The sequence below is a fragment of the Callospermophilus lateralis genome, chromosome 8 (assembly GCF_048772815.1).
Source record: "Callospermophilus lateralis isolate mCalLat2 chromosome 8, mCalLat2.hap1, whole genome shotgun sequence".
Lineage (NCBI taxonomy): Eukaryota > Metazoa > Chordata > Mammalia > Rodentia > Sciuridae > Callospermophilus > Callospermophilus lateralis.
Window position 1 is genome coordinate 48,860,013 of NC_135312.1, and position 72,089 is coordinate 48,932,101.

Genomic DNA, 72,089 nt, shown 5'->3' on the forward strand with positions numbered 1-72,089 from the left:
AAGCAATCTTAAATCCTTTTCCATTTATCAACTTATGAAAACACACATAATTTTTAAGTATAATACCCTGTGGAATTCAAGAAATCAAATACACTTGATTTTATATTTAGTAGTTTGCATCTTAACTTTGTAAATTAATCAGATGTCTCTAACAAACACATTTATGATTAACCCCATTTATGTTAATTATAATTTACTTATTTTTAACCCTAAAAACCAAGATGTTGGACAAGTATAGTTAACAGTATTAGCCATCTCTTTTTTGTGTGTGGGGGGGGAGGGGTGTACCTGGGATTATACTAAGGGACATTCAACCACTGAACCACATCCCCAGCCCTATTTCGTATTTTGTTTAGAAACAGTGTTTAACTGTATTGCTTAGCCTCTTGCTTTTGATGAGGTTGGCTTTGAACTTGTGATCCCCCTCCTCTTCATCTGCTAGCTCTTTCTGTTGATAAAAATTCCTAGAAGCAATGGATATTACATTCTAGACATTTTATAGAAATTAACTTTGTATTAATTGTCTGACCACCTAGAAAAACTTGTGAGTAAGTAATTTTGTTTCTGGGAGGGTTGGGGTTACAGGGATTGAACTCAGCAGCACTTGACCACTGAACCACATCCTCAGTTCTATTTTGCATTTTATTTAAAGACAAGGTCTCACTGAATTGCTTAGCACCTTCCTTTTGCTGAGGCTGGCTTTGAACTCATGGTACTCCTGTCTCAACTTCCTGAGCAACTGGGATTAAAGACATCTTTATTTTTTATCTGTTTACCAATTTAAACTGAATGAGCTTTTCAATAATGCAAATATAAAAATATATTTGGATTCATTTTTTTATTTTGATTGTAATTCATGAGCACTCATTTATTTATATGCCAAGTTTAATACCTGCAAACTGCTAAATATAAAATCAAGTATATTTAATTTCTTGATTCCATAGGGTATTAGACTTAAACATGTGTGTTTTCATAAGTTGGAAAATGGAAAAGGATTTAATATACATACAACATATATGCACACACAATTCAAGACACCAGTGTGCACACATACTCAAAACAGAAAAGAAACAAAGATTTTATAACTTTTTGCAAGGGGAATTCCACAGTTAGGAGGCAATGTTACAGAAGACTATTAAAGCCTCTGATAGGTGTAACTTGTTATAAATTAAAATAGAACTAATCAGATTTTTATATTACTCAAGTATAAGACAGGCCTTGTACAGTTGGAAATGTTAGATATAAAATCTAACAGCCATGAAGACATTGAAATAAAATATTTCAGGTGGCAACTCATTCTGATAGCTATCACATATACCCCAACACCACATATCTATGTTCTTTTTAGAATTTTGTAAGAGGATATTTTTAAAATGTATTTGAGAGTCAACTTTCGAAAAATTGGCCTCTGAATAAAGATAGAGATGAAATAGTTAGAGAAAATAAAACTGAGATCACATGTGAATTTACCATAAAATCATGAGCTCAAAAATATAGAATCTTAAAAAATAGGAGTTCTTGAGAGAAGGAAAAAAATTACACAGCCATAATTTCTAAAAGAGCATGCAAAATATCTTTACTAAATCAGAGTGCACTTTTGGCTTAGATTACAGTCACTTCAGATATTTAAAGCATGTGGTAGCCTGTAAAATCCTCAGAAAAGATTTTTAACAAAAGGAAAACATGTACATTTAGAATCTTTCCATTTTTTCTCTCCCTATACTGCAGGATTACAAAGGGGCTTGTTCATAAAAGAGCTTGTTTTTTCAATAGTTCCATTCTCTCTATAGGCTGGAGTCTATAATGCTGAGTGAGGAAGACACCCCCCTGGGAACTATCCACACTGCTGCCACTACCTCTGCCCTGGCCAGCAACACACAGCAGTGTGCTGCCTCTTTCTGCTTCTAGTCAGTGTCCCCACCTACCTGCACACACATCTGGTGCTGACCCACCAGGTCAGGGTCTTTCCCCTAGTGGCAGCAGCAGCAGAAAAAGCAACAACTTGGCCCAGGACTCTGACTGCATACTCTCTAGGAAGAGTCTGCCAAAGATTCTTTGTTAGGTATTTGTCACCTTTGATTGCATTCTTTAACCCAGAAATCAAGGCTGATCATTTTACAGCTGTCATGAGATACAGCAAGACAATCTCATATTAAGGACCAGAAAGTAAAAGTTTCCACAGAAATCTTGCCCCATTCTTCAGCTGCATAACTAACTCACAGATCTTTACCAAGCTCCTCCCAAGTCTCAACATCTATCACTCCCTCCTCAAGGAAACAAAGAGAAGTTTTAATCAAAAAATTCCTAAAATCGTGCCTGCTGTGCCTCCTTTACAGGACTGTGCTGTGGTTTGAACATAATCTTAACCATCTTAGCACAGAGCTCTCTTTCTTTATGCTCTCTTTCTTTAGAATTAGAATGTTTTAAGCTGAGCTACATACCAACTCATTCCTCCCTTTCCTTTAATTGATACACCTCTTTTGAGGAGTGTCTATGAGCATTTGGGGCCCTGTTCCTTGCATCATCTGTTGCAACTGGTATGACATTTACTCAGTTTCCCTCAACTTGGCTGATGAGGGGATTGGAAAAAAAGACAAACACAAAAATAGAGAAAAAAAAGGGACCCAATGTTCAATCTGCCTCCTGGTAGGAGACAAACTGACAGCAAGCAGACTCAGCACATTTATTATACAAGTGTTTTACATCAAAGAGATTCATTGTGATAAAGTTAGTTACTTTAAAACAGAACCAAGGTCAAAAGTTTGAACAGCTCAATTACAGTCATCAGCTTGCACCCACAATTCTCCACCCCCAGTGGCTGGCATTTGAACCATAAGTCATGAACTGATAAACTTCATGGCAACCACAGAACTTCCCTTTGAACAGGTGGCACCATACAACTGGGTAGTTTTCTTGGTGCCTTTGTACCAAGAGATTCCCAAAAGAGTTATCAGCTTCTGTCTCTGGGCAGGTCAAAGACCCATAATTCATTCACTGCTTCTGACAGTTTGCTTTCTAATGAATTAATGCTTAGAAGGAGAATGGGTTATAAAATGGTAAGTGTAAGTTGAATATATTAAGAAAATGACAATTATTTTATAACATAATGGTAACATTTTAGATTTCATCAGCAATGTATGAATGTTCAAAATCCTCCACACATTCCCTAGCCTTATGAGCACTTGTTAATGTATCAGTCATTTTAATTTTAGACATTCTAATAGGTATGGAGTAGTGCTTACAGCTAAACAGATACCTAGGATAGTTTATGGTTTAATATTTATCACAGGGTATTATGTGTCTTTATAGAAAACAAATTAGCTACCTTTATGTTTTGGCAATTATGTTGTCAATGATTATTTTATCATCATTGTACAAAATGACCTTTTATAATAAAAGAGTCTTATGAAATTTTTTAATAAAAGTGAAGGAAAAATCTTAGAAAGTCAGCCCAATTTATTTAATATGTATTAAGAGACTGCCTATATTTTATAAGGTTTAAGGTAGGGTGATATGATTTTTTTCATAATCAATATTGGTTAAATTTTATCTTCTTTAGGATTATATGCTGCTTATCTTATGATAAATTTTAAATCTTGTATCCATGTATTTTATGCTTTCTTAAATTCTAGGTCTGGCAAAATATTTTTAAAAATGAGTAAGTGATTTCTTTGAATTCCTCATTCTTTCAAGGAACACAAAATCTCTGTTAAAAACAATTATTATATAAATATCATCATTTTAAAGACATACATTCAGAATATGTCAGCTTTGTGATGAGTAATGTGCCTAAAATATTTATGAGAACAGGATTTTAATAAAAATAGATCACCTGCTAAAGAGGGGTTCATGGATTAGAGATGTGGAAAAATCTTGCCAAGTTCACAGAGAGCTAGAATGGAATTGTATTAAATGTAATTCTTATAATTTTTCTATTTTTAAATAATAAAGAAGGCTATTTTTTCACATGGGATAATTTTTTATCTTGATATATTCTTGTAGGTCAAGACTATAGGGTGTGTTAGAATGAAGCATCTTGCTAAAATGTAAAAACAAATTAAATCACAAAAATGCTGCTGTATAACAACTGCCAACCTAGTTGGGGTTCTGAGTTATTATTTTTTTTAAGTGGACATTTTAGGTAATCTGTGAACAAAGTCAAAATCTGTATGAATAAAACATAAGCAATGTCATCATCAATCACATTAACATTTTACAAGATTTTGTTTTAAAGAAAATTTTTAATAGATTTTTACATTATGACCCAAGTATAGGAAAGGCCTTGTACAGTTGGAAATGTTAGATATAAAATCTAACAGCCACATTCCTCCTGCCTCTTTTCATTATCCTTCATATGTTTAGCTGCTGGATTTACATTTGTTCCTTCTGTCCGATGAAATTTGTCTGGAACTATTTGGGCCATAACAACCATATTCACAGACCCCACCTTAGGGTAGACAATCAATTCAGACACCATTGAAATCTTTGGTTAGTCTTAATTATTGGTAAAAACACAAGAACTCTTGAATTAGAAAATTTCATCATTTATGAAGTCAAAATCACTGAATTTGAATGGAAAAGTCAAATCTATTTATAAAATTCTCAATTACTCATTGCACTTATATATGACTCCTTTGTAGATTATTCTATAATACATATACTTATGTTGCTTCCTATCAACGTGCTGCTATATGTAAAAGTTGTTTTGATCTCTCTGCTTTAAAAGAACAATTGGAGTTAATTATTTATTTTTGGCAGATCTGGAGATTAAACCCAAGGACCTATACATACTAAGCAAGTGCCCTACCTCTAGAATTACATTCTCCAGATTTTTTTATTTAATTTTGAGATAGAGTGTCCCTAAGTTGTCCATGCTAGTCTCAAACTGATGCTTCTGTCTCATCTTTCTGAGTAACTAGGATGACAGGCATGTGCCACTCCACTCAGCTTAACTATTAGGATTGCATTAAGTTAAATATTAAGAAAGCATTTTCCTATCGGTTAACAGAATCTCAAGTTCAAAGTACATAAGAATTCTGTTTGACTCTACTTATTTCAGCCATTCAGCACACTAGAAACTTTTAAAAAAGTCTTTTGTTTCCATTCAAGTGTTCAGCTCATCGATTGGAACATAGAGTATATAAACTGTCACTAATTATTGCAAATAATGAACTCTTGACACAGATAAACGGATTCTGAGACCCTGAAATTGGAAGAGGGTCCCAAGAATAACGTGAGCGGATGAGAATTGGGCATATGAAGTCATAAGTGACTAAATAGAGAACTGATAACTACCAATTCTCTTAATGGCTGGAGTAATGAGTGTCTTAATCCTGAGATTAGAATGTGTCACTAGCATATACTCCAGCTGCATATAGCTTAAATCTAATGCATGAATTTTTGGGGAACACTTGGAATTTAATTTTCTTAATGTTTAATAAGTATTAAGATTTCTACATTCTGTAATGTTTTAGGATATATTATTATTTCTGAAATCAGGATAGGTCATATAATCAATGTGTACCATTAATCTAGTTTCTTTTTCTAAAAATATTTAAAAGAAATATTACACATGATAACAATCATATAAAACTGAAAACTATGGCATGTATCAAATATACAGTTTTAGATAATACTTTACACTTATAGAAATATACCTGATTTTAAAGATTTTCTTCTATATGTTCTTAGATCAAGAAAGTATTTGACTACCTTTCAGTTTATATATTCATGGAGAACCATTGTGCTATGGTTTTTCTTTGTGGTCTGTTTAATTAATTAGCCTCCATTATGTATGAAAAATATGTGAGATGACCAATTTACAGGGAGAAAAGATTTATTTAGACTCAGTTTTAGATGTTTCAGTCTAGGATCAATTCCTTTTGAACCTGTGGTTAGATACCACATTTGGCAACAGTACTCCCCTCATTGCTAAGAAGCAAAAGAGAGAAAGAGTCTGGGGTCCCCAGATCTCCTCTGAAGCCATATCCCCATTGACCTGAACATTTTCCACTTAGGTCTCTCTCTTAATGTTTTCACCATCTTTGTTTTATGGTAGGAACCAAGCCTTTAACCCTTGGGCTTTTGGGGGGGACACATGAGGTTGAAACTAAGGAATTATTGTGTGGTCTTTCTGTAAATCATAGGGAATTGACCTTGCATCATTTTGATGTAAATCCTATCAGGCTGACCTGGGATCAATGTTTATTTTCAGTGTTTCAATGGATATCTTTAAACTATTACCCCCTCCCCCACAATCTTTACCTTCACCTCTGTCTCCATTTATCTTTCCACTGTATAAATTTTTCATCATATCTGGGTGTGGTGGTACATGCCTATAATCCCAGCAGTTCAGGAGGCTGAGATAGGACAATCTAGAATTCAAAGCCAGCCTCAGCAAGGGGGAGGCACTAAGCAACTCTAAACAAAATACAAAATAGGGCTGGGGTTATAGCTCAGTGGTTGAATGCCCCTGAGTTCAATCTCCACTACCAAAAAAACCCCCAAAATTATCATGATTCTTTCATTTCAATTACCAAACATGATCAGGTAACTTTAGAGTTCCCCAGGCTAGTACATTACTGTTCTGAGAGGTCATTACTTTAACTGAGAGAACTGTCTTGAAATTGAGGTAGTTCTGTTAATAATATTCAAGATAATTCACAAGAGAATCTGTGTAAAATCATGCTGGTTGAACAATGAGTTCTCCTTAAAGCCACAGAATGAAAAACTGTACTTTCCAAATACTTGTGTAAAGTGTGCTTTAGTGAAAGCTGCAATACACTCCGTACATGGAATCAGATTAGAATAGTCTACCACATCTGGAATCAGCATCTGTTCTCTTAAATTTAATTTTCTAAACAACCTGCTTCCAGATTATACTTATTTTTTTCTTTTTAAACCAACCTCTAGGGAGGAAAAGACATTCTTGATTTTTCTCTCTACCCTCAACTGAATGCTGTTAGATATTTCCATTAAGAGCAGAAATTTCACAAAGACTCTAGTAAAGGCTTAGCTTCCTTTCTATTACCTAGAAGAGGATTCTCCCTGTTTTCATAGAAAACATTGTTGAAATTTATTACTAATGCTATTGATAGCATAGTATTTCACACTTTCTTTCAAGTTCTGATTTTTTTTTTTTTTGGAGGGGTACTGGGGATTGATAATTGAATCCAGGGGTGCTTAAACACTGTATCACATCCCCTGCCATTTTTTAAGTATTTTATTTAGAGACAGGGACTCTTCAAGTTGCTTAGGGCCTCACTATGTTTTTGAGGCTGGATTTGAACTTTCCATCCTCCTGCCTCATCCCCCCAAGGTGCTAGGATTACAGGCATGAGCCACTACCATGCCCGGTTTCAAGTAATGATTTTTAATAATTATACATTATCAACATTAGCACTCCAAAGAAACCTCTTTATAATACCTTTTAAAGTGTACCTTTATATATGTTTATGTATTCCTCTCTATACATCAAATGTTTTAGAGTTTCCATCTGTCGAAAAAACCATTGGCATCCCATGCTGATCTGATTCATTTCACTGTGCTAAAGGCTGCACAGAACCACAAGTCAATGCAAGACATAAATGATTGATTTAAGTTGACTGAATGACAATTGTTTTGTGCCTTTGAGTGGACTCACATTAGAACAGGTTTTAGTTCTAGAGTTTACATCTGCATGTAAATGTGCACTGTGTCACAGGAAGTTAGACTTGATCTGAACATGATACCAATACAGAGCCTCACCACACAGCCTTAAATGCTGGAAAGCACCTAAGCAACAGGGTGAACTTTGAGGCACAGAGAAATGGCAAGCAAAGTAATTTCTGGTGAGGGAAGAAAAATGAAAATTAAAAAAAAAAAAAAAAACTCCATGAAATATTTATGGGTTTTGCACGTATCATTCTAATAAGAATGCAAATATTGTGAATGCTTTCTACTCATGCAGTACTGACATTTACCAAATAGAATTCTGTTATTTGACCTCCTTCTGTAAACATTGACATTGCACTCACATTTATAATAGATTTCTGTCTGTTTTACCGCAGTTGAATGTTTCCACCGGGAATGTTATTAGTTATTATGGCTGAAAATGCACCTGCACCAGCTGTGCGGCTAAGCATAAAAAAGGCACCAGCCAAAATCCCGGAGTCTCTTAACAGACCTTTGCTGCATTACTGCCATGGAACCCACATCCATCCTGAAACAGCAGGAGAGAAAACTTTCCAACACTTCATTTCCATAGAAATGAGGAACTAACTTGTGTACTCTTCCTTTTCTTCATAGCATTATCTACTGTCTCCTGCTTTGCATCCTAATCTTCATCATTTATCCATTAGCTTCAGACAGTCTCATGTTACATTATTAAAAATTATTGATAAAAGAGAATGAAGTTCAATTGAGTCATAGGAATATAGAAATGTTAAGAAAAAACAACAATATAAGAAGCTTTATGTAAAAGCACAAAAAGGGAGAAAGCAGAACATTAATCTATTTTTTTAAAAATTATTGAACTGTTAACATGAATTGCATTACTGTGATGTTCTGAGATCAGAAATTATGTTTCCAAGAAATGTCTTATTTATGTGTAGTTCTTTTAGCAGTTATATTTTTGTAATTTTGCGGATAGTGAGATAGGGGCAGATCAATTTAGGTTATAAATAGTTTGCTGCAGTAGTTAGCACTGAAGGAGCAAAAAGTACTAAACCAAAATATGAATAATATATACTTTTCATAGTTATAGTATCTATGAATCTACTTATACATTTATAGACACTATCAGGTTTTTATTGTACCTGATAGATTTTTAACCGACTTGATTATGTTTAAATAAAACAACTTGAAGAGTTTATTTTTTAGTTATGTATCAGGTAGTCAACATTATTATATTAATTAATTCTTTTAGTTTCTTTAAAAGAAGACAGAGACTGAGGATGTAGCCCAATGGTAGAGAATGTACCTAACACATGTGAGATCCTTAGATTGATCCCCAGCATGGATTAAAAAAAAAATCTTGAAGTTGCATTGGTGCATTCCTGCAATCCCAGCTGCTCAAGAGTCCAAGGCAGGAGGATGCTAAGTTCGAGGCCAGCCCCCACAATTTAGCAATGACCTAAGCAACTTAGTGAGACCCTATCTCAGAATTTTTTTAAAAAAGTAATAAATGGGCTGGAAATGGAGATGTAGCTCAGTGATAAAGCATCCCTGGGTACTGCCTGTAGTATAAATAAATAATAAATAAATAAGCACAGACATTTCTAAATTGAATATGACAGGCCAATCTTAATATTACTGACACTTCTGTAGGTTAAGAGAAAAAAAGAGTCTATTTTTCTGATAGTGATATTTGAAACATTCAGGCTCAAAAAATTACAAAATATCCTTGTGTGTGTATATGTGGTATGTGGCCTCTAAACAATATATTCATGATTGCACAAAAATCAGGGCAACAAATATATGATGTTTGATATGTGTCAAAAGTTAATTGGTTAACATTATTTGTTCAATAGCCCTTCATCTAGCTAACATGTTTTCAACACAATGCTAGAAATCATGTTTGGCTCCAGAGAAATAAACTTGGCTTTTGAGAAATAGTAATTTTAGTCAGACCTCTAAATAAACAAAAGTGTACGTCTAGCATAACAGGGTCTCAACAAGTTGCTTAGGGTTTCACTAAGTTTCTGAGGTTGGCTTTGAATTCACAATCCTCCTGCCTCAACTTCCTGAGCTGTTTCTATCTTCTCTATTCACAAAATTACAAAGTCTAACTACTAAAAGAGCTACATAACAATAAGAAAATTCTTGGAAAGATAATTTCTAATCTCAGAGAACATCTCAGTAATGCAGTTTGTGCTAATGATTTAAAATTTTTTAGAACAGATTAAGGTTCTACTTTCTCCCCTTTTCTTTGTGCTTTTATATAAAGCTACTTGTATTGTTGTTTTTCCTTAACATTTCTATATTCCTATGACTCCACTGAACTTATTAAACAGCATAATATACAAGCAATTTATGAAGGAATATATAAGTGATTTTTCAAACATAGTGACATATAAACAATTGTTATCATGGTGCTTATTTGATAATGAGGTAACTTATGGTTTAGATGTGGTGCCCCCCAGAAGCTCACATGTAAGACAATGAAAGAAGGTTTGGAGAAGAAATGATTGGGATGTGAGAGTCTTCACCCAATCAGTGAATTAAACCCCTAATAAGGATTAATTGAGTGGTTACTGAAGAAGTAAGGTGTGGCTGGAGGAAGTGGTTCATTGGGGGTGGGACTATAGGGTATATATTTTACATCTGTACAGTTGAGTCTCTCTCTGCTTCCTGATTGGCATGTGAACTGCTCCCACCTGCCACTTTCTTCTACCAGGATGTCCTGCCTCACCTCAAGCCCTGAGGAATGCAGTCAGCCTTCTAAAGGCTAAGACCTCTAAAACCATGAGCCCTTAAATAAACTTTTTCTCCTCTAGTTGTTCTGGTTAGGTTCTTTAATCGCAGCATCAAAAAAAGCTGACTAAAACAGTTATTGAGTTCCGAGTTTGTCAGCTTAAGTTCTCCATGGGGACAGTGAAGTTTCAAACAGCAAGTAAAAAAGTCTATATATAAGTTTATAGCTAGTAAAAAATAAATGTAATATCAAATACATAACAATATTGAATCTTGTGTGTGCGCGTGTGTGTGTGTATACCAGGGATTGAACCCAGGGGTGCTTAATCACTGCACTACATCCCAGACCTTTTAATTATTTTATCTAGAGAAAGGATATTCCTAAATTGCTTAGGAACTCACTTAGTTCCTGAGGCTGGCTTTGACCTTGTGATCTTCCTGCCTCAGCCTCCTAAGCCACTGGGATTACAGGCATGAGACACCATCTTCATCACAATATTGCATCTTTATACTTCAGATTTTTTCATACTATATCATAAATATCATGCCTGAAATTCTGGATAGTTTTATCCAATATATGAAACCTTTGAAAGAGAATTACTCTGAGAAAAATAATGTGTGTGTGTTGAAAATAATTTTTTTTAAAAAAACTCTGTGCAACTAAATAGCACCAAATAACAGACCTAAGAAGTGCTGAGAACAATAAGAAGAATAAATGCCAACAGTCCACTCTTAGAGATATTATTTTAAAACTATAGGAAACCAAAAAATAAAAATCTAAAAAGAAGATAGGTGAAAATATTTTAACTATATAGAAGCAAAAATAAGAATTATATTTTATTTTGCCTCAGAAATCATTCAAGTAAGAGGGAAATGGAGGAAAACAAAGTATTTTAAGAAAAAAAATTAGAACATAGGATCCTTTATCTGGGAAGTTTTCTTCAGAAGTGAGGTAGAAATTCATACTTCCTCATACAAACATAAATTGAAGAAATTTGTAGCCACTAGTCCTTTCTTGCAAACCAGTTAAAATAAATTATTTGGAGTCAAGGAAAAAAATAAAGGTGAGAACATAAAGTCCTCAAAAAGAAAAGAAGAGCAATGGCAAAGAAATAAATAAAGGGAAAATACACACTTCATTTTTCTTAGTCTTAAATTTATAACAGATACTGGTTTGTTTAAACTAACAATAGCTTTGTGTATTTGATTGTGTATTTCTGTGTGTGTAAGTATATGGGTATGTGTGTGTTCCTGTGTTTCAAAATTAATGATAACAATTATATAAGGTATGGGGATGTAACTACTACTAGAGCGCTTGTCTACCATGCATGCAGTCCTGAATTTGATTCCCAGCACAACAAAAACAATAGCAATAACAAAAAGTATACAAGTGATGACTGGCAGAAATTATGATGATTTCATTATAAAGTAGTCACACTATCATCTATGAAGTAGTGGAAACTTATTTTAAAGTGGGCTTGTATTTGTTGTAAATTTTCAGATATTTCTTGAATATTGATGAGATTTATAATAAAGTGTTTACTACCTCCTGTGTCTGACTGGAACTTTTGGCTTTACAGTCAGCACATCATAATATTTCATGAAATATCATGGTACCACACATTGCTAACCCTTAAAATTCACAAAACTTACCAAAATTCAAAATTTGAAGTACAGTTTCCAGTGAATGGATATCACTTTGACACCACTGTAAGAAAGAAAAATAAGCCAAACCATTATAAGTTGTGATACATCCATGGTTTTCAACTCAAGGTCAGCCACTACAAAAAGTAAAAAAGAAAGTAGGACTGATGTACTATGAAAAGAGAGAAAATAAAAGCTAATAAAATGCTTAATTCAAACAGTAAAAATCAGGAAAAGGAATTAAAGACAATAATAGCAATAAAAGATAGAAATTAGTAACAAATATGGTAGATATTAACACAATTATATTCATTTTGAACATCAGTGGTCTAAGTTACAAATTGAAATACAGATATTGTTTTGGTGGATCAACAAAGAAAACCTGTTTTAGCTTTTGTTTGCTGTGACCGATACACCTTATAAGAACAACTCAAAGGAGGAGCAAAGAGTTATCAGGGATAGGAGGAGTAAATTCTCTGGAAAAAGACATAATAATCCATAATGTGCATGGACCTACCTACAGAACATCAAAATGCATGACATAAAAACTAATAGAACTGTAAGAAGAAACAGTTAAATCTTCTATCATAATTAGAAACTTTAACATTTCTTAGCATTCTCTGAGGCCAAAATGGTCTAATACCAAAGGCAGACAAAAGGGACTATAAGAGAAGATAACTACAAATCAATATTCTTATGAACCTAAATTCAAAATCCCTCAAGAACACGTTAGCAAACCAAATCTAGCAAGATATTAAAATGACTTTATGTTATAATTAACTGAGATTGTTTTCTTTAAGTGCAAGATGGTTTCACACATAAAATCCATCTTTATAGCAGAGGACCATTAACAGATGAAGGAAAAAAATGTCCTAACAATTTAATTTGTGACTATAAACAAAAAACTATAAAGTTGGTTGAGCCAAAAGTCCCTGAATGATCAACACAATATTGAAGGAGAACAACAAAGTTGAATGGCTATCACTATTTGACTGAAAATTTCATTACAAAGCTACAGAAATAAAGACATTGTGTTTATGAAGAAACAGGTAAAGATATCAATGTGATAAAATAGAAGGCCTAAAAATAGATCCATAAAGACCCATATAAATATAATCAGGAAATCTCTCAAAGGAACAAAAGCTATACAATAAATAAAAATAATTTTCTCTAAAAGAGGGTACTAGAACAACTGGACACCTACATGCAAAAATGTGAATAGAGATATAGATCTTATACGCTTCGCAAAAATAAATTTAAAGAAGTTTACAGGCTTTAATATATAAAACAAAACTTTAAAGCTTCCAGAAGACAGAATAGAAGAAAATCCAGATTACCTTGGGTTTTGTCATAGCTTTTTACATAGAACACAAAATGTATAACACATGAAATAAGGAATTAATAAAATTCATTAAAATTTAAAACTTCTCTATGAATAACTCTGTAAAGAGAATGGAACAGCAAGCCACAGATTAAAAGAGAATATTTGTAAAAAACTTAGCAGATAAAGTATATACATATATATAATTGAAAAATTAGAGCACAAAAAATCCAGTTATAAAGTAGACCAAATGCCTTAACAGACAACTCATCAAAAAGATAAACTGATAGTAAATAGGCATATAAGAGAATGTTCCAAAAAACATGCCATCCAGGGAATATGAATTAAGACAACAATGAAATGCTACTAAAACTTGTTAGAACAGCCAGAATCCAGAATATTGATTGCACAAGTGGTTCTTTGGATAAGAAGCAATAGGAGTTCTCATTGGCTGGTGTGAGGATACAATTTTATACAGCCACTACAGAAGATTTAAACTTAGAAAATTTACATCCACATGAGAAATTTGCACATGAATGTTTATACCAGCTTTATTTACAATTACCAAAATTTGAAAGCAACCTAGATGTTCTCCATCAAGTTTATGAATAAGTAAGCTGTGGTACATCCAGACAATGAAATATAACTGAGAATTAAAATGAAACAAGCTACCAAGCCTTAAAAAGACATGGAAGTAAATTAAATGCCTATTAGTAAGTAAAATGATTCAATTTGAAAAAGCTTCACACTGTATGACTTTAACTATATGATACTCAGGAAAAGGAAAAATTTTGGAGATAACAAAATGTTCAGAGGTTGTTAAGGTCTAGAAGGGTGGGATGAATGGATGGATGGGCCTCAGAGAATTTTAGCACAATGAAACTACTCTGTATGATACTATGATGAATGACAAATGTCATTATACATTTGTCCATTTGTCCAAACTCATAACATATCCACCACCTAGTATCAGTAATGAACCCTAATGTTAACTAAGGATGTTGGGTGATAATGAGTTGTCAATGTTGTTACCTCACGTTTAGCAAATGAACTACTCTAATGATAGATGTTGACAAAAAGAAAGATTGTGCATGTGTTAAGTTAAGGAGTATTTGGGAAAATACTATACCTTGAATTCAATTTTACTCTGAATCTAAAACTGCTATAAGAAAAAAGAAATGTTTAGGAATGGTACAAGCCAGGGATAGTGGCACACGCCTGTAATCCCAGAAGGCTGAGGCAGGAAAATCACAAATTCAAGCCAGCCTCAGCAACTTATCTAGGCCCTAAGCAACTCAGCAAGATCCTGTCTATAAATAAAATACTAAAAAGGGCTGAGGATGTGGCTTAGTGGTTAAGTGCCCCTGGGTTCAATCCCCAGTAGAAAAAAAAAAGAATGACATAATTTATATGAAAACTGATAACTACATATACAATAAAATGTGTTTACCTATTTATTTCTTACAGAAGATAAAATTATCTCAGATCCGAAAACTCCTAAACAAGCATTCTGAATTTACTCTTTGCACCACATAACTAGAGAGAATATCATACCTAATATTTTTTTTTCATTTACTATGTAAATAGATTAGATGAACTGTAAGTGGATTAGATAAGATCTTCTCAGATCTAAGATCCTGTCTTTGTATTTTCTCAGAATTGTTAAAGAACTATCAATGTAAAACTGTAGTATGATGAGGTAGTTCTTTTAAACCATTGAGAGTGAATGAATGATTTCCCTGACATTATAATATAGTTATTAGTACCTCCTGTTAATATAGTGTTATCAAAATATCACTGTGATTGGTGAGTAGAAATGGCAGATGCAGAACTTCTATACCTTGATTTTAAATGACATTGAGATCTAGGGTAGAAAAGTGCCCAGGTTTGAACAAATAAGTGAATTGAAGTAACATTTATTCAAATGCTGAATATTAAAAAGGACTGGAGGGATAGTAAGTTTGAGAAGAACAAGATTGAGTTTTATTTTGGATAGGTGTTATTCAAAAAGTTGTGAGAAGTATTAGATTATTCACTTCATGAGAATTATGCAATGTATATTGAAATAATAAAAATTTTAAGGTTTTAAAATATTCTAACGAATTACCCATTTAATGTTTGTACAATGTTTGACATGTCCACTAACAAAATAAAACAAGGTGTAATTTCCCAAACCATTTTGTCAATTTTATAGGGTAAAACAAAGTGATGTCATTCAAGGAAGAAACAAAATCAAATTGCTTTAGAAATATTAATTCACAGTATTTTTAACTGAAGATGTCATAATTGGCTATTAATGGTGAAATAATAGAAATTAAAAATAGTGAGTGCTAACATGATTTTGTTATGACATAGCAGCCTCAATTTTGGATTTGTTATATTTGAAGTGATTGTACAATTAGTTTATAGGAGCAGTTGATGATGACACGAGGTATTCAATGTTCTGTGTTATCATTTGCTACATGATAATTACCAAAACCTTAGAGACTTAGGATCACATTCACTTACTATCTTACAATATCCATAGTTCAAAAACAAGCGCATGAAATGACTGAATCAATTGTTAAAAAACAGATGTCAATGTGGCAGCTAAGCTTTGCTTCTTCTGGATTTCCACATCCTCTTTTGAGTTCATATGGTTGTTGGTAGCATTTAATTTCTTGTGGCTAAATGACTGACATTCTTACTTTTAGGGGCTGCTATCATCTCTTAGAGGTAGTTCCTTGCTTTGTGTCCCTCCCATAGTGTGAAACTTACTTCCTAAAGGCCAGTAGGAAAAATCTCATTTTAGTTTGCTGAATGGGGTTTTATATGATGCAATCTAGCCCATGGAATCCTATCCAGTTATTTTCTCATACTCTACTGGCTAGAAGCAAATTACCTGTGTTGTCCACATCTAAAAGAATGAATACTCAGAAGTGCAACTCATTAGGGATCACCTAGAGTATATTAGTATAATCATTACACCTTTTTATCAGATTACCCAAATGTATTGTTAATAGAATCACTCTATGCATTGGTTAGAATACATATGTATATATGTCTCTCTGTGTGTGTGTGTGTGTGTGTATGTATATATATATAATATGTGTGTGTGTGTATGCTGTAGGTAGCAGAATTCCTTTCTATAAATAAAACAAAATTAAGGGGATCTATTATGCCAAGATGGTCAAGATGAAAGAAAAATAGCTGTGGGGGTAATTTCAACACTGTTGTTGCAACTTAATAAAGAGGGTAATAAGGATTGCAGTCATCAGATTTCCCTTACATAGGTTGGGGATTTTTAAGATGGTTTAATAGATAATGTTACTTTCCTGGTGCTCTGTGGTATGAAACCAAAAAAGCAGATAGGAAGCTTCTCAGCAATATGGGTGAATAAGAACAACAACAACAAAAAAAAAAAAATAGGGGTTTACTTTACTGAACTTTAATATTGGCATTCAAAGCAGTTCAGGAGTTTGGATATAATAGAACAAGGAAGAAATTCCCAGCACCACAGCCACTGCCACAGCCTAAGTCACCAGCCAGAACAGCCCATTAATGAGCAAAATGGAGGGAATTAAAGAAAATTCCATATTTAGGAGGCCTGAGACATGTGTGGGTACGGAGAGTTTAAAGATCAAAGACAATAATTGACTAATCTGAATGGCACACTGCACTATTTACTTGTGTGGGAAAGAAACCCCTGTCGCTCCTAGCTGCATGTATAGGACATAGGAAGAATAATTTTGCAGCCACAGCATTAGGGCCACAGATGAGGAAGCAGATTCCTGGAAAAACTGAGTTTGGGCTGAAATACATGTCTGGAAAAACCACATTGCATGATGTAGAATGTGCCTAAGTGACCAAAAAAATTTGAAAGGGAAGAGGCAGAGAGATTGAGGTTGAACCCAGAATTGATCCATAAGGTAAAGTCTTCCAACCTGAATGGGCAATTGCTGGGCCCTGGAGATGCACTGACTTAAAAATCTCCAGACCAATTGTCATTCAGTGAGCCTGGAACCCACCTAAGCCTAATCCCACCACCAGGAATTCTATCTACTGGATTACATCTCCCAATTCTGCAATCCAGAGGGTGGAGCATCACACTTCAGACTACTTCAACTGACACTGCTGAGAAGCTGAGAATCCTTTGAACCCCAATAGTAACAATTCTTTAACTTTTCATGGAGATTTTTATTTCTCTCTTTTTCTTTTTCTTTTTTTTGTTTGTGAACTTAGTGGTTCATAGATATTTATACAAACTCATATTAGTTTATTTTTTACCCATTTCTGGAATTTTTGAAGGCAGTTTTTTTAATGGATCAGATTTTGAGGACTAAGATGCTTGATTAGTATATTTCAGTTTTGTTTTGTATTCTTTTTTATTACATTTTAAAAAAATTTTAATTACTTTATATGTATTTTTCTCTCACTTATTTGTTTTCCTTGATTATCTTTCTCTCTCTTTTATTTGCTAACATCCAATCTCTATTGTTCTTTCTTTCACTCTTCCTTTAACTTTTCACTTTTAAATTACCTACTCCTTCCTCATAATCATCACATCCTAAATCACTTCTTTTCTCTCCTTGTACACCATTTAAAACTGTAAACCCATTTGCAAACTTAATGTTTCTATTGTAGGCAATAACTGAGCAGTTTATTTCTGTTTACTATGAAAATTAATATTGTAGATGTCATAGCAGGAAATATTTGGTTTAATGGTGTATATTATTTGTATTGGTTGCTATTTTTATTTTTCTCCCCCTAAGAGTGAGGTACAGGAAACCTTCATAGACACTATAAGTCCACAGGGTAGAATCATTACTGCCTTAGATTCAAAATGCTACATGGATAGACAAAAAACAATATGAAATAGCAAGGGAACAAATCATCACAAACAAATCAAGATACTTCAATAACAAATCTATTGACACTACAATGGAATAAATGTCAGAGAAGGAGTTTACAATGTACTTAGTCAAACTTATCTGTGAGGTAAATGACAATGTAAGGAATGAAATCAGAGAGAAAATATAGAGATTGAAATATCAATTTGATAAAGAGATAAAAACTCTAAAAAAATCAAGCAGAAATCATCTAAATGAAGGGGTTAATAAACCAAATTGAAGATTCAATGGAAAGCATCACCAATAGTCTAGACCACTTGGAAGACGAAGTTTCAGTCAATGAAGATAAAATGTATTGTAAGGGTAAAAGAAATTGAAGTTAAAGTGCAAAAGTTAAAGTGTAAAAGACCGGGCATTGTAAAGTTTCTAAGCTGCAAGGCCTGAGTTAAAAAGTAAAGGACCAGGTATTGTTAAGTTCCTCTACTACCCCCAAAACCTGAAATTCCTGTAGCTGTTAGGACAATACCCGAACTGCCCAGTAAATATTCCCACTGACTCTCTGGTTGTTTAATAACCTGGGACCCTGTGTAGCCTGGCACGTAGGCATTCAGGGCCCAAAACCAATCAGTTTGAATGTGTACCCCGCTGTAGGAATGACCAATCACCCCCGCCCAACCTGTTCCTGCCAATGAATGTGCTAATCATGTCTCAGAGTTGTTGTTCAATTTTCCCACGCCTCATGATGATTTGTTCTGATGTATGCAAAGCCCCAGCCCTCCTCAAAAAGTGTACTTAAGCACTGCTCAACCCCTGCCCGGGGCTCTGGGCTGCTCTCCCTTCTTGAGTGAGCGTGGAGCCCCAGCGTGCTGGATTGGATCCTCAATAAACCCCTTTTGCTATTGCATGAGTTGGTCACTTGGTGGTCTCTTCCTCCAACGTTCGCCGGACCCTTACAGTATAATCTTGAAAATAAAGTTGACCATGGAAAAAAGATATTAAGAGACCATGAACAGAACTTCCAAGATATATGGGATAACCTGAAAAGTTCAAATTTAAGATTTATCAGTTTAGATGAAAGCTTGGGGATATAAAGCAAAAGAATAAAAAAACTTTTCAATGAAATGATATCAGAAAATTTCCCAAGCCTAAAGAACAAAATGGAAAATGAGATACAGAAGGGTTACAGGACCCCATATATATAAAATTATAACAGACCAACATCAAGAAACATTATTCTGAAAATATCTAAAAATGACAGAATTTCAAAGGCCACTAGAGAAAAATGACAGTTTAAATTTATAGGGAAACTAATTATGATCACCAAAGATATCTCAGTCCAGACCCACAAAACTAGGAGGTCTTGGAATAATATATATTAAGCTCTGAAAGAAAATGAATGCTAGCCAAGAATACTATGCCCAGCAAAATTAAGCTTCAGCATTGATGAAATAAAAGCCTGCCATGATAAATAAAAGCTACAAGAATTTACAACTAGAAAGATTGCCTACAAAACATTTTCAATAAAATGTTTTATAAAGAAGAAATGAAAAATAAAAGTGAAAAACAGCAAAGGTAGGGACCACACTAGAAGAATAATCAATCAAAGTAGAAATTAATTCAAATTAAAAACTAGAAATAAATCAAAATGACAGGAAATAAAATAATTTCTCACTAATACTATTGAATGTCAATGACCTAAATTCATCAATCAAAACACATAGACTGGCAGATTGGATTAAAAAACAAGAGCCAAAACAAGAGACTCACCGCATAGTCACAGGCACACATAGACTAAAGGTGAAAGAATGGGAAAAAAACACATTATTCACATGGATCTTGTAAACAAGCAGGGGTTTCTATGCTCATATCAGATAAAGTGTACTTCAATCCAAAGCTAATTAGAAGAGAAAAAGAAGGACATTTAATACTGCTTAAGGGAAATATACATGAACAAGATGTAACAATCATAAATATTTATGTCCCGAACAATGGAGCATTATGTATATCAAACAAACCCTACTTAATTTCAAGAATTTAATAGACCACAACCTTATAGTACTAGATGACTTTAACACACCTCTCTTACCACTCCAAAACAAAAACTAAATAAAGAAGCTATAGAACTAATAATTACAATTAATAATTTAAACTTAATAGACATATATACAATATTTCATCCATCAGTGACTGAATCCGTTTTCGTCTCACAAGCATGTGGATACTTCCTTAAAATAGATGATATCTTAGGCCACAAAGCAACTCTTATCAAATACAAAAAAATAGAGATAATACCTCACAGTCTATCAAACATGATGGAATAAAATTAGAAATCAATGAGAAAATAAAATATAGAAGCTACTGTAACACCAGGAGACTAAATAATACACTATTGAATAAACAATGGATATCAGAAGAAATCAGGGATACAATAAAAAAGATACTTGGATGTAAATTATTTAACAATACAACATATAAAAAATCTCTGGAACACTATAAAGGCAGTTCTAAAATGAAGATTTGTTGCATTGAACTCATTCATTAAAAGGTTAGAAAAATATCCAAATAAATAACCTAACATTACATCTAAAAGACCTAGAAAAAGAAGAAGAAATCAACGCCAAAAGCAGTAGAACACAGGAAATAATTAAAATCAGAGATGAAATCTAAATTAAAAAATTTAAAAATCAATGATACAAAAAGTTGGTTCTTTGAAAACATAAACCAAATTGATAAACCATTAGGCAAGCTAACAGAAAGAGAAAGAAAACTCAAATTAATAAAATTCATTATGAAAAACAAATATCATGGTGGACACTATTGAAATAAACTATTTTAAAAATTTATACTTACATAAAATAGAAAATCTTGAAGACATAAAAAAATTTCTAGAGACATATGACCTACCAAAATTTAAACAGGAGGACACAGAAAAATTAAACAGATCAATTTCAAGCAATAAAAGTAAGACACTATCAAATATCTACCAACAAAGAAAAGCTCAGGACCAGATGTATTCTCAGCCAAGTTCTATCAGACCTTCACAGAAGAACCAACACTAAAGAAGAACCAACACTAACATTCCTCAAAATATTCCATGAAATAGAAAGATAGAGAAAGCCCTTCCATATGCATTCTATGAAGCTAGTATCATGATACCAAAACCAAAGATGTATTAAGGAAAAAAATATCCCCTACAAGAAAAGTGAAATCACAATACCAGAACTTACATTATACTACAGAGCTATAGTAACAAAAACAGCATGGTATTTTCACCAAAACAGATATGAAGACAAATGATACAAAATAAAAGACACAGAGACAAACCCACATGAATACAATTATCTCATAATAGACAAAGGCACCATAATCATAGATTGGAGAAAATATTGGCTCTTCAACAAATGGTGCTGGGGAAACTGGAAATCCATATATAGCAAAATAAAATTAAACTCCTATCTCTTACCCCACACACAACTTGACTCAAAGTCGGTTAAGGACATAAGCAATAGACCAGAGACCCTGTATCTACTAGAAGAAAATGTAAGTCCAAATATCCATCATGTAGTCTTAGGAACTGATTTCCTCAACAAGACTCCTAGAAACACAAGAAATAAAATCAACAATCAATAAATGGAATAGTATAAAAAAAAGAAAAAAAAAAAAAAAACTTCTTCACAACAATGTGAAGATTGAACCTGAAGAATGCGGGAACATCTTGGCCACCTGCACCTCAGAATTAAAAAAAAAAAAAAAAAAACTTAACATGGAACAAAGAAATAACCCAATCAATAAATGGAGAAAGAATTTGAACTAACACTATGATCAGTCAAGAAATATATGAAAAAAATATTCAACATTTCTAGCAACTAGAGAAATACAAATTAAATCTAAACTGAGATTTCATCTCACTCCAGTCAGAATGGCAATTATGCAGAATACATGTAATATACATTGGCAACAATATGGGGGAAAAGGTGTATTCATACATTGCTGGTGGGACTGCAAATTGGTTCAAGCACTCTGGAAAACAGCATGGAAATATCTGAGAAAACTTGGAATCAAACCACCAATTGACCCAGTGATCCCATTCCTCAGTATATACCCAAAGGACATAAAATCATTATACTACCTTGCTGCAGCCACATCAATGTTTACCACAGCTCATTTCACAATTTCCAAGCTACGGAACCAATTATGTGTCCTTCAACAGATGATGGATAAAGAATATGTGGTATATATACACAATGGAATATTACTCAGCCATAAATAAGAATGAGATTATGACACTTGCTGGTAAATGGATGGAACTGAAGACTATCATGCTATGTGAAATAAGCCAACACTAAAAACCAAAGGCCAAATATCTCTCTGATATACAGATGCTAATACACACCAGGAGGGAATAACAGAAGTTCATTGTATTAGACAAAGGGGAATGAAGACAGGGAGGGGGATGGAATAGAAAAGACAGTAGAATGGACTGAGCATAACTTTTCTATGTTCATATATGAATACACCACTATTGTAAATCCACATCACATACAACCACAAGAATAAGAAATTATACTTCATGTACTTATGTCAAAATACATTCTACTGTCATGTATATCTAAAAAGAACAAATTAAAAAAAATTTTCTTTGGTGGATACCAGGAATTGAATTTAGGGTCAATCAAATACTGAGACACACCCCTAAGCTCTATTTTGTATTTTATTTAGAGACAGGGTCTCACCAATTTGCTTAATGCCTTGTCATTGCTGAGGCTGTCTTTGAATTTGCTGTCCTCCTGTCTCAGCCTCTCAAGCTGCTGTAAGTACAGATGTGCCACTGCACCCAGTTAAAAAAAAAAAACAAAACTCCCTTATGTCATCTTCAGCCCATATACTACTACCTCATCACTCATGGTCACGTATTAAAATCAATCAGTTTCATGCTTCATGTATGGACATTAAGCAATGAAGAAATTTATGTATTTCATTCACTTTAATAAAATTGAAGAAAATTTCTCAGATCCCATTGGCCAGGTCTGAATTATATAACTAGCCTTAAGGAAAACAGAAAGCATTTTCAGATTCATAGAAATTTAGAAAGAAATCTTCCATCTAAGATGGGGCATGGGAGTATGGCTGTTGGGTAGCAGAAGACATTTTTTTCCATGTTATTGAAAATATTTTCTTACCAATCCACAAAATTACAACTACCTTATATTAGACAAAGGTGCTAAAAGCATGCAATGGAGAAAGGATAGCATCTTCAACAAATGGTGCTGGGAGAACTGGAAATCCATATGCAACAAAATGAAACTGAATCCCTTTCTCTCACCATGCACAAAAGTTAACTTAAAATGGATCAAGGATCTGTGAATCAAACCAGAGACTCTGCGTCTAATAGAAGAAAAAGTTGGCCCTAATCTCCATCTCATGGGGTCAGGCTCCAAATTCCTTAATAGGACACCTATAGCACAAGAGTTAAAATCAGGAATCAACAAATGAGACGTATTCAAACTAAAAAGTTTTTTCTCAGCAAGAGAAATAATAAGTGAGGTAAATAGGGAGCCTACATCCTGGGAACAAATTTTTACCCTTCAAACTTCAGATAGAGCACTAATTTCTAGGATATACAAATAATTCAAAAAGTTAAAAAACAACAACAACAACAAAAAAAACCCAAATAACCCAATCAACAAATGGGCTAAGGTCCTGAACAGACACTTCTCAGAAGATGACATACAAACAATTAACAAATACACAAAAAAATGCTCACCATCGCTAGCAATCAGAGAAATGCAAATTAAAACTACTCCAAGATACCATCTCACTCCAGTAAGAATGGCAACCATTATGAAGTCAAACAACAAGTGCTGGTGAGTATGGGGGGGGGAGGTATACTCATACATTGCTGGTGGGGCTGCAAATTGGTGCAGCCAATTTGGAGGGCAGTATAAAGATTCCTTGGAAATCTGGGAATGAAACCACCATTTGACCCAGCTATTCCCCTTCTTGGACTATACTCAAAAAGACCTAAAAAGAGCATACTACAGGGACACAGCTACATCAATGTTCGTAGCAGCACAATTCACAATAGCTAGACTGTGGAACCAACCTAGATGCCCTTCAATAGATGAATGGATAAAAAAATGTGGCATTTATACACAATGGAATATTACTCAGCACTAAAAAATAACAAGATCATGGCATTTGCAGGGAAATGGATGACATTAGAGCAGATTATGCTAAGTGAAGTTAGCCAATCCCTAAAAAACAAATGTGGAATGTCTTCTCTGATATAAGGGAGGTGACTCAAAACAGAGTAGGGAGGAAGAGCATGAGAAGAAGATTACCACTAAACAGGGAAGACAGGTGGGAGGGAATAGGAAGGAGAAGGGGAATCACACAGAAGATGGAAGGAGACCTTCATCATTATACAAAATACATATATGATGGTGTGAGGGGTAAGGAAAAAAAGAGAAAGAGAAATGTGTCACAGTAGATTGGGTAGAGAGAGGGGAGGGGAGGAGAGGGGAGGGGAGGGGGGAAAGGGAGGACAGCAGAATACAATAGACACTAGATTGCTGTATGTATATATGTGGCTGTATAACCAATGTGATCCTGTAATCTGTACAGGTAGAAAAATGAGAATTCATACCCCATTTGAATCAAATGTATGATATGCCAAGCTCATTGTATTGTCTCGAGCAACTAGTAAAAAATAAAAATTAAAAAAAGAAAATATTTTCTTAATAAAAAATTCACCTTTTATCAAATACCTACATATAGGTGAATTTGATAAGTCTAACTTTGGTAAAAACAAACCACACTACTCCTAAAAAGTCTTGATTCTCAATCTATGAATTGGAAACATCTGTTATTTTAGTTTTGACTTTGAATTTTGCAGCACAACATCCCTTTCATCTTTAAATAGTGGTAACTCAAAGAAAAAAGAAATTCCAGTGAAATACTTCTCACCCTCTTCATTCCACACTCATTGGTAACAAACTGTTGATCTTAAGACTTCAAAGAGTCTTACAATTAGAAACACTGATGAACAGTTTTGATTTAGATCTTCTTTCAATAAGTTTTATATACTGTGTCCATTCCCATTTCTTATCTAAAGAAGGCTTTCCACACAAGAGGAGAGTATACAACTGTTTACAATGATGTCTTGGCTCACTGCAAACAAATCTCTTCTATTATTCGTACTTAAAAGAAAAATATTGATTCAAATCTCAAAACAAGTCAGTATATTGACTATAATTCAACAATGCCTATGACTTTACATGACATTTGGCATATTTTAAATCTTCAAATATTAGAGATTCAAATCATTTGACTTTGCTCCTGTTTCATGAAAATTTCTTCAAAAGACTTTTCCACACTAAAACATCTATCATCTAATTATATATTTTTTGTAAACAAGTGATTTCTTTAAATAGCTAATAGAGATTTGTGCTTTCACCTATTGTAATCCTAATAAATGGCAAAGGAAATATGAAGATGTCAAGATTTTTTTTTTCCTGGCAATTGTTTTTCAGAAATTTCAGTACTTTCCTTTTTAGTGTCGCTTGCAAACTACTTCTTGTTCCTATCAACAACAACAAAAAAAATGTGTTCAGAGGTGATGACAAGAAAAAAAATTAAATTTAGAAAAAAACATATAGACAATTTAAATGATGAATAATTTAAGATGACAGTAGTTAGTAAATAGAATTTATATTATCAAAGTCAAAACATGTTTTATCTTAGACACCAAGTGAAAAAAATATATTTCTATTTATCAAAAAACATGCTTATATTGAGTGATTTTATATTCCTGAGATACCAGCAACTTGGGAGACTGAGGCAGAGAGATCACAAGTTCAAGGCCAACCTCATCAGCATAGTGAGGCCCTAAGTAAATCAGTACAAACTTATCTCAAAATAAAAAATTTTAAAAGACAGGGATGTATTTCAGTGGTAAGATGCTTTCAGTTCAATTCCTGATACCAAAAAACCAAAATCAAAAAATAAAAAGCAAAACAAACAAAGAAACAAAACATGTTTATGTCATTTTCTACTTATTCTAGACATCTCACAAAATGATATTCTTATATTTATTGTAGTTATTATTCCTTTAATCTACAATGATTAAATGATTTCTGAAGACAACCCTTACTATGGAAAAATGTTGCTGAATTTTAAACTAACATGCTGAAATTCCCATTTAGTTAGATAATAACATGAATTATTTAAAATGCAATCAAATGTAAAATTAAATTCATGAATTAATTTTAAATTCTTACCTAGACTTTACTTTTGATTGTATAAATCACATGAATTTTCAATGTCTAAAATAATTACAGTATCTTTCATGTTACCATTTAAGTTTTCCAGCTAAAACTAGTTTCCCAGTTATCAATACCACTTTAGTTATGTTTCTTTACTGACATTATATTTGACATTGCATTAACTTTATCTTCTCTCCTCTGACCATTAACAACTTGAGAATAAAATATAAGCCCCTTTATCTCTTAAAGTTTCTGGAAAATAATTAATGTTAAGTGATGTGTTTAATGAGTACATGGATGACCAAATGGTATGTTGAATAAGTATTATATGCTTTTCTATGGGAAATGTTTTCCTAATACAAAAGAAAATTTATAGAGGGATCCAACATGGCGGCCGGCGAGGAAGCTGCACTTTCAATATCTCCACATTAACGGGATCAGAAACACCAATTAAAACAGCTACATTCTACCTACTGAGGATCTTCTAGCAAAATTCCGTTGAAAGGAGACCTGCCGAGAATTAGTAAGTTTATTAGACGTGACAGTTTGCCCCAGACAAATGAAACTTGACCGGCAGCGCGGGCTCAGAGTCCAATCCCGCGGCCACCCGCCGCTTCTGCAAGCGGCAGGCAGCCCAGAGCAGCGCGGCAGACGGGTCCCCGCCCGGCCAGCAGACAGCTCCCGCCATCCCGGCTACCCTGGCGGCCCTGCTCTCGCTCGGCGAACAGCCACCCCACCCGGCTGGTTCTTAGCCACGCGGCTGCAGTCACCCGGCTTTACAAGCGGCCCCCGGCGGCCCTGCTCGGTGAGAAGGGTCCCCGTCCGGCCGGCAGACAGCTCCCGCCATTCCACTCTTGTTCTGCAAACAGCCACCCCGCCCGCCTGGTTCTTAGCCACGCGGCTGCAGCCACCCGGCTTTACAAGCACCCCCGGCGGCCCTGCTCGGCGAGAAGGGTCCCCGCCCGGCCGGCAGACAGCTCCCGCCATTCCACTCTTGTTCTGCAAACAGCCACCCCGCCCGCCTGGTTCTTAGCCACGCGGCTGCAGCCACCCGGCTTTACAAGCACCCCCGGCGGCCCTGCTCGGCGAGAAGGGTCCCCGCCCGGCCGGCAGACAGCTCCCGCCATTCCACTCTTGTTCTGCAAACAGCCACCCCGCCCGCCTGGTTCTTAGCCACGAGGCTGCAGCCGCCCGGCTTTACAAGCGCCCCCGGCGGCCCTGCTCGTCGAGAAGGGTCCCTGCCTGGCCGACAGACAGTTTCCACCATCCCGGCTACCTTGGCGGCCCCGCTCTTGCCCTGCAAACAGCCACCCCGCCCGCCTGGGTCTTAGCCACGTGGCTGCAGCCACCCGGCTTTATAAGCGCCCCCGGTGGCCCTGCTCGGCGAGAAGGGTCCCCGCCCTGCCGGCAGACAGCTCCCGCCATTCCGCTCTTGCTCTGCAAACAGCCACCCCGCCCGCCTGGTTCTTAGCCACGAGGCTGCAGCCGCCCGGCTTTACAAGCGCCCCCAGCGGCCCTGCTCGTCGAGAAGGGTCCCTGCCCGGCCGGCAGACAGCTCCCACCATCCCGGCACTCCTGGCGGCCCGTCCGCTCTGCGAAGGGTCACCCCGCCCGGCTCTTAGCCACGCGGGCGCCATCTGCCTGGCTCTGTGGGCGCCCCCGGCGGCCCAGCGCAGCCAGAAGGGTCCCCGCCTGGCCCGACAGAAGGCACGTGCCCTTCCGGCTCTGCTAACGGCCCTGCCCACCCGGGAAAGGGCTCCCCCCCTTGAGAGGATGGGAAGGAAATCTAACCAAGCCTCTATGAATTAGCGAACTGGGATCTAAAACCAGAGATTGTGTCAGACCAGAGACAAGCCAGTTCCACCTCTCCCTTCGGTCACTCCTGCAAGGAGCCAGGGGCCCACCATAGCAGAGAGGGGAAGTCACCAAAGATCGGCCAAAGAGATTCCTTCCCAGCGGATTCTAAATTAGCAGGAGCGGCGAGGGAGCCGGCCGGAGCTGGCGGGAACCGCGGCAGCGGCACGGGAACCAGCGGGAGCTGAGGCGGCGCTGACGCAGGAGCCGGCGGGAGCCGCGTGGCGCGGGTCTCCCAGCTACAGCTCCCACCAGTGCTGACAACTGAGGTCTCTTGCACCAGATACGGGGGCGTGGCTACCAGAAGGTAAGCAAATTTGCTGGGGGTTCTCAGCCCCAAGCTCTACAAACTTAGGGCCTGAGGGAGGCAAACAAGGAGAGTGTGCCCAGGCACTAATGAAACAGCTGCTCCACGCGTGTGCAAGGTAGGCGGAACCGTGACCACCGACAAAACAGGCCCAGTGGCCCACCAGATACATCGCCCCGGTCGGGGGAGGGGCAGAGCCGCCACCAGCGCCTTTTAGGTAGACAGATCTCCAACCGACAGACAGAACAGGCCTAGTGGCCAGCGGAGGGGCAAAGCCGCTGCTCACGCCTGCAAGGTAGGCGGACCTGTAACCACCGAAAGAACAGGCCCATCGAAAGTACAGGTACAGCGGCCTCCTGGCGTGGAAGGCACATTGCCTCAATTGGAGGAGGGGCAGAGCCACCGCCAAAGCCTGCGAGGGAGACTTTGCAGCTATACAAGAGCAATATAAATATATAGGGGGAAAAATCAATAACACAACAGTTTCACCAAGCAGAAAGAAACGCGATCAGTATGAAAAGACAAGGAAAGAAAGGACCACAAGCAATGCAGGTCAACTCAATTTTAGAAGAGGTAATATCTGCAGCAGATGGAATGTCAGATAAAGAATTCAGGATATACATGCTTCAGATGATCTGGAGTCTCAAGGAAGACATTAGACAGCAAAATCAGACAATGAAAGACCACTTCGACCACTTCGACAATCAATTACATAAACAAATCCAAGAAGCAAAAGATCAGTTATACAGGGAGATAGAGGTTATAAAAAACAAACAAACAGAAATCCTGGAAATGCAGGAAACAATAAACCAACTTAAAAACTCAATTGAGAATACTACCAGCAGAGTAGAACACTTAGAAGATAGAACATCAGACAATGAAGACAAAGTATTTCAACTGGAGAAGAACATAGACAGCTCAGCAAAGCTGTTAAGAAACCATGAGCAGAACATTCAAGAAATATGGGATAACATAAAGAGACCCAACTTAAGGGTCATGGGGATACAGGAAGGTATTGAGGTCCAAACCAAAGGAATGAGCAATCTATTCAACGAAATAATACGAGAAAACTTCCCAGACTTGAAGAATGAGACAGAATCCCAAATCCTAGAAGCCTACAGGACGCCGAATGTGCAAAATCATAAGAGATCCACACCTAGACACATTATAATGAAGATGCCCAACATACAGAATAAGGAGAGAATTTTAAAAGCTACAAGAGAAAGGAAGCAGATTACATTTAGGGGTAAACCAATCAGGATAACAGCTGATCTTTCAACACAGACTCTGAAAGCTAGAAGATCCTGGAATAACATATTTCAAACACTGAAAGAAAAGGGGTTCCAACCAAGAATTGTGTATCCCGCGAAATTAAGCTTCAGGATGGAAGATGAAATTAAAACCTTCCATGATAAACAAAAGTTAAAAGAATTTGCAGCTAGAAAACCATCTCTTCAAAACATCCTCGGCAAAATATTACAGGAAGAGGAAATGGAAAATATCAATGAAAACCAACAGCGGGAGGTAGTACAGTAAAGGTGGGGGGGAATAATCAAAGAGGAAAACAAACCATGTTTAGTAACATAAATAAACAAATATGGCTGGAAGAACAACCCATATCTCAATAATAACTCTAAATGTTAATGGCTTAAACTCACCAATTAAGAGACACAGGCTAGCAGAATGGATCACTAAACAAGACCCAACAATATGCTGCCTTCAGGAGACGCATTTGATAGGAAAAGACATACATAGACTGAAGGTGAAAGGTTGGGAAAAATCATATCACTCATATGGACTTCGGAAACAAGCAGGAGTGTCCATACTCATTTCAAATAAAATAGATTTCAAGCCAAAGTTAATCAAAAGGGATGAAGAGGGACACTACATACTTCTCAAGGGAACCATACACCAACAAGACATAACAATCATAAATATATATGCCCCAAACAATGGTGCAGCTATGTTCATCAAACAAACTCTTCTCAAGTTCAAGAGTCTAATAGACCACCATACAATAATCATGGGAGACTTCAACACACCTCTCTCACCACTGGACAGATCTTCCAAACAAAAGTTGAATAAGGAAACTATAGAGCTCAATAACACAATTAATAACCTAGACTTAATTGACATATATAGAATATACCACCCAACATCAAGCAGTTACACTTTTTTCTCAGCAGCACATGGATCCTTCTCAAAAATAGATCATATATTATGTCACAGGGCAACTCTTAGACAATATAAAGGAGTAGAGATAATAGCATGCATATTATCTGATCATAATGAAATGAAATTGAAAATCAACAATAAAAGAAGTAAGGAAAAATCATGCATCACTTGGAGAATGAACAATAGGTTACTGAATGATCAATGGGTTATAGAAGACATCAAGGAGGAAATTAAAAAATTCTTAGAGATAAATGAAAACACAGACACAACATATCGGAATCTATGGGACACATTGAAAGCAGTTCTAAGAGGAAAATTTATTGCTTGGAGTTCATTCCTTAAAAAAAGAAAAAAACAACAAATAAATGATCTAATACTTCAACTCAAAATCCTAGAAAAAGAAGAGCAAAACAACAGCAAAAGAAGTAGAAGACAAGAAATAATTAAAATCAGAGCTGAAATTAATGAAATCGAAACGAAAGAAACAATTGAAAAAATTGACAAAACTAAAAGTTGGTTCTTTGAAAAAATAAATAAAATCGACAGACCCTTAGCCACGCTAACAAAGAGAAGAAGAGAGAGAACTCAAATTACCAGCATACGGGATGAAAAAGGCAATATCACAACAGACACTTCAGAAATACAGAAGATTATCAGAAATTATTTTGAATCCTTATACTCCAATAAAATAGAAGATAGTGAAGGCATCGATAAATTTCTTAAGTCATATGATTTGCCCAGATTGAGTCAGGAGGATATTGACAACCTAAACAGACCAATATCAATTGAGGAAATAGAAGATACCATCAAAAGACTACCAACTAAGAAAAGCCCAGGACCGGATGGGTATACAGCAGAGTTTTTCAAAACCTTTAAAGAGGAATTAACACCAATACTTTTCAAGCTATTTCAGGAAATAGAAAAAGAGGGAGAACTTCCAAATTCATTCTATGAGGCCAACATCACCCTGATTCCTAAACCAGACAAAGACACTTCAAAGAAAGAAAACTACAGACCAATATCTCTAATGAACCTAGATGCAAAAATCCTCAATAAACTTCTGGCGAACCGGATACAAAAACATATCAAAAAAATTGTGCACCATGATCAGGTAGGATTTATCCCTGGGATGCAAGGTTGGTTCAATATACGGAAATCAATAAATGTTATTCACCACATCAACAGGCTTAAAAATAAGAACCATATGGTCATCTCGATAGATGCGGAAAAAGCATTCGACAAAGTACAGCATCCCTTTATGTTCAAAACTCTAGAAAAACTAGGGATAACAGGAACATACCTCAACATTGTAAAAGCAATCTATGCTAAGCCTCAGGCTAGCATCATTCTGAATGGAGAAAAACTGAAGGCATTCCCTCTAAAATCTGGAACAAGACAGGGATGCCCTCTCTCACCACTTCTGTTCAACATAGTTCTCGAATCACTGGCCAGAGCAATTAGACAGACGAAAGAAATTAAAGGCATAAAAATAGGAAAAGAAGAACTCAAATTATCTCTATTTGCAGATGACATGATTCTATACCTAGCAGACCCAAAAGGGTCTACAAAGAAACTATTAGAGCTAATAAATGAATTCAGCAAAGTGGCAGGCTATAAAATCAACACGCATAAATCAAAGGCATTCCTGTATATCAGCAACAAATCCTCTGAAATGGAAATGAGGACAACCACCCCATTCACAATATCCTCAAAGAAAATAAAATACTTGGGAATCAACCTAACAAAAGAGGTGAAAGACTTATACAATGAAAACTACAGAACCCTAAAGAGAGAAATAGAAGAAGATCTTAGAAGATGGAAAAATATACCCTGTTCATGGATAGGTAGAAGTAACATCATCAAAATGGTGATATTACCAAAAGTTCTCTATAGGTTTAATGCAATGCCAATCAAAATCCCAACGGCATTTCTTGTAGAAATAGAGAAAGCAATCATGAAATTCATATGGAAAAATAAAAGACCCAGAATAGCAAAAACAATTCTAAGCAGGAAATGTGAATCAGGCGGTATAACTATACCAGACTTCAAACTATACTACAGAGCAATAGTAACAAAAACAGCATGGTACTGGTACCAAAACAGGCAGGTGGACCAATGGTACAGAATAGAGGACACAGAAACCAATCCACAAAACTACAACTATCTTATATTTGATAAAGGGGCTAAAAGCATGAAATGGAAGAAGGATAGCATCTTCAACAAATGGTGTTGGGAAAACTGGAAATCCATATGCAACAAAATGAAACTGAATCCCTTTCTCTCGCCATGCACAAAAGTTAAGTCAAAGTGGATCAAGGAACTTGATATCAAATCAGAGACATGGCGTCTGATAGAAGAAAAAGTTGGCTATGAGCTACATACTGTGGGGTCGGGCTCCAAATTCCTCAATAGGACACCCATAGCACAACAGTTAATAACTAGAATCAACAAATGGGACTTACTCAAACTAAAAAGTTTTTTCTCAGCAAAAGAAACAATAAGAGAGGTAAATAGGGAGCCTACGTCCTGGGAACAAATCTTTACTCCTCACACTTCAGACAGAGCCCTAATATCCAGAATATACAAAGAACTAAAAAAATTAGACAATGAGATAACGAATAACCCAATCAACAAATGGGCCAAGGACCTGAACAGAAATTTCTCAGAGGAGGACATACAATCAATCAACAAGTATATGAAAAAATGCTCACCATCTCTAGCAGTCAGAGAAATGCAAATCAAAACCACCCTAAGATACCATCTCACTCCAGTAAGATTGGCAGCCATTAGGAAGTCAAACAGCAACAAGTGCTGGCGAGGATGTGGGGAAAAGGGTACTCTTGTACATTGCTGGTGGGACTGCAAATTGGTGCGGCCAATTTGGAAAGCAGCATGGAGATTTCTTGGAAAGCTCGGAATGGAACCACCATTTGATCCAGCTATTCCACTGCTCGGTCTATTCCCTAAAGACCTAAAAAGAGCACACTATAGGGACACTGCTACATCCATGTTCATAGCAGCACAATTCACAATAGCAAGACTGTGGAACCAACCTAGATGCCCTTCAATAGACGAATGGATAAAAAAAATGTGGCATTTATACACAATGGAGTATTACTCTGCATTAAGAAATGACAAAATCATAGAATTTGGAGGGAAATGGATGACATTAGAGCAGATTATGCTAAGTGAAGCTAGCCAATCCCTTAAAAACAAATGCCAAATGTCTTCTTTGATATAAGGAGAGTAACTAAGAACAGAGTAGGGAAGAAGAGCATGAGAAGAAGATTAACATTAAACAGGGATGAGAGGTGGGAGGGAAAGGGAGAGAGAAGGGAAATTGCATGTAAATGGAAGGAGACCCTCAGGGGTATACAAAATTACATACAAGAGGAAGTGAGGGGAAAGGAGGGAAAATATAAGGGGGAGAAATGAATTACAGTAGAGGGGGTAGAGAGAGAAGAGGGGAGGGGAGGGGGGAGGGGGGATAGTAGAGGATAGGAAAGGCAGCAGAATACAACAGACTCCAGAATGGCAATATGTAAATCAATGGTTGTGCAACTGAAGTGATTCTGCAATTTGTATATGGGGTAAAAATGGGAGTTCATATCCCACTTGAATCAAAGTGTGAAATATGATATATCAAGAACTATGTAATGTTTTGAACAACCTACAATAAAAATTAATTAAAAAAAAAAAAGAAAATTTATATTTATGATGGACTTTAAGTATTAGGATAGTTATTGCATATGACTTATTCTAACATCAATCCTCTTGAAAAATATTTGGCATGAAGTAGATTTATGAGGGTTTATAAAAATATATAAATATGGTCTAATAGCTACATGATTATTCTACATCTTCAAGTGATACTAGCTATGTAGGCTTCTGAGAATTAATGTGCATCAAGGAAAAAAAAAGATATTCTTTATATTTGCACCCAATGAATAATGGTTAAAAACTGTTTGCATATTTTCTTAGTTAATAAGCAAAACAATGGTAGTTTTTGGTGTTATTTGTATCTCCATTTTACAGAACACAAAACTGGTACAAGTTCACACAGTCAGTAAGAAGAAATGAAAGTCAAAGTTATGCAGGTATAGTACTTGATACCATGGGTTAAATCACAATTTTATACCGATTATTGATAGATAACCAAAATTGGGATAGGAGGAAAAAATTACAGCAAAAATTAAAATGCTTACAAACTATCACTCAAATCCATTAAGTATCGCATACATCCAGTTCTAGAATTCAATTGAGATACCATATATATATATATATATATATATATATATATATATGTGTGTGTGTGTGTGTGTGTGTGTGTGTGTGTGTGTGTGTACAGTATATATCAGACTTAATTAGAATATCTGATTCAGCTCCTATTTTCCTAAAATAATAAATATGAACCTCTTTTAAATTCTTCATTGAACATAGAAATATTTTGACCAAAATGTCAACTTTACTACTGAAGTACCTAAGTGGAGGTTGTGAGTTTTGACCTGAGGACAATGAGTTTTCTAATACTTTTACTGAAATAGCCAGTCTGAGGCTATTGCTTCCCATCGTGGCTTTCATTGGTTCAATAGTAAACAGAAGGACCCAGTCTGTCTCAGTCTCAAGCCTAGTCAACTAGAATGTACTTACTTTTAATGCAAGCAGATTCAAAAAAAGAAGTGTAGACAAACCCAGGCCAGGACACTAGTCCTCCTTAATTCTCCATACAACCATGTCCCTCTTCTGTTGAGGAAATTTCCTCAAAATAGTAATACAAAATCAGTAAAGCGGAGGATTCCCTGCACAATATTAACATCTGAAAATGGACCTGTTAGGGAGCAGTGAAAATGACCAAAAAGAACCAAGCAGACTAAGAGGAATCTAGATAGTTCCACCTTGGTTATTCAAAATATAAGAATAGAGACTATGGATAGAAAGTTATGACTATAGATAGAATTAGTAGTAGGACTAAGGAAATCAATCTCAAGGGAATGAGAAATTATCAAAAATGACATTATATAAAATTATACATAATAGCAATGGAAAAAAGGGAAATCAACTAAAATATACCAATAGAAGTCTTTCTGTTTTCAAACTGCACTTTTTAAGAGCATCAAGGACATATTTTTAAGAAAGTATGGTATTCCATTTCAATCTTTATCAAGGACATTATATCAAGAAATTTATTCCTTAAAATCAAAACCTTGAGAAACTGTTTTTTGAAATGGACAAAAAGTTCTCAATAAAATATAGAGGTTTAGACAGATTAAAATGATGAAGTAGCCTGGTCAGATATACAATCATCTTCCAAACTTTTCCTACTTTATTTTTAAACCAATCAGAGTATTTTACCATTCTTTTCATCACTTCCTCACTGTATGTCCTTGGTAAATTTTTTAAATATCTGCTGACCATATACGCAGGGGATTATTTCCAAGCTTTGAATTCTGTTTCATTGGTCTGGTGTCTTTTCTCATGGCAATACCAAACTCTTTTGATTATCATAACCTTGTTTTATATTTAAACAAGTGATACGATGCATCCCCAGATTTGTTTATCTTTTTCAAGATTTTGTTTTGCTGTTCAGAGTCTTTTGTATCTCCATGTGAACTTTAGGATGATTTTTATCTATTCCTGTGAAGAATGCTATTGGAATTTAGGATTTAGTGATTAAAGTAAATCCATAGACAAGTTTATGTAGTATATTTCAATATATTAATTCCTCTTATCTATGAACATGAGATAATTTTCATTTCTTTGTATTTTCAATTTGTGTAATCAATATCTAATAGTTTTCAGTTTGCAGATCTTCTACCTCCTTGTTTAAATGTATTCATATTTTATTCTTTTTTATGTTATTTTAAATGAGATTGTTTTCTTGATTTCTTTTTTAGAAAATTATTAGTATATAGAAACAAAACTGATTTCTATATTGATTTTGTGTCCTACAATTTATTAGTTTTGTTGTAGTCTTTAGTGCTTTCTCTACACGAGATAATGTCTTATGCAAACAGGGATAATTCTGTATCCTCCTTTCTGATTTGGATGTCTTTTATTTCTTTGTCTTGTCTTCTTGCTTTGTATGGGACTTCAAGTACTATGCTGAATGGATGAGGCTAGTTTAAAGCATTTTTTTAGTAGATATGATTTTTTTTAAAGCTTTTCAATGTTATTGAACTGACTCATTAAGTAAATCACAATCAGCCAATGATTATTAAAATTAATTAGGTGACTTTTAGAAATTTACCTTTTAGCTTCAGTTTCCAAATTTTTGAAATGAGGATAATGGTCTCACTTGATTATGTCATCTAATTAATGATAATGGATGTTTACCTTAATTATTAAGGGGCATTAAAGTCAAATTTTACATTTAAAAGCAATATTTCTACAAATGTTTATTGTTATTTTTTATCTCTTTCTTTCTCTGCTTTTTTAAATTTTCTAACTGGTTCTCTTGTGATGCAGACTTCTGACAGCTGAAAGGGGCATTCTTATTTTGATCTACCATTTGAAAAAGGATTGTTAGCTTTTCTTCACCAAGTATGAGTTTAGATGTGGGCTTATCATATTTCGCCTTTTTTATGTGGACCTACATTCCTTTAATATCTCATTTGTTGGGAGTTTTTATCATGCAAGTAATCTTACACTTTGACAACTGCTTTTTCTGTACCTATTGAGATGTTCACCTCAGTAAGTACAATAGAAGGAAGTTTTCTGTGATACAAAACATCACATTTATCAATTTGAATAAATTGAGCTACCCTTGCGAGCCCAGAATATATCCTTTGCAACCATGATATATAATCCTTTTAATGTGCTGTTGAATTCAGTTTGTTAGCATTTTCTTAAGGATTATAGCCACCTAAATTCACGAGGAATATTGGCATAAAATTATCTTTTCTTATAATATTTGTATTGGTATTGGGTCCTGGGGTCATTCTGGACTTGTAAGATGAATTTGGAAGTACTTCTTATCCTTCAATTCTGGTAAAAGTTTGAGGAGTGTTGTCATTAGTTCTTCTTTAAATGTTTGGTCCTTGGCTATTCTTTGATGGAGGTATTTGATTAGTGATTCAGTCTTCTTACTTAATATTGATCTGTTCACATTTTCTATTTCTTCACATTCATTCTTGGTAGATTGTATGATTCTAGAAATGTATCCATTTCTTTTAGTTACATATTTGCTGAATAATTGTTCATAGAATCTCTTATGATTACTTGTATTTATAATATAGCATCTCATTTTTCATTTTTAAATTTATTTATTTAAAGTATTTTTATCTTCATGAAATTCTGCTTTAACTCTGCATATAACATTTTTACACAGTTTGATACATAAATGCCATTTCACCAAGGAAAAAAATTATTAGTATTTTTTAATTTTTAAAGTCATGTTTACTGGATATTAACAAACATCATTACATACCTTTGTAAGGTAAAAAGTGATGCTATGATACACTCACTCACACACACACACACACACACACACACACACACATATATACATACACACTATGTAAGATGATAAGGATTTAAAATAAGCAAATGAGTTCCCCTGTGTTTTCACATTGATTTAATTAGTGTAACATTTGGTTAAACTTCAAAGTATGTGTTTTTTTTGTTATTTACTTAATTTATGACAGATTAATCAGTGATGACTTAATAAGTAGCTATTTATGCCTTCTCTTTCCCAGGAACCATACAATGGTCTGAAGATATAGATAGAAGTAGACAATTAGTTATGTTCCCAAATTTTTGGAGCTCCAGATTATCAGCAATGAGACACCTTAAACAAATCATGACAAATATGACATAATTAAAAACAAAATGTGAGGAATATTGCTCCATCTAAGACAGGAGAGTAACAATTTGCAAGGTCAAAGCAAGTTTCCATGAAGAAGTGAGATTTAAACTATGTTTAAGCTCTCACATAGGATATCAGTACACTTTAGTCAGAAAAGGCAAAAAAGGCAGTAGAAAAAGTATATTTGATAAATACTTATCATTATTTGTCCATTTCATTTTATTGTAGATTTTGGAAGGAAAGTGTAAGCTTCACAAGAGCTTGCTTACTCATTGACTTGCCCAGCTCCATGCCTGGTGTGCAAGAGAAAAAAGGAAGAGGAGGTAGGAGAGGAGGAGGTGGGAGAGTCATATCTGAAAGACCTAACACAACGGAGAACTTTAAAGATTTAAATAAGACTATTATATCTACAGCATAAGCAAAAAGAGAGACAGATTAGGATTGATTTCAAGAACATCTTATATATTAAGTTTAATTCTTATACTTTGAGAGGTATGAAGAAGGAGAGTAATACTAAAGAATTTTTGTCTCTTAAAGATCATTCTGGCTATAGTTTCAATTATGGATTTGGATTTCGGAATATGTGAATAAATTAGTTGGATTAGGACAGTTACTGTGATAATTCCAAGAAGTAGACAGAATAAGGATTTATTTGGCAAGGGAAAACCAGGATTCAATTCAAAGTTTAATGACTTGAAAAAACTGGAGTTAATTGAAAAGAAGTAAAGCAATTGACAAGTAAATGGTTGGACATATATATTTAGAGCATCTAAGGCATGTCTAGGTAGAGATGTCAAGAAGGCAGTTAAATATACATCTGCCTAAATTTAAGATAAGTGGGTCATCTTTGGTAGAATATTGAGATATTTTGTAAATGTTTTTATGTGCTTCATAAATGTCAGATTTTAAATAATCTTATTCAGAATCAAAATAATACTTTAGGGGAAAAGAATGCAAAAACTAAGAGTTGCAAGTTAATAAAAATAATAATCCATATATACAATTGTTTTGCAGAGTAAAGATAGAATGCAAAACTGTTGAAATCATATCAGTTCATGTGCAGATGTTCTAAGAATTTCAGTTGACTAGTCAGTCAATCTAAATCTGCAATACATAGTATTGAACTAGCTTATGGTGAGGGAGAAATCCATGTCCTGTTCTAGACAAATCACATTCACTCAAGGTGAATGCTGCTGACAGTTGCATTTAACTCAGCATACATCATTATAAAAACTCATCTTTAATCACTCACAAAATTAAAATTGCACATGTGAAATTATAAAAGACAAAAGAAGAACAATACAATTAAAGGGTAATATAAACTTTTTAATCTCACTTAAAAATTTTTAGTGATAAACACAATCTTGCATTAAATTTTTTTCAAACATTCCTTGAAAATGTTTGAAGAGAAGTTTAAGTAAATGCAAAATCTAGGTCTTTTTCCAACCACTATAGGAAGATGTTTAAAGAAAACTTTCTCATCTGAAGCTGGATACAAACTTTAGCTTTTTGGTAATATATCCATTACCATTTTTCTTGACCTCCACCAGATGAAAAACATCAACTCTAGCAATTTTGCCTTCGAAATCCTGTATGTTGTTTGTTGGAAAGGAAATAGCAGATTGTTACATCTTCTCTAACAGTGTCCTTCTTATTAAATCAATGATGCTATTTTCCATAAAAAGGGTTCCATGAGAACATAACAGTCTCATAAATAAAACAGGCCCAGTTCATCTGGTGAACTGTTCTGACACATGAAATAGTACCAGATGCCTTAAAGGAAGGTAACATGGAACAGGACCACAATATTATTTTGACCAGATTATTTATATCACATTCATTCATCCAGTTCTTTCTCTAAATAAATATCATTACTTTATTAGGCTTGGCACAATTAAAAAAGCTTCTGGTAATTTAATTATGATTTTTCCAAAAGGAAGTTAAATATTCAAATCAACTCTGAATCACGGAAACAGACCAGGGCTACCTAGAAGTAACAAGATTCTGTTTATCTCAGACTTGACAGTATGATTCATTATAGACCAACAAATAACTACTGGTGACTTGAGAAAGGTAAAAGGTTTTACCTTCATAGAAATAGAACTTTTTTGTGATAAAATTTCTGCATTTGTAACTGTTTAGTCAGATACTTGTTGACCCACAATATGGAGGTTCAACTTTTAGTAAACCAGGATAGAGGTTAATTAATATGGTTTTGTTTGCTCTTTTTCATGTCAGATGAACAAGTAGAGACAAGTTTAGTGTATATCACAAACAGAGATATGCCATACACAGTCATACAAAGGTACTACCCGCACCATTGCCACCACTATAGCTTAAAAGTTATATTAGACTTTTCAGAATTACAAATAGAATGACCATGTAATCATAAAGGAAATAATTTGATCATCATTTAAGGACTATTTTTAGGATTTAAAATGATTTTCTACACTTAATCTTAAAACATTAACATTTATGTCACACATTCACAGTTGAAATGGTATACATTAACACTAAAGGATGACATGACCAATTGTTATATAAATTAATTTACATTTTTACTAAAGCATTCTGTCACCCTTTGCCTTTTGCAACTTTAACTTCAACAAAATTACTTTACTTTGTCTACAGAGTAGTAATATATTATATATATTCTTATAAAAATATACTCCTGATTTTTCATATGTATGACATTAAACCTTCAAAGAGATTACATTTCAAGAAACACTATGAATAGTTTTAGCAATATTAAACCAGGAGCATGGATTAATTAACCTTTATTAGGTAACATTTAGTGCACAGTTAAGTGCTAGAAATTTTATATTTTAGGATGATATGCATGCAATCTGACCCTCGAGGATTATTATTGTATCTATTTTACTGGGAATTCCCATAGTACTAAGTAATGGAGAAGGAAAACAAAAAGACAAATCAGGGAATATCTTTCTAAACTTAGATATAAAATAAATGATGTCATAATGTTGGAAAATAATTGATATTATTGGTGTAGCAATATCTATTAGCTCAAAATATTAGATTAGTATGAAATAAAACTAAATTTTGAATTTTTGGACAGTGTAAAAACTGAGCAGAAGTTAGAATAGCAGTCAGAACTTGTATAAGAAAATAATAGGAGTTCCTCCAAAATTTAGTATCAAGTAGGACAAAACACAGAGCCTGGTATCTGTGTTGAATGTGAAAAGGAGAGTTCCAACAAAGTATAAAATTGTACTGGGTTATATTAATAAATAGGATTAAATAAAAAATAGGAAAAAAATATCATGCTCTAAGAAAATGGATGTTTGGAGTTCATATTTGATGTGAAAGGCCAATATCAACAGAGTTACCTAGACAAAAGTTTTCTGACTTGATCCAGCCAAATAAAAATTTGGTTTATATTTAATTACTCAAAATACCCTTTAAGGGAAAGCATAAATAGTTCATCATAATTAATTCCATTATCTGACTAAAAGTAAGTTACTTTTTTTAGATTTTTTTTTTGCAAGAATTACAAGGATATTCAGAGAGGAGTGTAATTGAATTTAGTCTAAAACAGAATTTCAGTGTACATAAATATACAAATCAGTGATAGAATCAGGGATTGAGGTACCATGTGATTCAATAATTTGGTAAAATTAAAACAAGATGGAAGAATGTATTTTAGAAGTTTCCAGATGATGTAAAATGTGAATATCCTATGTTACTCTTTGGGGCAAACTATTGGTAATGAGATTTACAATATGTTATTGTTATGGTTTAGATATAGAATGTCCCCCAAAAGCTCATGTGTGAGACAATGCAGGAACTATCAGAGGTGAAATGATTGGGTTATGAAAGCTTTAACCCAATCAGTGTATTATCCCCTGATAAGGATTAACCAAGTTGTAAATGAAGCAGGTAGTGGGTAGCTGGTGGAGGTGGGTCTTTCAAGGCATGCTTTTGGGGTTTGTATTTTTTTGTGGTGAAGAGAGCTGTCTCTCTCTGCTTCCTGATGCGATGTCCTCAATTGCTTTCCTCCACCACACACAGGATGTCCTGCCTCATCTCAGGCCCTGAGAAATGGACTTGGCCATCCATGAATGGAGACTTCTGAAACCCAGAGCTCCCAAATAAACTTTTTCTCCACTAAATGTTCTTGTCAGGTCTTTGGTCACATAAGTGAAAAAAAAAAGCTGATTAAAACAGTTATTCTTTAAGCTTAAGGAGTTCAAATACTGTGCAAGTAATGGGACTCAAAATTGGTTGGTGTGGAGGTAGGGGAAAGGTCAGCTCTCTTCAGGTGCCAAGTAGATTTTATTTGATATTTCCAATAATAAAAAAGAAAGGAAGATCCCACATTTCTGAATGGACAAATGTGTTTAGACCAATTCAAGATTCCTAAATAATTTTGCATCCTTTCTTAATTACTGTAGGCTGAAATTAATGCTAGAATTAAGGTGCAAAATAAAGAGAAATATGAATTTGGAAGTAATCATATAACTCAAAACATTTTCCTTTGGTATTTTAAAAATATTAAACTTAATGCAAATTTATAATGAACAATAAATACCATCCAATTTGTCTATTCTTTGAACATTATTCAGCTTTTCTATAGATACTGTTTGTGAAAAGTAAAACACCCTCCATAATATTTTAATGTATTCTTTATTTTATAAATATTATTTCATCCAGATATTCCTACAAAAATTAAAGTGAATGTTTCAAATTATGACTGTAAAACTCAGGGCATTTTCAAAGAATTGCATTTGGAGAATATTTTGTACTCATTTTTTTCTAAAAAAATAATTGGGGCTACTTTGACCCCAAAAATGTGAGAGCAAATTTAAATGCATTTAGTACAATTAGCCTTGAGAATATATCATGTGATTGACTTTTCAGTGTCATTTTCTAAGATATTCTTAAGTCATATAGTTTTTCATAAATAATAGGAAACAGGACATTTTCAAAAAAAAAAAGGAAAAAATTACTAGAAACTTCACTATTATGGCATAATGTGGAGGGAAACTATGTAATAAAATAATTTCTTTCCAGCTTTTTTTTATGAAAACATGTTTTTTAAAATTTGATTTTTCTCATTCTAGATTATCTTCAATGAGCCAAATAGTGATGAATATTATTTTCCAAATGGATTTATTTTCTGAGATACACAGGTAATATGCATGTGTATCAAACTCATTAAATTAGGTAATGTTTACAAATTCATTTTCTTCTGAATTCATTTTGTTTAAATGAAACAGATATAATTTGATAAAGTCATTCTTACTTGTCAATAAATGACATTGTGTGTGATCATATATGAGATAGACATGCTCAATATGTTTACAGAATAGTACCCTTATAAATATGATAAATATCCTTCCATAACGAATGTTTGGCTTTATAAATATAAATATACATATATGACAGCATTATTGATTGATGTGATCATTGTTTCTGGTTTATTTATATTGCCAAACTTTAGTATTTAGCTTTATAAAATGTCTTTCCTGGGTGTCACTGTCTAAAACTTGGAAAAATTTGCATAGGAAAAAGAAGTGAAGATGTGTTGAAGAGCAGATCCAGCATATAAAATGGCAATAAGACTAATGAATTAGTTACTGTTTTTGAGAGCAGAAGATAAAAAGACAATAAAAAGAGCAAAAGATGCAAACTGTTCTGTTTCATTGCTGTAAATTTCTCTATTCTCATTGTGCATCATACTATTTCTCAGCAGAGAATGTGAAAGGATGTTTTTCTTTCTTCATAATAGTTTTAAATGCTAAATTCTAATTATCTAGAATGTTAGAGAACTATATTATTGTACAGTAGAAAAGAGAACATATAACATAGCAACAGTATCTAGTCTACCATGTACTAGCCTCTCTATGACCTCTTATGACTCAGTTTCTTTATTTATAGAGATAATAAAATAATCTAATTATAGAGTGATTGTGAAGTTGATATGAGAATATTATCCTTATTGGGCTTCTCTGATGTATAAAAAATTACCAAACCATATACATTTATAATCTTAGAGTCTCAATAAGCCAGAGTCTGGCAATGGCCTATCTGGATTCCTCACTCAGGGTATCACAAGGATGTAATTAAGGAGTTGGCTAGAGATGAGTTCTCATCTGAGACTTGGTGTTTTATCCCAGGCCCATTTGTTTGTAGATGGAATTGATTTCCTTTCAGTTGTAGAGCAACTGGAAGCTGTTTTCTTCAAGGTCAAAAGAACATTTCTTTTCAGGAAAGATGTGTCTCTTTCAGGTGTTTTTACATGAATAAGTAAGGGCCACCTGTAAAATTTCTTTTGATCACCATAAAATCAACAGATTTGGACCTTAATTATATATTAACAACCCTTTAGCTTTACTTTATACAAAACAATCACAAGTATGAATAATGTTTCATCATGTTCTCAGGTTCTTCATGCAGTCAAAGCAAAATTATATAGGATGTGCATACCAGGGTGGGACTCAACAGAATTTTCTAGACTTCTCCCTATCATAGTTATCTGTCTCCCATAAGATACTATGGCTATTTTTTATGTCTGGTAAGATGGTACTTTACTGCATCTTTTGTATTAGGTATAACTATTTTATTTGCTTTAGCCAATTAAATGGGAGTGAGCATTGTGTATCTCATGTATGGAGAACCTCAGTAGTCAATGACAATGTGAGTATTGAGGAAATACCTGAAAAACCAGTCTCTGTCTCAGAGCAAAGCCTGTCCAAGGAAGGGACATCACCTTTGTCCTTGTAAAAACCCACAGAGCACTCCTAGGCACATTCCAACCCTGCTAAGTCGTTTATCTACAAATAACAGGAGAGATCTGCTGTGCCAGTTGTCCCTTACTCAGTCAGGCTAGGTGGGGATCCATAGCAGCCCCTTAGCAGCCACCAATCAGCATGAGACAGGGAAATACCTGGGATGCCAGATGACCCTCCCAGTAGTTTATGGTGTTGGGAAACCATGTAGTTCAGCACGAACACCCCTCTTGGCTTAAACCAATCAGTTCAAATGAATACCCCTTTTGTACTGACCAATCACCCCTACCCAACTTGTTCCCGCCAGTGAATGTGCTAATCATGTTTTAGAGTTGTTATTTGATTTTCCCGCGGTGTGTGATGATTTGCTATGATGTATGTGAAGTCCCTGCCCTCTCCAAAGAATGTATAAAAATACTGCAAACCCTGGGCTTGGGGCCTCTCAGCGTCACCAGTTGCTGTGTGTGTGCACACGCGCTCGGAGGACCCAGCTAGCTCGCAATAAACACCTCTTTGCTGCTTGCATCAATCTTGGGTCTCTGGTGGTCTTTGGGGGTCCCAAATTCGAGCATAACATACCCATCAATCTATGTCCTCAAGTAAAAGTATGATCACCTGCCTCATATGCAGAGGCATAGCTTACACAAGAAGGGCAGGTAATGTGACTAATAAATAAGCTTTTATTGTATTAATCCATTAAGATTTGGGTTCTTGTTTTGCTTTCAAAGGCTGGCATTTTATTTTGTCACTTTGTTAAAATTGAAAAAAAATCTCCACTTATTATTTCTAAGTAGTTTTACTGAGAAATACAAAGTAAGATAAAGCAATTAAAAGAACAAAAACTAATGTTTACAGAGAAATTATTCATTAAAATTCTTTGTATAAGAAAATCCCGTATTTGAATATATGTCTTTATTTATCTGTATTTATGTATCCCAACTTGTACAGCCCTGTGAATTGTTTCTATTGTTTGCTAGGTATTCTCTCCAACAAAAAGGTAAAGTTGTTGGCACTGTAGGGAATTCCAGGTCTCAATTAATCAAACTGGAAATTAGAGAAGACTAAAAATTAGTGGCATGAATCTAATAGAATTAATTAAAATGAAGATTCATGTTAAATTCCACCATGTCTTTTGTCTCAGATTTACATGCATATGTTTGATTTTTAATCTTCTATTCCTATTTATTTTTGGAATTTCAAAGTTACAAAGTTACAGATTATGTAAGAGATGTAGCGTGTCTTACTACTTTTTAGGTCACCTAGTATTTGTTGCTTTCTTTAATCAAACAAATACATATACAACCTAAGCATTGTAGGCATAGAGATCTATCAATTTTCACAAGCTGAATACAGTTTTATGCACATTCTCTAAATAAGGAAATAAGTCCCATTTATACCAGTGTAGAGTATCCAGTTCTAGTCCTGTTTCCCTGGTGTTGAAGACTGAAAACCCAAGAAATGCAGAGGAAAGATTAAAAAGTTTTATTCAAAGGATCAAAAAAACAGAGGAAAGAGAGAGAGAAAGGCTCCTCTGAAGAGAAAGGGGTTCAAGTTTATGACAAAGGAAGTAGGAAGTGTATAGATTTTACAGATTTTAGATTTCTTTTGTTTTCATGTCCCCTTTCCTATATTTTAGATTTCTTTTTTCTTATGCATTCTCCTCCTCCCATTCTGCTTAGGTGACCCAAAAGGTGGCGTGATCCAAGGGCTAGAAAGAAGTCACCCAGGGATATGGCAAGAAGGGAGTCACCCAAGGGCTACTCATTAACAACTCCATGCAGGGAGGAATAATTTCCTGGAGGAAGGTAATCTTGGCAATAGCTGGAGGAGGGGGAAGTGCTCCTGAAGTATTAGCAATTTTGTTTCCTCTGAAACAGCCCCATCTTCCTGACCCAATCATTCATTAACTACACTGACCGTCCTTTTGCACTCCTCTACCATTAGTGCTCTTTCCTTGACATTATCCCCCATAGAGGCAACCATCATTCTCACTTCTAAACTTTTTAAAAATATCAAGTTTTTAAACTTTGCATAATTTTAATTAGTATTTATCCTTTGGTGTCTGTTTTCTTTCATTAAGCATTAAGTTTGTAAGGTGCTGCATTTGTAAGATGCATGAGCATTTTTTCATATGGCAGCAGTTCAGTCTTTTATTGCCATTGAGTGTCATTGCATGACTATACTGAATGAGGATAAAACAGAATAGATAGTAAAGTGAGCAGGAAGTCAGGATAATGGGCCTCATTCCATTACACCTTGAGGTTAACCCTTAGACTTGTTAATGAGCACCATCAAGGCCTATTTCAAATGTCAAAGTCCTTAAGGCTCATCTGTGGGAAAACCTCCAGCCAATTCATTTGTTCCAGAGGTAAAAAACAGAAGGCTAGGGTGAACACAGAAGGCAGTTAGGGGAAGGGGAATGGGTTACAGAAAGGAGGATGGAAGTGAACATAACATGGGTGGTAGCTACGATGCCCTTTCAATACATACTTTAGATGATTATGTTCAATGCTGTGTCCTAGAATCATATATAAACTCCTTAGCTTTCATACCAAAATGGGTTTTTCTGCTATCAGGCCCGCTCCCACATGATGGGAGTTTTCTCTCTTCTGGCTTAAATAAATCCTAACCCATTTACTCTTCCCTTCCAAGATTGGCCATGTATTTTACTCTTCAAGAACTGAGGAAGGGCTTGAATTATGGCTCAGTGGTAGAAGGCTTGTCTAGCATGCATGAGGCACTGGGTTCGATCCTCAGAACCATATAAATGTAAAATAAAGATATGGTGTCCACCTAAAACTGAAAAATAAATATTAAAAAACTGAGAGGAATTTGGCAAAGCAGGAAATTTAGTCTTATCTCAAAATTCTGATTTTAATATCACGATTTGGTTACTAATTACACTGTTGATGGATTTTGTGGTGCCTTCCAGTCTTCGGTTTTTTTTGAGAATGAATATTATTGTAGATGTCTTTTAATATATGTATTTACTTACTTCTTTTAGAAGCATGATGAGCAGTGACATTGCCAGAACATAGGATTTCTTTATGGTCAGAGTTAGCAGAAGCATCAGTTTTCCTAAGATTTTGTGCCCATCTTATCTCCTACCTACTATATTGTAAAATTCTAGTTATGCAACATCCTATTCAATATTTTGTAAGGTAATCTTTCAGTTTTAGACTCTTTAACATACTATTAGCCCATTATTGTTATACATTCACTTATTTGATATATGTTTGAGAACCTTTTGTACATTTAGATATTCTCTTTTGCAAAATTTCTATTCAAGCTATATATGTATGTGTGTGTGTGTGTGTGTGTGTGTGTGTGTGTATATATATATATATATATATATATATATATATATATATATATTGAATTGCTTTTTCTCTTCTCATTGATTTGTAGAAGTTTTATAAACCTTCTAAATCTGAATTCTCTTGTAGACTAAATATTGTAATTACATTGTTCTATTCTGACACTTGTGTTTCCAACTCTCTTAATGGTTCTTTTTGTGATGATCATAGCTTTGCATTTTAATGATATACAATTATCATTAATATTCCAGGGCTCAGTATTATTCTATTTCTGAGAGAAAAAGTACTCATCTAAGAATAGGTGTTTGTTGATTTTATTATGAGAGTGATTCTGGCCTTACAAAATGAAATAGAATGTGTCATCCTATTTTCTGAAATGGTTTAAATTTAAAATGGTTTCTTCTTAAAATTTGTGGTAGAAACAAATGAAATACAAAAACAATTTTATGAATTAATGCTAGTTTTCTTCCTTCATTATTTTGGATTGTAATACCACACTAAAGATACAATTCAAGTTTGGAAAGCCTTACTGATTTTCAGAAAAATATATACTAGCAAACTCTAACAAACCACCATGGATATAGATAAGAGAGGCAACACTCCATCTGTAAATAGGATATCATTGTTTCAGTGTGTGATTAAGTTTGTGAGTTCCTTAAAATATACATCTGTGTACTTTGTTATTGTTATGCTCGAATTCAGGACCCCCCAAAGACCACCAGAGACCCAAGATCAATGTAAGCAGCAAAGAGGTGTTTAATGCAAGCTAGCTTGGTCCTCCACCCGCACACACAGCAACTGGTGATGCTGAGAGGCCCCAAGCCCAGGGTTTGCAGCATTTTTATACATTCTTTGGAGAAGGCAGGGACTTCACATACATCATAGCATCTCTTAGCAAATCATCACACACCGTGGGAAAATCAAACAACAGCTCTAAAACATGATTAGCACATTCACTGATGGGAACAAGTTGGGTAGGGGTGATTGGTCAGTACAAAAGGGGTATTCATTTGAACTGATTGGTTTAAGCCATGAGGGGTGTACGTGCTGAACTACATGGTTTCCCAACATGTTATCAACCACCATAAACTACTGGGAGGGTCATCTGGCATCCCAGGTGTTTCCCTGTCTCATGCTGATTGGTGGCTGCTAAAGGATTGCTATGGGTCCCCACCTAGCCTGACTGAGTCAGGGACACCTGGCGCAGCAGATCTCTCCTGTTATTTGTAGATAAACAACTTAGCAGGTGGGTAATTGCCTAGGAGTGCTCTGTGGGTCTTTCCAAGGATAAAGGTGATGTCCCTTCCTTGGGCAGGCTTTGCTCTGAGGTAGAGGCTGGTTTTTCATTCCCCCCTTTGTCTGGAAACTTGGGAACCAATCATGGTTTCCTCAGTTGGGGGCCTATTTGGGCAGGCTCTATATCTTGGTAAACAGTAATCCTCAGGGGACAGTCTTCAACTTCCCAGATTCACTCAAAATTGGCTTTCTAGATCCAACCTGACTCAATTTACCTATCTACACTGCCTATCCATTTCTGGCTTTATTCTCCCCTAATTTTAGAAACTTTATTGCTATAAGGAGAAGGGACAATGGCTCATTCTGGCTGCTTCAGAGCTGAAAAGGGGTGTCAAACATGAGGGGGCTTGAAGACATGGGGGACGAAGACATGGGGGATGATGACATGGGGGTCATGAGTTCCCTTTTAGAAGTCAGTTCTATTTGAAATCTGGTTGGGGAAAATCAGGTTGTCATCTGGGTATGGGTGCTTCTATGAGAGAAACAAAAACCATGAGTACTGAATAAGTGTTGCAGCAGCTGGAATATGTCACTGTACATAAGTTCCCTCACCAGGCTTTAACATCCCCAGTTACCAGGACTGTAATGTCCTTCCCCTTAAGATACAGTTTAATAATTTAATGTCATCTGATCTTGCAAAATCCTTTTACTAGTATGACCTCTGTTTCTAATAGAGAAACCTTTAATTCTGTTACTTAGGGCTAAATAATCAAACTAACAAACACCATGACTACCTGTGTAGGTTAGGAATAGCTGTAGGCCTTAAACTAAAAACTATTCTGGCAGTTCCTTTTGATAGTTAGATAGTTATCAGGCATTCCTGCCTAAGAATCTCTTCTGTAACCTCCAGTTTACTTATTTATGGAAGTTACATTTAACTATTATTATTATTTAAAATGCCCAGGAATAGCTGTGTTTTGGCTTTAACTGTCTTTGCTAGGTGTTTAAGATGAAGCAGTCAAACTGACTTTTGTTTCTATCTATTGTTAACAGTCAGCTGAGTTTCCCTGGGAGTCTTGGGGGAACTTACAGCAGCTTCTCAGTTCTGCTAGTGCCATTTGTGCTAGGATGGGTCCAGGCCTTGCTTTACCATGTGGCTTCCCTTGGAAGCATCAGGGATGTCTCCCTTTTTTGATGACCCTCCTCTTCACAGCAAATGCACTGATTGGCTTTCTGTCCTCCAGCGGTCTCATTAATCTCCCTGATCGGGAGGTTATGTGGCCCAGAGTTGCAAAGCTCTTTAGAGAAGTCCCCTGTTCCCTAGATTCAGACTGACTCAGAGGGCAAGAGCCAAATAGTGGTTTTCTTGGCCCCTTTAATTTAACTTTAATTTTAAAACTTAATCTTAAACATCCAGCAAATAAATTTTAACAGCCTTATATTAAGAGTACTGGGCTTTAATGTCTATCTCTCTATCCTGTAGGTGATAACTCATTATCTTAAATTAACCCAGGTTGTGAGTTTTTAAAGCAGTACCTCTGCAAAACATTAACAGGCAATCTTTAGACCATTTATAAGAAAACTACAAAATAAAATTAACAAGAGTAAAAACATATTTAGTTCATGTAATAGTACCTTGAATTTTGGCAGAGTTATACATTATATCCCCTGTTTGAGATCCTAGTAATCTTGACAAAAACCAACTTCTGGACACAACTTTAAATGTACTGAAATCTGACCTACTTCTTTCGTAGTCATTTTTACATGTTGTGAGATGGGACACAGAGCCTTATCTCAGGTAAGGCGGGACTCTTCATAGATCTTAAGTACTGTAGTTCTGAAGCTGATCTTTGCTTTTTAGACATCATTTTATAAAACTTACATAAATTGTTGCTCAAGTTCACATGAATATTAGCTAACACAATATAATATCACATCTAAAATATGAATTAAAGAAAGGCTTAAAGCTTTTAACCTTTTGTAGAAAAGTAGCAAAGTATTTTCGTGTTTTGCAATAAAACCTTCACACAGATTAAGCTCTCATTAACTGAAAAATACATTTAAATTGTATCTCAGTGTAAAAAGTAACATAGAACTTTACATATCTTATTGATAACAAGTCCAGTTATAGAATACAAATGATATAAATAAATCTCCAACATATTTTTCTTTTAAGCCTAAAATTACCATACGACTTTAGAACACCAGCTTGATATAATGTTCTTTTGAAGCATTTACCTTACAGACTTGTATTCCTGGAAGATATGAACACAATAATAGCACCACAATTACATTGATGATTTTATATTAACCAAGTTTAACTTTTAAGGAAATAACATATTACAATATTGAAAAATAACAGTTGTTGTTTAACCATAGTTGTATAATTTTTAATTTCTTTAAGATTTCTTGCTCAAAAAAAACTTACACATATAACCAATTTATACAGATCGTCTTTATCACTTACTTAAACCCTCTTATTTACTTAATCACAGACAGGCTCTTATCCAGAAACACATTTTTTCCTCTATTAAATCCACACCTAAAACCTTCTAATTTTTCTTTTTCATCTGTTAACTTCCTTTTTTGTTCACATTTTGAAACAATACTTGTAAATTTCTGAATTTAGGCAGATTATTTCATAGACATCAACATTTTATTAGTTTTATTTTTGAACACCTAGAAAAACTTATAAGCTTAATTTTAAAGACATCTTTACTTTTATCTGTTTACCCAATTTAAATTGAACCATTTAAATCACGTGAATCAAAGACATTTGGATCCATTTTTTAAATTTTTTATGAGTGCTCCTCATATATCTGCCAATAGTCATGTAATTTCATGATATATGGACATACACATACAGACATACAACACATAACACAAGTGTGCACACATACACAATAGTAAAGGCCTGAGGGGAACAGATACCAAATCATAATTTATTATCCTTGCCAAAATTAATGCACTGGTACACCTAGTGAAATCTTCTCAGGCTACCCAGTTCAAAAATTGATGAAAAAATAAAACTAAATGATTGGGAGTAACTTGCCAACTTGGAAATAGAGTTCTTTTTTTTTTATTGGTTGTTCAAAATATTACAAAGCTCTTGACATATCATATTTCATATATTAGATTCAAGTGGATTATGAACTCCCATTTTTACCCCAAATACAGATTGCAGAATCACATCGGTTACATATCCGTTCTTTAATTTTCTATCCTAAGTATTTAAGTTCTCTGGCATGAATTATCTGAAATCATAAACTGAACAATTACCTAAACCCAACTTTTAACTGTAAGATTGTGCAATGCTTCAGAAACCCATTCAGATACCAGATTGTTACAATAAAAAATCATCTTTTAGATACACATTCAGCCAAGATCATCCCCAAGAAACAATCTATAATAACCTTTAAAACAGACAGACAAGATAAGAGAAAATCTCCCCAGGTCCCATTTAATTATGACTTTTACATCAGTGGCACCATAGATTTCTCCTTGAGTGAACCAGATGTTTTCACATAGGGGCAACTATAAGTGTAAAATCAAGGGTCTCAGTGTGACGACTTTACTGCATTAAGTGTCCGCTTTTTTTTTAAGTAGACAGAGATGGAGCAATCCTTACAGTGCAGGGAAGAAATGAGGGAGGTTCCCCGGAGCAGAAGAGGCTTTGGCAGCTGCTGGGAGTTCCTCAGTCCCTCCTTTTACTTACAGGATTAGCTCCTTTGGTTAGGTCTGATCCCAGGCACCCTGGCATATCTCCTAACTTTCCAGTAGTCAGCTCTCAAAAAGTTCATCCTCTGCTTGCAGTTGTCCCAGTGCTAGGCTTCCCCAAGAAGGCAGAGTGGGAACTCCTCTAAAGTCCCCTCTGGGGTGCCAAAATTTGTGACTGAAAATTTGGTTCCTGCTCTTGAAGCCAATTAATGCCAATTTAATAATGAGGACAGGGTTTTGAGAAAAAGAAAAAGCGAGGTATCAAAGTTCTTAGATCCCCAGCAGGCATTTCCCTCTGCAGTGGGTGCACTCAAGCCAACTACAGAAAGAAAAGAAAACACTGCTTCCCTAATCTCGCTTAACAAAAGGGAGTAAAGTTTATCAAAGTTCTTTAAAACACAGCTAAAAGGGGTGTAAAAGGTGAGAACAGAAAAGCTGGCGGTTCTATTGACTTTTGGTCCCTTACAGGAGAAGCATACTAGGGACATTCTTAGGCTAAAATTTAGCTAAAGCTACCTCCACACATCTAAGGCAGATTGGAACTTGGGACTCTGCATCTGCCCAAAGTAAAACAATGCCATCACACTTAACACAGACACAGACAAAAAGACCCACAAAGACATAGATTCCCTTTTCAGATTGTAAAAAAAAACAAAAGTGGGTGCTTGGTGAAGGGGATCCCTCACTCACTGTCTTGACAGGGTCACAGTGAGGATGAATGCTGGCAAAGCCACACTGGTTGGTGGGAAATCGAAACCATGAGACCCTTTTTTATGTAATTGGGATCTTTTATTTTCATGCTTATGTTTCTGACAGGAGGCATGAGTATGTTAAATGCCAAACAAATTAAATTTCAGATGGCTAGAACATAACAGGTAGTTCATGCCTTGAAGGCTCTTCTACTACCCCTCAGCACATCAAGGACAAAGTAGAAGGCTGTTCTTCTATCTCAGTACATTGTGGATAAACCTGATAATGGACAACAATCATCCTTTGAAAGGTCATGAGAATTTTAGGCACCACATTGATTATATCAACTAGAACCCAAGCCCATATTTCTGGCCTCTTAGAAAATCTAATCATTATGCTTATTTTACAAAGTTCACCACATGCAGTCTCATTTTTGATTAGGAAAGTTATATTATACACTTAGGAAAGTTAAAACAAATAAAGATATATTCTTCTCTTTTTATAAACCCTTTTTTACTTTACATAGGGATATATGATGAGCATAGTTAATATTGGTGGAAAGTGGATTGATGTTTAGAACTTGCTTTCTATTGAGAAAGATTATAAAGATATGAGAACTAGTGCACCTTGACTGAGAAACAAAGAAACACTTTGAGAAAGCAGCTTAACCTGTTTTATGAGAATAAATTTAGGAATTAATTAAAATAGCTTTATAAGACACAGTTTTAGAATAATGTTAGAAATATTATTTTATTTAGATTCTTTTTTTTTTCATTTTTTATTTATTTTTATTTGTTCTACTTAGTTGTACATGACAGCACAATGCATTTCAATTCATAGTACACAAATGGAGTGCAACATTTCAATTCTCTGGGTGTACACAGTGTAGAGATGCACCGTTCGTGCAATCTAGGGTAATGAAGTCTATCTGATTCCATCATCTTTTCTTTTTTTTTTTTAATTAATTTTTATTGTAGGTCGTTCAAAACATTACATAGTTCTTGATATATCATATTTCACACTTTGATTCAAGTGGGATATGCGCTTCCATTTTTACCCCATATACAGATTGCAGAATCACTTCAGTTGCACAACCATTGATTTACATATTGCCATTCTGGTGTCTGTTGTATTCTGCTGCCTTTCCTATCCTCTACTATCCCCCCTCCCCCCTCTCCTCCCCTCTTCTCTCTCTACCCCCTCTACTGTAATTCATTTCTCCCCCTTATATTTTTCCTCCTTTCCCCTCACTTCCTCTTGTATGTAATTTTGTATACCCCTGAGGGTCTCCTTCCATTTACATGCAATTTCCCTTCTCTCTCCCTTTCCCTCCCACCTCTCATCCCTGTTTAATGTTAATCTTCTTCTCATGCTCTTTGTCCCTACTCTGTTCTTAGTTACTCTCCTTATATCAAAGAAGACATTTGGCATTTGTTTTTAAGGGATTGGCTAGCTTCACTTAGCATAATCTGCTCTAATGCCATCAAATTCCCTCCAAATTCTATGATTTTGTCATTTCTTAATGCAGAGTAATACTCCATTGGGTATAAATGCCACATTTTTTTAATCCATTCGTCTATTGAAGGGCATCTAGGTTAGTTCCACAGTCTTGCTATTGTGAATTGTGCTGCTATGAACATGGATGTAGCAGTGTCCCTATAGTGTGCTCTTTTTAGGTCTTTAGGGAATAGACCGAGTAGGGGAATAGCTGGATCAAATGGTGGTTCCATTCCGAGCTTTCCAAGAAATCTCCATACTGCTTTCCAAATTGGCCGCACCAATTTGCAGTCCCACCAACAATGTACAAGAGTACCCTTTTCCCCACATCCTCGCCAGCACTTGTTGCTGTTTGACTTCCTAATGGCTGCCAATCTTACTGGAGTGAGATGGTATCTTAGGGTGGTTTTGATTTGCATTTCTCTGACTGCTAGAGATGGTGAGCATTTTTTCATATACTTGTTGATTGATTGTATGTCCTCCTCTGAGAAATTTCTGTTCAGGTCCTTGGCCCATTTGTTGATTGGGTTATTTGTTATCTCATTGTCTAATTTTTTTAGTTCTTTGTATATTCTGGATATTAGGGCTCTGTCTGAAGTGTGAGGAGTAAAGATTTGTTCCCAGGACATAGGCTCCCTATTTACCTCTCTTATTGTTTCTTTTGCTGAGAAAAAAACTTTTTAGTTTGAGTAAGTCCCATTTGTTGATTCTAGTTATTAACTGTTGTGCTATGGGTGTCCTATTGAGGAATTTGGAGCCCGACCCCACAGTATGTAGATCATAGCCAACTTTTTCTTCTATCAGACGCCATGTCTCTGATTTGATATCAAGTTCCTTGATCCACTTTGAGTTAACTTTTGTGCATGGCAAGAGAAAGGGATTCAGTTTCATTTTATTGCAAATGGATTTCCAGTTTTCCCAACACCATTTGTTGAAGATGCTATCCTTCTTCCATTGCATGCTTTTAGCCCCTTTATCGAATATAAGATAGTTGTAGTTTTGTGGATTGGTTTCTGTGTCCTCTATTCTGTACCATTGGTCCACCTGCCTGTTTTGGTACCAGTACCATGCTGTTTTTGTTACTATTGCTCTGTAGTATAGTTTGAAGTCTGGTATAGCTATACCGCCTGATTCACACTTCCTGCTTAGCATTGTTTTTGCTATTCTGGGTCTTTTATTTTTCCATATGAATTTCATGATTGCTTTCTCTATTTCTACAAGAAATGCCGTTGGGATTTTGATTGGCATTGCATTAAACCTATGGAGAACTTTTGGTAATATCGCCATTTTGATGATGTTACTTCTACCTATCCATGAACAGGGTATATTTTTCCATCTTCTAAGATCTTCTTCTATTTCTCTCTTTAGGGTTCTGTAGTTTTCATTGTATAAGTCTTTCACCTCTTTTGTTAGGTTGATTCCCAAGTATTTTATTTTTTTGAGAATATTGTGAATGGGGTGGTTGTCCTCATTTCCATTTCAGAGGATTTGTCGCTGATATACAGGAATGCCTTTGATTTATGCGTGTTGATTTTATAGCCTGCCACTTTGCTGAATTCATTTATTAGCTCTAATAGTTTCTTTGTAGACCCTTTTGGGTCTGCTAGGTATAGAATCATGTCATCTGCAAATAGTGATAATTTGAGTTCTTCTTTTCCTATTTTTATGCCTTTAATTTCTTTCGTCTGTCTAATTGCTCTGGCAGTGATTCGAGAACTATGTTGAACAGAAGTGGTGAGAGAGGGCATCCCTGTCTTGTTCCAGATTTTAGAGGGAATGCCTTCAGTTTTTCTCCATTCAGAATGATGCTAGCCTGAGGCTTAGCATAGATTGCTTTTACAATATTGAGGTATGTTCCTGTTATCCCTATTTTTTTTAGAGTTTTGAACATAAAGGGATGCTGTACTTTGTCGAATGCTTTTTCCACATCTATCGAGATGATCATATGGTTCTTATTTATAAGCCTATTGATGTGGTGAATAACATTTATTGATTTCCGTATATTGAACCAGCCTTGCATCCCAGCGATAAATCGTACCTGATCATGGTGCACAATTTTTTTGATATGTTTTTGTATCCGGTTCGCCAGAAGTTTATTGAGGATTTTTGCATCTAGGTTCATTAGAGATATTGGTCTGTAGTTTTCTTTCTTTGAAGTGTCTTTGTCTGGTTTAGGAATCAGGGTGATGTTGGCCTCATAGAATGAATTTGGAAGTTCTCCCTCTTTTTCTATTTCCTGAAATAGCTTGAAAAGTATTGGTATTAGTTCCTCTTTAAAGGTTTTGTAAAACTCTGCTGTATACCCATCCGGTCCTGGGCTTTTCTTAGTTGGTAGTCTTTTGATGGTATCTTCTATTTCCTCAATTGATATTGGTCTGTTTAGGTTGTCAATATCCTCCTGACTCAATCTGGGCAAATCATATGACTTAAGAAATTTATCGATGCCTTCACTATCTTCTATTTTATTGGAGTATAAGGATTCAAAATAGTTTCTGATAATCTTCTGTATTTCTGAAGTGTCTGTTGTGATATTGCCTTTTTCATCCCGTATACTGGTAATTTGAGTTCTCTCTCTTCTTCTCTTCGTTAGCGTGGCTAAGGGTCTGTCGATTTTATTTATTTTTTCAAAGAACCAACTTTTAGTTTTGTCAATTTTTTCAATTGTTTCTTTCGTTTCGATTTCATTAATTTCAGCTCTGATTTTAATTATTTCTTGTCTTCTACTTCTTTTGCTGTTGTTCTGCTCTTCTTTTTCTAGGATTTTGAGTTGAAGTATTAGATCATTTATTTGTTGGTTTTTTCTTTTTTTAAGGAATGAACTCCAAGCAATAAATTTTCCTCTTAGAACTGCTTTCAATGTGTCCCATAGATTCCGATATGTTGTGTCTGTGTTTTCATTTATCTCTAAGAATTTTTTAATTTCCTCCTTGATGTCTTCTATAACCCATTGATCATTCAGTAACCTATTGTTCATTCTCCAATTGATGCATGATTTTTCCTTACTTATTTTATCGTTAATTTTCAATTTCATTCCATTATGGTCAGATAAGATGCATGGTATTATCTCTACTCCTTTATATTGTCTAAGAGTTGCCCTGTGACATAATATATGATCTATTTTTGAGAAGGATCCATGTGCTGCTGAGAAAAAAGTGTAACTGCTTGATGTTGGGTGGTATATTCTATATATGTCAATTAAGTCTAGGTTATTAATTGTGTTATTGAGCTCTATAGTTTCCTTATTCAACTTTTGTTTGGAAGATCTGTCCAGTGGTGAGAGAGGTGTGTTGAAGTCTCCCATGATTATTGTATGGTGGTCTATTAGACTCTTGAACTTGAGAAGAGTTTGTTGGATGAACATAGCTGCACCATTGTTTTGGGCATATATATTTATGATTGTTATGTCTTGTTGGTGTATGGTTCCCTTGAGAAGTATGTAGTGTCCCTCTTCATCCCTTTTGATTAACTTTGGCTTGAAATCTATTTTATTTGATATGAGTATGGACACTCCTGCTTGTTTCCGAAGTCCATATGAGTGATATGATTTTTCCCAACCTTTCACCTTCAGTCTATGTATATCATTTCCTATCAAATGTGTCTCCTGAAGGCAGCATATTGTTGGGTCTTGTTTTGTGATCCATTCTACTAGCCTGTGTCTCTTAATTGGTGAGTTTAAGCCATTAACATTTAGGGTTATTATTGAGATATGGGTTGTTCTTCCAGCCATATTTGTTTATTTATGTTACTAAACATGGTTTGTTTTCCTCTTTGATTATCCCCCCCCCTTTACTGTACTGCCTCCCCCTGTTGGTTTTCATTGATATTTTCCATTTCCTCTTCCTGTAATATTTTGCCGAGGATGTTTTGAAGAGATGGTTTTCTAGCTGCAAATTCTTTTAACTTTTGCTTATCATGGAAGGTTTTAATTTCATCTTCCATCCTGAAGCTTAATTTCGCGGGATACACAATTCTTGGTTGGAACCCATTTTCTTTCAGTGTTTGAAATATGTTATTCCAGGATTTTCTAGCTTTCAGAGTCTGTGTTGAAAGATCAGCTGTTATCCTGATTGGTTTACCCCTAAATGTAATCTGCTTCCCTTCTCTTGTAGCTTTTAAAATTCTCTCCTTATTCTGTATGTTGGGCATCTTCATTATAATGTGTCTAGGTGTGTATCTCTTATGATTTTGCACATTCGGCGTCCTGTAGGCTTCTAGGATTTGGGATTCTGTCTCATTCTTCAAGTCTGGGAAGTTTTCTCGTATTATTTCGTTGAATAGATTGCCCATTCCTTTGGTTTGGACCTCAGTACCTTCCTGTATCCCAATGACTCTTAAGTTTGGTCTCTTTATGTTATCCCATATTTCTTGAATGTTCTGCTCATGGTTTCTTAACAGCTTTGCTGAGCTGTCTATGTTCTTCTCCAGTTGAAATACTTTGTCTTCATTGTCTGATGTTCTATCTTCTAAGTGTTCTACTCTGCTGGTAGTATTCTCAATTGAGTTTTTAAGTTGGTTTATTGTTTTCTGCATTTCCAGGATTTCTGTTTGTTTGTTTTTTATAACCTCTATCTCCCTGTATAATTGATCTTTTGCTTCTTGGATTTGTTTATGTAATTCATTGTCAAAGTGGTCAAAGTGGTCTTTCATTGTCTGATTTTGCTGTCTAATGTCTTCCTTGAGACTCCAGATCATCTGAAGCATGTATATCCTGAATTCTTTATCTGACATTCCATCTGCTGCAGATATTACCTCTTCTAAAGTTGAGTTGACCTGCATTGCTTGTGGTCCTTTCTTTCCTTGTCTTTTCATATTGATCGCGTTTCTTTCTGCTTGGTGAAACTGTTGTGTTATTGATTTTCCCCCCTATATATTTATATTGCTCTTGTATAGCTGCAAAGTCTCCCTCGCAGGCTTTGGCGGTGGTTCTGCCCCTCCTCCAATTGAGGCAATGTGCCTACCAGGCCGGGAGGCCGCTTTGCTTGTACTTTCGATGGGCCTGTTCTTTCGGTGGTCACAGGTCCGCCTACCTTGCAGGCGTGAGCAGCGGCTTTGCCCCTCCGCTGGCCACTAGGCCTGTTCTGTCTGTCGGTTGCAGGTCTGTCTACCTAAAAGGCGCTGGTGGCGGCTCTGCCCTTCCCCCAACCGGGGCGATGTATCTGGCGGGCCACTGGGCCTGTTTTGTCAGTGGTCACGGTTCCGCCTACCTTGCACATGCGTGGAGCAGCTGTGTCCCTCTGAGAGTTGCTGGGTCTGACCTGCCGGTGGGTGGCAAGTGCACCTACCTTGCAGGCGCGGGGGTGACTCTGCCGCTCCGCGGGTCACTGGGCCTGATCTGCTGGTGAGTCGCAGGTCTGCCTAACTTGCAGGCGCCCGGCGGCTCTGCCCCTCCCCCAACCGGGGCGGGGCGATGTGTCTGGCCGGCCGCTGGGCCTGTTCTGTTGGTGGTCATGGTTCAGCCTACCTAGCAGGCACGTGGGGCAGCTGTGCCCCTCCGCAGGTTTTTGGGCCTGACCTGCCGGTGGGTCGCAGGTCTGCCTACCTTGTAGGCTCGGGGGGTGGCTCTGCTGCTCTGTGGATTGCTGTGCCTGTTCTGCTGGTGGGTCGTGGGTCCGCCTACCTTGCCGGCGCCCGGCGGCTCTGCCCCTTCCCCAACCGGAACGATGTGTCTGGCGGTCCACTGGGCCTGTTTTGTCGGTGGTCACGGTTCCGCCTACCTTGCACGCGCGTGGAGCAGCTGTGTCCCTCCGAGAGTTGCTGGGCCTAACCTGCCGGTAGGTGGCAAGTGCACCTACCTTGCAGGCCCGGGGGTGGCTCTGCCGCTCCGCGGTTGCTGGGCCTGATCTGTTGGTGAGTCGCAGGTCTGCCTAACTTGCAGGTGCCCGGCGGCTCTGCCCCTCCCCCAACTGGGGCAGGGTGATGTGTCTGGCCGGCCTCTGGGCCTGTTCTGTAGGTGGTCAGGGATCTGCCTACCTAGCAGGCTCGTGGGGCAGCTGTGCCCCTCCGCAGTTTGTTGGGCCTGACCTGCCGGTGGGTGGCAAGTGGGCCTAGCTTGCAGGCCCAGGGGTGGCTCTGCTGCTCGGTGGTTGCTGGGCCTGATCTGCTGGTGAGTCGCAGGTCTGCCTACCTTGCAGGCGCCCGGCAGCTCTGCCCCTCCCCCAACCGGAGCAATGTGTCTGGCAGTCCACTGGGCCTGTTTTGTCGGTGGTCACAGTTCCGCCTACCTTGCACACGTGTGGAGCAGCTGTTTCATTAGTGCCTCGGCACACTCTCCTTGTTTGCCTCCCTCAAGCCCTAAGTTTGTAGAGCTTGGTGCTGAGAACCCCCAGCAAATTTGCTTACCTTCTGGTAGCCATGCCCCCGTATCTGATGCAAGAGACCTCAGTTGTCAGCACTGGTGGGAGCGGTAGCTGGGAGTCCCGTGCCGCGCGGTTCCCGCCGGCTCCTGCGCCAGCGCCACCGCGGCTCCCACCGGCTCCCGCACCGCTGCTGCGGCTCCCACCGGTTCCGGCCGGCTCCCGTGCCGCTGCCCCGGCTGCCACCGGCTGCCACCGGCTCCCTCACTGCAGCCGCGGCTGCCGCCGGCTCCCTCGCCGCAGCCGTGGCTCCCGCCGGCTCCCGTGCCGCCCTCGGTCTGGCTATTGCGCTCACAGGAGAGCTGGGAGGGGCCCTTAAGCTTTCCCCGCTGATCTATAGCTGAAAGAGCTGTGATCAGTCAAAAAACAGAGATGATGACGTCAGCTCTCCAAGATGGTGGCCGCTGGCTTCCTCTGTGGTCTGACCGATATGGAGAACCGAATTGGATGGCTTCCTTCCCCGTCTCAAGCCCAGAATTCAGCTCTGAGTACAGTATTTGCACAGCTGGCGGGAGCCTGCAGAATCCGTAGCGCTGTATCTTTGCATTGTTATCTTACCGTCGTTTCCCAGCGAGCACCGTGGACTCTGGCCGCGGGGCGATTTGCTGCATATGCAGCGTGACCCTCCGTGCGGACAAATCTCTCGCGTTTGAGCTCCAGTAGCTGGTCCTTATGCAATGGAAATCCTTCCTCTAGGTTTCGGAGCACCCCAATTTTGCTGGAAATTCCTAACAAGCTAGCTTTTATCCATTCTACCTTGTCTTTTTCCTGCTCAGTGACGCAGTACATGGGGGTGCTGCACTCCTTTCGCAGCCATCTTCTTCCTCTAGTCTTATTTAGATTCTTAAGTTTAGAAATTCTTAAGTTTTTAATTGTATAGGCTTCTGAAATGTTTTTAGAATGATTTATAAACTTTAGGATGTTTTAAATATAAGATTTAAGGGGACTTTTTTAGGTGGGAATTTTAGATTAGAAATAAAGTACAAGTGTACTTTAGGTTAATGGTTGGTTAGGAGACTTAGAGTCTGGTTACATAGTTTGGCATTAGTTAATAAGAAAATAGCATATGTTGGGGAAAATAGTAAATCTTGGGAAAATCTGAAAAATGTAAATTAGTGACGTATTTTATTACTGATTCTGTACTTTTAATAATTACATAACTGAAGGTCATATCCTGGAAAAAATGTAAATTAATGTTACATTTTTTGTACCCCAAATCATGATTAAGGAAATGTCATGTCTTGGCAAAGTTTAAATTATATAACCAATGACGTATTCTGAATCTATAATGATGAGAAAAATTGTAATAAAAGATGACCCAGAGAAAGCTGCATTAGCTCTCTCTCTGGAGATTGCTCCAATGGAACAACTCCTGTCTCATCTTTTCGCCAACGCAACTCATCCTTCAGGACTCCCTGGATCCCGCTAAGGCAAGACCCCGGCAGGTACTGGCCCCAAGCCAACTGGGGCCTTCCCTTCAGACAAACGGATTGGGGGAGCATCCCCCTCAGATTGGGTCTGACGACCCCAGATTGGGAGATTAGTTCTCTTGCCAGGGTGTTGGGGTGGAGACAGACAGGATAATATAAACAAACACACATAACACAGAATTCACAGCGCTACCAGAGACTAAAGGCTCAGGTGGACCGCGGATCCGTCAGCTACAAAATACTTTACCAAATACTTCACAAAATACTTTACTACAGGCAATTCACTCAGAACCCAGAAAGGGGCTGGGGGCGACTCCCACAAACCCCGTCCGCTGCCCTTTGGTGCATCCACCTGGACCTTTTGCGGAACACACAACACAGAACCTGCATGCAACCAGAGTACAGAATCTTACACATCAACAATGCCTTTACTTACTGGTCGGGTTTTTATCACCTCTCGATCAGGGTGTCTGGGTAGGCTTATTAGGGGGATCCCGGGCAAGCGCTCATATGTTATGCTTGAATTCGGGACCCCCAAAAGACCACCAGAGACCCAAGATTGATGTAAGCAGCAAAGAGGTGTTTATTGCGAGCTAGCTCGGTCCTCCGCGTGCACACACAGCAACTGGTGACGCTGAGAGGCCCCAAGCCCAGGGTTTGCAGCATTTTTATACATTCTTTGGAGAGGGCAGGGACTTCACATACATCATAGCATCTCTTAGCAAATCATCACACACCTCGGGAAAATCAAACAACAACTCTAAAACATGATTAGCACATTCACTGGCGGGAACAAGTTGGGTAGGGGTGATTGTCAGTACAAAAGGGGTATTCATTTGAACTGATTGGTTTAAGCCATGAGGGGTGTACGTGCTGAACTACATGGTTTCCCAACTTGTTATCAACCACCATGAACTACTGGGAGGGTTATCTGACATCCCAGCTATTTCCCTGTCTCATGCTGATTGGTGGCTGCTAAAGGGTTGCTTTGGGTCCTCACCTAGCCTGACTGAGTAAGGGACAACTGGCGCAGCAGATCTCTCCTGTTATATGTAGATAAACAACTTAGCAGGGTGGGAATGTGCCTAGGAGTGCTCTGTGGGTTTTTCCAAGGACAAAGGTGATGTCCCTTCCTTGGACAGGCTTTGCTCTGAGGTAGAGGCTGGTTTTTCTTTTTTTCTTTCTTTCTTTTTTTTTTTTTTTGCATTAGAGGATAAATATTTTATTTTATTTGTTTTTTTATTTATTTATTGGTTGTTCAAAACATTATAAAGCTCTTGACATATCATATTTCATACATTAGGTTCAAGATGGTTATGAACTCCCAATTTTACCCCAAATACAGATTGCAGAATCACATAGGTTACACATCCACATTTTTACATAATGCCCTATTAGTGATTGTTGTATTCTGCTACCTTTCCTATCCTCTACTATCCCCCCTCCCCTCCCCTCCCATCTTCTCTCCCTACCCCATCTACTATAATTCATTTCTCTCCTTGTTAATTTTTCCATTCCCCTCACAACCTCTTATATGTAGTTTATATAACAATGAGGGTCTCCCTCCGTTACCATGCAATTTCCTTTTTTTCTCCCTTTCCCTCCCACCTCATGTATCTGTTCAAATACCAAATGTCTTCTTTGATATAATGAGAACAACTAAGAACAGAGCAGGGAGGAAGAGCAGGAAGAAAAGATTAACACTAGAGGCTGGTTTTTCAGTTATGAAGATTCCCTTATAATTTTTGGCTTTAGGTTGGAAATGCAATGTACATTCACTAGATACTGTTTTAAACTTTGATCTTTTCCCTGGCTAGTGATGTGCAGAACAGTACTCTTCTGATTGTTGGGCATTGAGAAAGAGAGCCTCAGCTCTCAGTTAGTCCCATCATCAGAAGGCTAAACAACTGGTTTGTTAAATTGTACTGTGTTCTTCAGCTATGATGCACCAGAGGTTAGATATACAAAGTACATTTTGAATTATAAATATTTTCACACATGATGAGTGTTTTTTAGATATAACCTCATTGTTTGTTAAGAAGTTATGTGTATAAATTTGTGATATTTTTAATAGGTTGAAGCAATTTTAGTATTATAGATCTCATATGTTCTATGTATGGATTATTTTCTTTAAATCAATACAGTGACTAACACAAAACTATTAAAGAATATGATCTAACCATTTTATTTGCAGAATTTAAGAATCTATTCTTGTACAATTGCACGGGTCTCATTATAAGACATTACATGGATAATATTTAGACTAGTGACATTTATCTAATGTTACCACTGGTCACTGCTTTTGTATTAATATCAGTGTATCTTCTTCTCCAGATGGAAAATGTCTTTACCTATCTTGTCTGGTTAACAAAACACCCACTACTTCTAAAAGCTAAAGAATGCTAGGATTTACTCTTAAATTTAAGAGACAGAATTTCAAAGCAATTAAAATTCACCCCCATATCTGATAAAAGTTCCATATTACAAAGCTCTGAGAGACTGATGTAATAATTTGAGTTAGAGCCCTTAGTGCTTTGCCTGCTCTCATTGACTTAATTTATAAGGAGGTGAGGAAGGACTGTTTTACTCCCTCCACCCCACCCCCACATACTGCTAAACTGAAGTGTTCTTGCATTTTTCATTTCATACCAGATCTTGACACCCTTTTGAATTTATTTTACATACTTGGGGAACATGAATACAACTTCATGCTTTCATCCTTTTATAAGACATTCATTATGTGCATTAACTGACAGCTGTGAAATTATCTGCCACTTGTCTTAAATAAAAGCAAGAAAATTCAAAATAGATGTGCATTCTGTACTTAGGCAAATTTCACAGAATCTTCTTTAATTCAAATTTCTTCAGACACTTCTTTTTATATAGGCTTTAAGTACAGTGAATATGTTCAGTCATTACTACATATTGAATGTCTGATGGTTTTTGAAAGCTCAGGAGGCAATCTACATTTTTCTCACTTGTTCTTAGGGTAACTAGGTTTGGCAGCTTTATATAAGTTTTTGCATTTTAAAAATATCTCCATTCTTATTGCATTTCATTTATAATAATGTTTTTTAAAATTTTTGTTTAATATTCATTTTTTTGCCATTTAAGTCAAAGTTGTCCAAAAAAAGAAATTACTAGTGAGAAAAACATTTGTAGCCATGAAAGCTGTGGTACTTTAAAAAGATCATTTATGGGAACAGATATAAAAAAAATAACCTACTAATAAATTATGTTTTCCTTAGTGAAGATTGTCTAGAAAAATCTAAGTGGTCATTTCTACACATAGACTCTTGCTTTACTTTCAGAGAAATAAAGAAAACATGATGAAATCAGAATATAATAACACAGAATTTAAAAAAAAAATTCTTGAAATAAATGAAAGTGAAAAAAACTAAACCTAGCTATGGAGGTTCCCACACTTTTTCACTATTATTTAGGTTCTTTTGCCAACAGATTGCAATAAGCAAAGTGCCAACTGTTCTATAGAGGGAAGAAATATTTTAAGTGAAGTTTTAGTTGCTTGGTCAAAGGCTTTCTTTGGAATGTGTTCATATGCTTTATCAAATTAATTTTCACTTTCATATCAAGATGTAGATATTAGATAATAGAGATACATTCTTTATGAATTAAAATAGCATAAAAATTTCATGGAACATGTTTGCTTTCTAAATTGACTTCCTGTTTTGATTGGTAGGCGTATACACTTAAGTAAAAATTTAGGGACAAGAAAATCACATTTATTTAACAAATGTGGTTCACAGATTATGTTTGGAAGGTATAAGTCAGCTAAGACAATGATGTTAAGTTACTAAGGTGTTACTGTTTAAGTTTAGGATCTATCTTAGTATTTGTGCTATTTTGTTATATTATTATTATATTTATTGTTTTTATTACAACTACTAATATTATTACTAATGGAAGAAATTACAAATATTCACAGAGACAAATGTGAAAATGTAACTGTAAGTTGAACAAAGCAGAGAGAGAATACATTGTCTTCAAAAGGAAAAATTAATTTAATTGAGATGTGTAAGACTATTGGATATTAATTAGATTAAGTTTCTGAAATTTAAATAAAAACTTTATTATTTTCAACAAGGTTTGAAGAATTGTTTTTATACTTTACATGGGAAAACAACACTGTGATACATGCTATGGTAACTTTGAAAAAGAAGAAGTTGGATGAACTTGCCCTACCACAAGTTAGCCAATGAAGAGATGATTGGAACAATCAAATTGAATAGGGAACACAGAAAGTGACCTTTTAAGAAAATAAAGTTGATAGAATGAGCATTGCAGATCAGTGTGAAAATAGAACAATATATTAAATATATCTGGAAAAACTAGACTATCCTCATGGGGGAAAATTGTACATGTACTATAAACCACAATTTAAAAGGAAGAAAATAAAAGTGACTATCTTGATAAAATTAGAAATGTTTTAAATGCAATACAAAAACAAAATCTTTTAAGTAAAATCTTTTAAATGGTTTGATTACATAATAATTTACAATAATTAATCCTCATGAAGAACACCAGAAAACTTAAATATAATTCCAGGTTCAGAGAAATTTATAAATATGTAATCATAAGTTTAAAAACTAAATGTTAGTAAACAAGAAAGCTAACCCATTGATGAGCAAAATATGTAAGCAGTTCATTTGAAATAAGATAAAATTTCCTAAAATTAAAAGAATGTAACTGAAAACATAATAAGATAGCATTTCAAACTAAGATTAATAAAAAAATGCAGAGAAATGACAGCCCTTTTATTCTGCTGAAGAAATTATAAGTGCATTCAACTACTTTAGATATAAATATGTTAATTTCTAAAAAATTTAAAGATGCTCATAGAATGCATGTTATACAGCCACATATATGTGCACACAGAGAAATAGACTACATTGCTTTAGTCAGTTTGTTGTTGCTGTTGTTGTTGTTGTTGCTGTGATTCAAAGATATGACAACAATTAGAGGAGGAAGAGTTTATTTGGGGACTCTTGGTTTCAGAGGTTTCCGCCATAGACAGTAGGTTCCCTTCCTTGGGGTCTAAAGTGATGTAGAACATAATTGTGGAAATATGTGGTGGAGGGAAGCAGCTTGGAATGTGGCACCAGGAAGGAGAAAGAGAGACTGAGCTCTCTAGGAACAAAATATGTATCCTAAAGTCACATGCTCAGAGACCCACCTCCCTTGGCCACATGTACCTTGCCTGCAGTTGCACCCAGTTAACCCCTATCAGGGGATTAATGGACTGATTAATTTAAGGCTTCTATAACCCAATCATTTCATTGTTGAACTTTATTGCATTGTTTCACACATGAACTTTTAGGGAACTCCTCATGTCTAAAACATAACATACATTGTTTGTATCAGTATTTATTTTAACACCCAGAACAGGGTATGACAGTAAGAAGGAAGGGAAAAAAAATTAAAATTTTAATTGCATTTTTTTTTAGAAAAATGGATGAACTTTGGAAGCAAGATGGCCAAATAGGAGGTCATAGGGTTCATTACCTTCCTCGTAGATAGTACAACTAGAAATTATTCACAGATGGAACACCTTCATGAAAACCTCAACACTCAGGAATAAGTCTGAAACAATTGAGTAAACTAAAGAACCAAACAAAATTGCAAAAAAAAGTTAAGAGAAAAGGTATCTTTGACAATGGTGCCCTTTATTCTTCCCCAAGTTGGCACAGGCAAAAGGACTATCGTCTCATGCTTTCTGCAGTGGAAAGAATGAATCAGAAGTAGACATCTAGCTTCATTAGAACTCTTCATATGCTTTCTAGAAAAACTCACTCTGGTATCACCTCGTAGGAAACACAGTGAATAATAGCATTAATAGACCACCTGAAAGGGGGCTGGGGTTGTAGCTTAGCAGTAGAGCGCTCGTCTAGTACATGTGAGGCCCTGGGTTCGATCCTTAGCACCACATACAAATAAATAAATAAATAGACCAACTAAAGTCAAGAAGAAACAAAGCAACGAGTCATAACTCATAGTGACTATTGCACAGATAATGGTGGTTGTTGGGAAAACATAACGGTGGCAGCACCCCAGAAAAAAACCCCAACATGGCATCTAACGTCCCTCTTTCCCTTCTTTGTTTCTTTCACTGGCGCGAAACGTTCCCACCGGCACCAGTGTTCAAACCCTGCTGGTGGGAAGCCTTAGCCCCAATTAGAATTAACTTCTTGGGCTCCAGAACTGACATATGGAAGAGCTTGCCAATAAAAGGGCAACCTGTTATCTACCTCAGTTCCTGCTACCTCTCTTAGACCTATATAAACACACAGCCTTTTGTAATAAAGCGGAAACCTCTTTGGTAATCTGTGTCCGGTGGTGCGGCGTTTTCCAGTCTTACAGTGGTGACTGTGTATGTGCCTAGAATGACACCAATCGCAGGTACTAACCAATAACATAGCCAACCCACAATGTCCTGGCCACTTCTGTTTGCTTCCAGAAGTGATAGGACCTTTTCTACCTGGTTTTAACACCTAAAAACCAGTATCCTGGCCCAGCTTCAGACTGTAGCCCAAGGTCCCATATAGGGATGAGGACAACCACCACAGGGCATTTTAGCAAAGAGCAAACTCTAGTTCTGCCACAAATTGGAGTTTAAATACTACTTGTCTCAGCCTTAAAGCCCACTTCAAGGTCCTACATAGGAAAAAAGGCAAACTTTAACTGTTCATGTCTACTGGATATAGCAACTTGTCCTGTCCATCTGAACAAGTGACTATGCCCAATCTTTACCCACAGTACTACTTGGTCAAAAAAATATATATCATTAGGCATGGCCTGCTCAACAGACGGCAGTATTCAGTCAGGAGCTCTGATTGTAGACCTTATCTCATAATCTTGTCTAATAGTAAAACTCAACTAACAGTCCCTTGATAATTAAAGCAAAGCCAAATAACCATCTAGAGAACAACAACAACAACAACAAAACTCTGCAGGCCTGGTGTCATTGCCAGCAAGCTGGTCCATCCCAAATCATAAGGTTACCTAAATAGAGAAGGTTTATCTCTGACAAATAACTTCATAAAAATCCAGAAGAGATGAATAACTCCTCAAATGTATCTAAACCAATGTAATGGCATAGGCTTAAAAGAATCAGGAAATCATGACACCTACAAGAAAAACTAGCAATGCTGAAAAATGGAGGCTGGGAGGTGGAGTTCTATGAAATGACAGAAAAAAAATTAATTAAAAAAATAATTCTAATCCCCTTAAAGAAGATAACAACAAAAGCATAAAGATTAAAATATTAAATGAAATTTGGAAATTAATTCATGAAAAAAAGAAAGAAAATGAAACAATGAAATAGAACAGAATCCCAGAGTTAAAAGAGTAAAATGACTTCAATTAAAAAATGCAATCAAAAGCTTCAAATCAGAGATCCCCCACACCAGTCTGCATGAGACCCAGGCTCACAGTAAGCCCGGGTCCATCTCTCCACCTCCAGACACCCACCCAAGCCCAGCCTCTGGCACAGGACCACCCGTTCTGACAAGCAGACTACTGTGGGAGGTCAACCCTAGTGGCCCAGATCCCTGAAACTGGCCTGTGCGGGTCCCAGGTTCACAGTAGGCCCTGGTCCATCCCTCCACCAGTGGGGCAGAAACATGCTGGAGCCCAGCCTCTGAAACAGGACGGCATCTTCCAATCAGCAGACTACTGCAGGAGACCAGGCCCAGCCTAGATCCGCCCACACCCACTTGCACAGGACCCAGGTCCAGGATAGGTCTGAGTCCCCCCACCCACACCTGGGAGCCTAAGCCTAATCCACTTCTAACTTGGGACACTGCAGTCATCACCATAGCCTTCTATATGCAGTAGCCCCTAACTTTTTGACAGTAGACACTGTCTAGCAAGCATCCCTAAGAGAGTATGAGACCCACCCTTTTAGCCCCATCTCTGTAAGACACTGCTTTCATCTTGGGGCACTTCAACTTTTATCTTGAATTATCTCGGCTATTGCCATCACCACCTTTAGTTGCAGTAGCATACATTGTGGGACACCAGCAGGATCTGGAATCCCAACATCAAGTGAGGTACAGACAATCTGCATGAGTACTATAAGAATATAGGTTAGACACTGTAATATCTCAGATCCACACTGCAAGAAAGAAGATACATAGACAACATGAAAAAACAAGGGAGGAAAGTGCTCCGAACAAACCAGGACACTACAATAACAGAACTCATGGACAGTGAAGTTGATGAAATGTCAGAGAAGGAGTTCAGAAGGTTCATAATTAAAAGGATCTGTGAATTAAAGAATGACCTAAATGAGCAAATACAGGCAAAAATTGATCACTCCAACAAAGAGATAAGAGACAAATACAGGTAGCAAAAGATTACTTCAAGTAAGAGATAGAGGCTTGGAAAAAAAAAAGAACAGAAATCCTTGAAATGAAAAAATACAATAAACCAAAAAAAAAAAAAAACCCTCAATAAAAAGCATAACCAACAGACTAAATTACGAGTAAGAA